A 72,089-nucleotide genomic window follows, 5' to 3' on the forward strand; every position below is an offset into this window, starting at 1 on the left:
CACAAGATTAGCTCCAACTCAACTACACCTACACTCAAACACTAACAATCATAAATGTCCTAGCCTTAAGATTTTACGCCCTGTGCATGCTATATTACTGCTTCCAACATTAAGTGCCAACTGAATGGCACTCCCTTACCAAGGGGCCAAGCAAGATATAAGGTACCTTCCCCTAGCTACAACAGATGAGGCAACCTTCTGTAGTTGTTAAGATACCTCTCCATGAACAATGTCATTCAAATTCTAGGATATATGGACTCAACCAGTTGAATGCTCTCCAACTCTACCTTGCAATGAAGCATCAATTTTAACCCAAAAGGATCAAACCTAAAGGTCCCTAAACTTCTAAGATAATCCTAAGAACAATAATCTAACCCTCCTCCTAATGAAATCACTCACCACACTTGGTTCAAGGAATGTGAATTGAGGGGGACTAGTGCATCAATCTCTTTATCATAGCATAGTCACACTTCATTCCCCTAAAACAATGTTGGTTTGGGTTCTACCTTGCTATACATGTAGTCATGTCAACACAATTCCAAAAACAATAGGATCATACCACATATCCATACATGGGGTCATCAAGATATCTACCCAATTTGTTCCCACTCAATGCATCTAGCAAGCTCTAGTTATCTAAGTAGTTTATGCTACCACACTATTTTGACACATACAAACAACTTTATTACTTAATCCATTATGCAAAGTTCTTTACATGATCATTTAGACACAACACATCAATTATTAGTGCACAACATTCTTTCACTAGCAACAAAAATAAACTTCTGATTTATATATTTTGAATGAAAAAAATGGTCAGTCAATTGTGGCAACTCAGTTCTTACCCCATTGCAATTGATTCTTATTTTCACTAATAGCCTATCGACCTTCTAGTCCCAAAATATGCCCTAAGGGACCACACCTCATCCTAGGTGTTGGTAAAGCATTGAACAAGTCAATTTCCCTCCTTTGTTAAAACTCTTAATTGACCCTTTTTTTCTTTCAAGGACATCACACATTAGGGTGGGCTCCAATCACTACCTAGTTCATGCCCACAATAGTAGGTAGATTATTCTCAAGAATCTTATCCAACTAGTACCTCAATTCACCCCACTAATGACCACATTCCACCCAATTGACGAGGGTTATGACAAGGTACAAGGATACCTTAATTACTCTCTTACCTTACTAATGTCCCTCCTTGGTTCTACCTACACAAGGAAGGAAGTCAATAAAGAAGAGTGAATATCTCAAATACACTTCTTAGAATGCTTTAAAAAAAAAGAATTACAATAATCTTCTTACTTTACTTCAACTATTAGCACATGATGATTATTCCTAACCTAGGCCTTGATAGTTTGGTGATTTTGCATGTTGATCATTTCATTACAATAATCTCTTGCTTTAATTCAACTATTAGCACATGATGATTATTCCTAACCTAGGCATTGATAGTTTGGTTATTTTGCATGTTGATAATTTCATTTCATTCATAGGGGCGGGTTTAGTAGCTTCCATGTTAGTGTTTATCAAATTGAGGTTGTCACACTAGTAGTAATTGCTTGATGGTAGGGAGCCATGTATCCTATATGGTTGATGACCTTGAACTTGCTTGGATCAGGGAAAAAAAGAGAGACTTTGATGAATTTTCGGAAATGCTTCCAAAAGATAGTTGAAATGGAGGAATAGAAGCTTTGATTTCTTTTCCCTTTGGCCTTCCATATCATGTACATTCAAGCCCTCATTTTTTAAGGATCTTGAGGTTAGGTATTGACAATACCTACAATGTGCTTGGCCAAGGGAAGATGTGTTATAACTAACCCTAAGGGTCCTTTATACGATTTTTGAGGGACTTCTCTAAGGCTTATGGACACTTAAGGGACTATCAGAGGGATAAAAATTAAGGAGTGATCTTCTAAAAGAGACCTAAAAAAGCAAGAAACACATGCTCATACACATCATACATACAAAAATTCTCTTACTTGATATAGAACTTCAAACGACCATAAATTTTGATCCAAAACTCAATATTCAAAATAGATCAAAGCATTGAAATCTTAGCAATGAAAGCTCTATAACTGCATCTCCTCATATTAATTATCAATGAATTTTTGAAAAGCCAAAACTTAATCTCCATGTGCTTTGCTATCAATAACTTTTACCAATGTCAAAAAGTATTTAAAAAATGTTTCGAAAATATATCATTCAAGAACCCTATTCATGTGTAACAAAATTTGTAACATCCTTGATCATCTTTGTTAAGATAATTGTTGAACATTACATAATAGCTAAAGTAGAGATGGGTACACTCCATGGGAGCTAGAAAGTAAACTACATAATTTTTTAGATATGTTTTAGGCTCCACATGGAAAAATGTAAAATATATCCTACTAATTCAAAATATCCAAAAAAATGCCCATACACTTGTAGACTTGAGAATCGGGCTCCCTCCCTCTACACACATTGTAAAAACTTGCATGGATGCCATGAAGGGCTACACGCTTTGTAAGTAAACAAACATTCACACATTTGTAAATTTGAGAGTTGAGCTCTCTCTTTTACACATTCTAAAGACCTACAAGTATGCCATAAGGGTCTACTAGCCTTTGTAAGTGGTGGACAATAAGGTGAATGGAAGGGTGGAAGCCCTAAAACTCAAACTTTAGGTATTTAAAGCTCTTGTGAAATGAAAGAAACCCATTCTTGTGTGTTTAACCTTTGAGATCCCTTACTTTATCTCTTCTCATCAAGGAAGTTGGGGCTAAAAATAAGGTCCTCTAAGAAATTTAATGGAAGAATACTCTCCAATAAGTTGAGGGTAAGGTAAAATTTTACAAAAGAGCTACAAGATGTTTGGCTTTTGTAGACTTATATTCTATGCATTAAGTCCTTCATGATGATAGAGTGATGAAACATGGGTTAATATGGTTTGGATGTTGGATAAGGATGCTACATGAAAGGTTCCTAGTGCCCTTAGAAAGACTACACTTAATCTCCTTAGGGTAAAAGGAAACAGAAGGATTGTGTAATATTACCCTTGATAAGACTATATATTATTACCTTTGCTAAACTTCCTAAGGGTAAAAGGAATCTCTTCTGTAATATCCTTGTTCTAAATCCAACATTTGTCATCCATCTTACCAACTTGAAGCTCTCAATGAGTAGAATCTAAGTTTATAAACTCCAAAAAGTTTAAAACTCACTTACAAACATTTTACTGTACCCCAAAATTTTGGGAATATTTTGTCATTGACTTTCTTACCATGCTTAAGCTCTTCTTCCTTTTCTCTACTCTTTTGGTTCCTCAGAGCTTCTTGGGAAAATCAAGAGCTTGGAGCAAAGAGGAATCATACATTAAACTTGGATTGGAGCCCTCTCTAAGAAGACTTAGAATTAAAAAATGAAAGAAGTGCATCAATGATATTCCTATCATTCTTTTGAGCTTTCTTTCCTTCTAACTTATGTGCAAACCTATAACACAATAGAAGGAAAGAGATGGATATATCAGAAGAGCATTCTAATTGAGATGTAGAAAACCATGGATATAACAATACCTCATAAAGGGATCAAAAGGTCAATTAAGTCCCATTGTGAGCTTTCCTTGGAGTTTGCTACATGAAACTTTGAGTTTGCAATTATTTGACGACTCTAAGTTAGAATATATGTTTAATCTTAAGGATAGTGGACCTCAAAAAGTGTTGAGATGTCTTGGATGCCCAATTGAGATGGGATTGCATGAAATATAGTTTTTTTTTTTGTTAGTTAAAATCAAAAGCAAGAGAAGTGTTTATATATTATTTCTCTCTCAATAAGATGTCGAAGCTTAACAATTCGTGACTATTTGTTATTTTCTCTCCATTCTCAAGCAATTTGTGGAATGTTTAAGAAGTTCTCCATATCATTTGTCTAGAGTAGAGATGATAATCAATCTTGGAATGCAATTGGGTAGAAAAAGTTTGTCTCCCAGGGGGGGTGGTGGATTGAGTTTAGATAAGCTTTTTTTATAGAGCTTCATAATCTAGTTTATGATAGTCAAGTGATCTAGATTCATCAAATATGTGATGTTTAGTAATGAGCTTGGATTTCTTTGTGTATCATGTTTTCCCTAGTTACACCAAGCCCAAAATAGTTGTGTTAATAGATGGAGAGATGTTCAATATTAAAGAACTCTTGAATGTCTACCTTTAATTTAAGATTTTGTTTGATTGTTAAGGAAGCCTACTAGATGACCTACATTATTACAAGACTAAAGCTTGTCAATGGCTTAGCATACATTTGATAGGCATGCCATTCATAAGATCCATTAGCCACTTGGATATTCAACGACACTTGCATTTGTTAAGGAAGCAATCTCAACCCATGCAAAGATTTGGTATGAATGAAGATATGGGTGTTGCCCGTATCAATCAAAAGGTGAACCATTCTACCATTGATCAGCCCCTCAAGTCTAAGGGTGTTTTCTCTTTTACAACTCGTCCATGCATCATGAGAAATTGCACATAAAGAACCATCTAGATCAAAAGGAAAACTATCCAGTATGATATGCATCAGTCTACAGATGGGCCAGTTGTCATTTATTGTGACAACATGAGCAGTATACACTTGGCAAATAACCCAGTCTATCATGCTAGAACAAAGCAACTTAAGTCTAAATGGCTCTTAAAGGATATATTGTAAGATTAGTAAACACCAAAAGTTAACCTTGCAACCTTGGAAGGCTCTTCATTCCATTAAAGTTAATTTGACATTATGGAGAATAGTAGTGTATAAGCAACCAAGGATAGGATTTAAAACATGCAAAGGTGTTCATAAACATTGTCAACTTTGTAAGTGTTTGGAACTTGTATGGTAGCAATCTTTAGTCTAAGATTGATGAGACTAAGGGCCCCATGAGAAGATAACTTGGAGGAAAGCTTTACTGGGAGTAAAGGATAGGATTTCTCTTGGTTTTTAACTTGAAGTTGATTGAGATGCTAATATCAATTATAGAATCACACTTGTAGTCTTGTTGTAATAATAAAGCTAGGAGATTACTCATTAATTTGGTTTTTCTTTATTGAAGTGAAATATTTTACTTCCAATATGTAAGCCTACATTATTTTTTAAATACCATTTAGGTACTTAAGAACCACCTAATCAAAATACTTTGATAACCTTTTAGGTTACCATACTTTGATGTTTGCACAATTGATTATTTTAAGATGCAATAACTATTAGCATTCAACTTTCCAAGAAACTATTCTTACATGTGCCAACAATTCAAGTATTCATTAAAAACTTGTCTCAAGATGTCACAATATCATGATGATAACAAAACAATATAATAGAATTGTTCTATGTAGCTAACAATATCGGTCTAGTAAAATGTCCATCATGAAAACCAAGTAGTAACATTATATTCTCCTTTACATGAAATTATCAAGTTGCCTTTCTTTTAATGAATTTATCAATCATAGAAAGAATTTATACACATTATCAATGCAAAGTCACGTAATTTGTCACTTGAATTGAAACACACACACACACACACACACACACACACACACACACACACACACACACACAGAGTTGTATTAGCATTGTATTATATGCTTCAAAGGTATATATGACAAAGAGAACATCAAATTTTTTGTTACAATCCACTTTGGTGTTCCATTGGCAAAAAAAGAAACCTATGTCAAGGTCCATTAGCACAAAAAGAAAATTAACAATGGCTATCAAATTTACTGAATACATCATGATCCACAAGTAACTCGATGTGCGTAGGCTTTCTAGATTTCTTTATGATGACTTTGCCACCTTACTAAACGGCTCATTTTCCCTCCTTTCTAGTTGCTTTCATCTTGGCAATGTTGTTTGGTCATGCTTTGAGCTCTCTTTGAGCCATGTTGGTATAAGTTTATTTGTGCATGCTTTGTTTGCTTGAAACATTTTGATTACTTTCATTCTTTGAATTTATCTTCCATGCTTTCAAACTCCAAATCACTTGATTTTTTCCTTGCTTGATGATTCTTCATGATATCATCCATTTGAACCCTTTTTCTTCTTGGAGCGGCCTTTGGTTCTCTAGCATGTATGTCTTTGAACACCCTTAGTGCTCTTTATTAGCTACTTCCTCTTGTGGTTCTTCATGCCATCCCTCATGGAGATCTCCTAAACATGCATGGAATGCAATCTTCTTTTGCAATGTAGCTTCATTAACTATTGAGAAGATAGTGCATATCATACCTTGTTGATCTACCTCCTTGTTTCAATTTTCTTTTGTACTTTTCCTCGCACCTAGATTATTATTTCCTTGATTTTATCTTCAATGTTTTGATTGTTATATATATTTGCAGCTTTTCCTCTAGTTTTGCCAAGTGTATAAACACTTTGGTAACTAAGTCTTTCAAAGCCACATTCTTTGGTTCCAAATTTCAAACTCATTGTTGCAAATATTCCTCCCATGGACTGAACTCTCAAATTGGCTTGGGTGATGATGCAATATCTGAGAAAAGTCTTAACACTTACTTCTAAGTGGTGCCCTTGTAACCTACAAAGGAAGGTGATGAGGGAGAAAACCACATAGCTCATTTGTACAAACAAACCCTTCAATACAGGGGTGAAAAACATTGTTGTAAATTTCTATACAAGCACAACTTCTTCTTAAGATTCATAAATAAGGATAATAGTATAAATACTTGGATATTATTTAGAGGAAGTTATGCCTAAATATGAGTTATAATGATATTTTACTCAAAGGAATCAATCACTCAAAAGAAAGGCATGCTAGGGTCCTAAACTCATAAGATTAATCTCCATACTTTTATAGAGAAAAAGCATGAATAGTATTACTTTCAAAGCCACCTTATGCAATATCAAAACACACATTTTCTAGATTTAACATGCCAGATCATGTTTAACAAGATTTAGTTGAAGAATGCTTAAGAGTTATTTTTCCTTTAATGTGAGTGGTTAGATGACTATGTCATACCAAGTACTTGGTAGAAGCATCACTAAATAATGCACATCCTATTCACATTACATACATTTTCTTAAATATTACACAAGGTAGTAGAGAGATCATGAGGTTATGGGTTGATATACCCATTGTTATGACTCTTTTTAGAAAGAGTTTCATAAATAGATTATAACTTATGGGTTTAAATACAATGAAAACTAATCAAAAGTACAACCTTAAAAATAATTATCATATTTATATTCTTATTTTACTAGAAGTATGTTAAGTAGGAGGACTAAAAAATATTAGCTTCATGGTTTTAGCTCAATATTAGCTTCGAGGTTTTAGCTCAATAAATGCATGTGCGCGCGTGCGCACGCACGCACACACACACACACACACACACACACACACACACACACACACACACACACACACACACACACACACACACACACACACACACACACATTAATATCTATTGGAGGCCAAAATTATGTGCAAGATCAATATGGTGATTACAATTAATTCATGGGATTTCTCATTGAAAACAAATAAACAGTAAAAGTAGACTCATGTGTATACGAGCTCATGGCTCCTCCTATTGGCTAAAATATCTACTATAGGACCAGTGTGAAGGGACCTTAGTACATCCATGATGGTATATCTTGAGCCTAGGCTCTCCAACAATTTCCTAGATTGATGAGATATGATGGCATATATCTTCAAATAATCTTGCAAGCAATTGCTAGCAACAAGGGGGTGAAGCCTCCTACTTCTACATAGCTCTATGGCTTTGTTAATAGTTGCATTGAGTGCTCCTCTACTTAATGAGGCAAGCAGGTGAACCCTCTATAGGTGGTGGTGGTAGGGCTAACTTGAAGAAGAATTCTATGAGTAAGCTAAGTATTGTTATGATGTGCAAATATATTGGTAAAATTAAGTTGAAAAAATAGATTCCTCATCCATTCTATCTTCACCAAAAAAAAGTCTCATGTTGACTCCATCATGTTAAGTTGACAATGGTATCCTCACTAGGGTACAATCCCAACTTCTTTACCTCATTACCAAAACATTTAAGAGTATTCTTATCCCTAAGATGCTCTTTAAGCCTTTGTCTAAGCTTTTCAATTTAGAAATGCTCAACAAATTTGGCACCCATATATCTACTTCTACTCGAAAAGACAATGAAACTACCTTGAATATCTACAATGTAACTCAATAATTGAAGTGGAGCACAATAACTCATTGCAAAGATTATTAATAATGTTTATATTATGCAAGGGTATTAATGATATGGGGGATGATGGGTTAGTGTTTATTTTATTTGGTAGACAAGTGCACAATAATATTTGTTGCTTGATTTACATTCAAAATACTAGATGAGCATATTAGCCTACTAGAGCATATGTCCTTCATTTCATAACAAGCAACCACCCAAGTATGATTAATCTCAAAGCCAATACTTCTCCTCAAGATTTTCATACTCTACTAATCTCTATACGTTGTTATCGAATAATTTAAAAGAATTTCATATAACGTTGTTCCATGTTTAGTAGATTAATTCATATGTTTTATAAGATGTTCAATCGCCATGCTCCTAGTAAACCAAAGAAGAAAAGAATCTAGCATCCCATGCAAATAGCAATCACACTTGCATTAGTTACCTTTGTTCGAGAAACAAATCCATCGAAACCACAAGAACTTGTAAATATGTTATTCCTTAAGTAGTGGACATTGTGACATAGTTTTATTGTCGCATTCATAATTCTTGAAAATCTTTGATGCATTGTTCATCTTGGGGAAAAATTTTGTAGCCAATAAAAAACTCATCTTTCGAGGACACATTATTTGCAAGCCACTAATTACACATGTCAATCGGTTTTCTTTGTTAAAATTTGCACCATCATGGAGGCTATGCACCTATTAGTGATATGTTCACATGTATGAAACAACATCCTCCACCTTAAAAGAAGAGTCATGGTGTTAGGCCTTATTGAAGTTAATGGGGTATATATATATATATATATATATATATATATATATATATATATATATATGTGTTGCCGTATGTATCATTTGACAGTTGATTTACCTAAACCGATTTCTTGCTTTTCGATTCAATTTGGGAAACAAGGCTGCCTACGACTCCTTGGATTCTTGAGCGAGTTATATCGTCGGTGGAGCTGAATGTGTGCTCAACCTGATCAAGGCAGATCAAAGCCTGTGCTTTTCTTAGTCCAATAGCCTAGGGACTTTTTCTGTGAAGGTACTTACAGCATCAAAAGGATTCACTCTAGACTAGGACTAGCATCAACATCATGAGTCATGCCCATCCCGGGTAATCATCAAAATGATGAGTCAGGATAGGCATGTTGAACAGATGCAGGCTTGTATCTCAAAAGAATAGCATGTTCTGACTCCAATCACCAAATTAACACAAAGACTCCAGACAAATGGAATTACTGTGTTTAACATTTCTCTCACCAGATGTCTCAATGTGGAGTGTGCAGTATTGATCTTTGAGATCTCTTTATTCATCTCAGTGATTAAGAATGGCATGTACATCTCCTCGACCTGTCCAACCATTGTGTTTAATCTCACTTCAGTGATCAGTTACTTCACATCTTATTTTCCAATTCCTGAAGAGCATGGGAGGATTAACAGTCGGACATACCTCCTTTTCCACCGGATCATAAAAATAATTCAGCTTTTGGAGAGTCCGGAAAATGGAGTCTGTTAAGTTTCTTAGATAACTTCTCACATACATTTGTGCTTCAGTCTAGTGACAAACACACCATACAAACTGTTAGGACCACAACAGATTGGCGTATGATTATGAATCTATTTCAAGGTACCCCAGCATGGATTGTAGGGTTGAGTGTATGATTGATTAAAAGCAAACCAAAAGGGCTAGGAGCATTTGTCAACTCTCTAAAGATACCCATCCCACAGGTCTGCTGATCTTTTTCCTTTATTTCTTTCTCATGCATGCATGCAGAACTCTACTGCTTTTCCTACACAAAAGTTATAGATTCTTCTTTTTTATGTATTAACAATAATCTTGTTAACTTGTGTCCTTAATGCCCTGCAAATGAGTTTGATTCGGTATAAACTCCATGATTAGTTCTGAACTGGTAATGTGAGCTCAAAAAGGTCCTCTTTGGAGAGCTAATAGAGCTTTATTAGCATATCAGGTAAAATGTCTCCACTAGTAAAAGTTAAGAAAGCACAAATATTTCGAATGAAGATATGTACCTTTTCTTTTATTTTCTGCTCTTCTTCCAGCCTCTTCTTCTCCTGTTGAATACGCTTTTTTTTTTCATCCAGTATTCTTCTTTCAGCAGCCTCCATTCGTTGGGTTGCAACTAGTTCAGCAGCCCGAATTTGCTCGAAGTGTTCCTAAAGACCAATCAGTTGTTGCTTTTCTTTCAGAAAATTCGTTAAGTTTACAACCATGCAGAAATAAAAGAACCATATTGCAACAGACAAAGAAAATAGTAAAGCAGCACCCTGTCCCTCCTGCTGTGGTGAGAGATCAAATGTTCACATTATTCTCTAGTTAATCAGGGAAAATGTACTAGCTCATTAATGAGTGGCACTATGAAAATCAAATCTTCAGCTACTTTAGCTGTTTTTAAAGCTCAAGAATCCCACTTATTCTCCACATTCTGCACGATCTCTCATGATATCTTTGGAGGACATGGCAATGGTTCTTACTCAATTGCCATCTCCAAAGTACAATGTTTTCTACACCAATTTGCTTACCTCTAGGGTCTGTGAGACCCTTCTTTAGGAAGAGCTAGCTCCGCTTGTCTTGGAGTATGACAAGCAACTCAAGGAGATGGAAGCCACCGGATCCGGCTCTAGGAAGGCTTTTACCGCAAGTGCAAGAGGGGGGAATAAGAAGGCTAACAAGAAGAACCAGGAGAACAAGAAGGCTAACAAGCAGCAGCAGGATGATGACAAGGACGAGAAGAAGTCCAAACACAAATGCCCCACTGTGGTTGGCATGTTTTTGATTATTGCCAGATGCCATCACATTTATTGCAGTTGGTTGGCCAGTAGATTTATGGCCAATTGCACAACTGGTCGGCCAGTTTTGGCTGTTTTCGGCTATTTATAGCCCTCCCCACTTTTGGTTGGTCATTCTCTTTTTTGCAGGTAGACAACACACTTTGTCTTCAGCCTCTCCTCCATCTCAGTGCTGCCATCATCATTAGCCGGATCCAATGCCTCACTGAAGTCTGACACCTTGGGCTGTGTGCAGGGACTGATTAGTCCGCCATTGTATTCATCTTTCCATTCAGATTCAGTGCAAAGTTATCATTTCATTCTCCTCTCTATTGTTGCCTCTCTCTTCTCTTTCTTCTCTGTGTTCATGTTTCCCTTCCATTGTGCACTCACAATTTGATCCTAATTTTCTTGAACTATTTGGTTACATAGGGCCAGCACACATGGCACATGCATGATTAGCAAGATAGATTGTCACTAAGGTGGATGTTAGCAAAGCCACATATATGCTTGTGTGTTGAAACCACACTGTCCCACCTATGTGCTTTAGTGTTGAATGCTGATGATCAATGATTACATAGGAGTGGGCTGTCCACATTCCCCATGTGACTGCATGGCAGCTACACACGACTAGTGAACTCAAGTCTCATATGTGTGAGAGAGCATGAAAATCTACTAAAGTTTGGATCCAGAGGATTTCTTGCATGGATTGCAGCTCCTATGACAGGGCAGTCCACATGCAAAAGACAATGCATGTGCCTCCAAGTGAGTGTGAAAGTCATGCTCTATTCAGAAAGGGCTAGGGCTCCTATAGCCAGGAAACAATGACAAGGTCTAGGTATGTGCCTCCTGCTCCAGTGACCCCAAATGCAGTCATCCTGAATCCATTGCTTGCTAAGTTTGGATTGAGAGGACTTCAGGTATGGGTGTGGCCTGGCCAACCAAGGACAGTCACACAGAAGGACGAACATGGCTTGAGACTGGCAGCCAAGACAAGGGATCATGTGCCTCCGGCAGGAGTAATAGTGGTGGTGGATCATGACAAAGCATGAGAGAAGAGCATATGGCACCATGCCAGTGGATCCACATGATAGCAATCAATGCATTGGGCATGTATAATGAGGTTGATGGTGTGAGACTTGAGAGATGTGATGAGCTCGCATGACAATATGATATGGGCCACAGGCAAGAATCCAGGCACTCACCACTGGCAACCATGTATGGCTACAAGCCATGAGGCATGTCGGATAGGAGCCGTGCAGCAAAAGGGACTTGTATTCCATGTTGGCTAATGATCCAACAGCCAAGGCGTTTCCAGTAGGCTGGAGACAAAATCAGGCTTACAGTAGGGATCACCTAAAGAATATCATGACTGCTTGCTTTCCTGTTCTTGTGATCATAGAGTCAACAACCTTAAAATAAGGCGGTAAGCAGTAAGAAGATGAACTTTTAACATGGTTTGCAGCCAAGAAACACAGAATGTGTTTGGGACACTTGATCTATATTAAACTGTTGTGGCTCATTCATCATACTTCCAGATTTGCTTATTTGTGAGTTTCAGAAAACTTGTCATTTACATCAAACAGGGTTATCTAAATGCTCTGAGTCATAAAGCAAAACATGCAAGAAAGAGTTGTAGTCCAAGAACTTTGTAGAGACTTTAAAATAACCATGGGATACACGAGACTATTACTAAATTTTCCCATTTCTTAGTGAATGAATTTCTAAGAAAAAGTAACAGACAAGGAACGTTGAAGCTACATAGGAAAGAGAGAGAACGAGATAGAAGCCTGAAATCATTAGTTCTCTTTCCTTGCAAACGTAGGAAAAGTCTCCAGTATATTTCTGGCCCACTATATTTATTTTGAGTTAACACATCGTAATCAGAGATAGTAAGCTTGGGGATTCCAATGGCTTGAGCCTTTGCACCAGCCTTGGCTTTTTGACACAGCCTTCATAAACTTTATACTTCAGCTTGACTTCCCAAGCAGTCTAAACAAAGCCTAATTCAAAACAACTTTTTTTCAAACATAACAGTGCAAAGGGAAAATGTTCAAAGAGCCATGCAGATAAACCTGAAAAAGCTACAATTCAGAATCAAAATGGAAGCTACTCTGCAGTGGATCAGAATTATACAAAAAAAAGAGAGAGAGTGGAAATTAATTTTGAACTAAAGTGAGAATTAAAATTTATCAGAAATACTGGTGATATTTTTATTGGAAATGTTTTTCCCATTTGACATAACCAGATACCTGATAAGCATGAAGATTAGCAAGTTGTTTTTCTTCCATAACCTCCATCACTGATTGCTCTAGGGTTCTTCCCACCAAAATTTCCAGCATAGATTCTACCTCCTCATCAAAGTTGAATAGATCTCCTTCTTCTATCTGCAAGAGGACATAATTTTGATAGATAGTGCAATAAGGACATGGTCTCAACTTAAATCAAAGAAAGTTGATTGGAGAAGCTGCTCTCTCTCTCTCTCTCTCTCTCTCTCTCTCTCTCTCTCTCTCTCTCTCTCTCTCCATAATAGGTAATTGTACTAATTATGATTGCATGATTACAAGATGGAGGATGGCTCTAGACCATCGTGCATAAACCCACTTTACAGAAGATCAAATAACTAAGAGAGTACAAAAGTCGCGGCAAAGAAGCAACCGAGATTGAAGTATACCAAGGAGCTAAATCCTCCCTAGGGAGAAGATCAGCATGTTGCAGAAGACCTAACTACCAGTGTAGAAGACCCTTGAGTTTGGTTGTGTCCCTAGGCAGCCGTGGCAAAGTCAAAGACAAAAGCATTCCGGGTGATCCAACTATGCAAACAGACCCAAAATCTGAAAAAATGGAACAAGACCTTGGAATTTGGCTGCACTAGGGTGGGATATTTGGCCCTGGCAAAAATCCAATCTAAGGGGCGTAGTGATAGACCAACAACTACCTACCAAATATCTACTAGAAGAGCCCAAATTTTCCTAGCGAAAGGGCAAGAAATAAATCTATGATGCAAAGATTCCATGCTAGTTGTACAAAAAAAGCAGTTGCCATTTGAGATTAGGCCTTAGAAAGTGCCAAAGTAAGGGAAAGTCCACCAATGATCACTCTCCAAAGAAAGATCTTGCATTTGAATGGGATCTTGGGGGTAGAGCTGCCATCCTTGTCATTCTTTTTGCCTTTTGATTAACCTGCTTCTTGCATTCTTGTTCCCTTTTAAAGTACCTGTAATTGAACTTTTTATGCCCTTTGCGACCACATTGATAACAAGTTACATCTTGTTATTTTTCCTTGCTTTTGCTACGATTTTTGTTTTATTTGCAGCATTAGATCTTTTCTCAGCTTTTCCTCTTACATTGTGGGTTGATCCACTATTTTTCCCACTTGCCTTGCATCTAATCTCTTCATTTAGAATAGAACTAGGCACACCATCAAATGTCAAGTTGGGGTTATTGCTCAATGGCACAACCAATGCTTCCCATGAATTAGGCAAGGTTATAAGCAAGAAGATAGCCCTCAATTTAGGATCAAAAGCTAGCAAACCTGCATCCTGTAAAACTGACTCAAAATATCAATGAAAGCATTCAAATGCTCTAAGGCATGCTTAAACTCATCAAGCTTCAAGTTGACCAACTTTCGCATGAGATGTACCTGATTGACGAGTTGTATTCTCATAAGTAGCCTTGAGTTTCTCCCAAGCTACATAGGCAGTATCAAGCCCCTTTATATCAACCAAGATATCATCTGTGACTGCCATTTTAATGTAAGTAATGGCCTTTTTATTCATTTTAGCCCAATCCTCATCTGACAAAGAAATAGGCTTATGTTGTGCTAAAGTATCATTACTTTCTTGAAGGGGAATGCATTGCAGTGGTGGTCCACGCTCTTAATGCAAGGTAGAGCACCGTCAACATGGGTACAATTCAAGCAAATGTTTGCATCGAATTGGTTGACTAGTACCTTTGAGGTGGACATCATGACAGCTTGAAACAAGCTTGATGCTAAGGAATGCAAGAATTTAGAGCAATTCAATAAGAAGTTTTGAAATGCATTGCTGCCCATCACTTCTTATCATGCCATACCTCTTCATGAGCAAGTGGAAAAATCTGTTTGTGGGCTGCCCAAAGGAATCAAGGATTTTTGCATAAAATCCACCGTGTCTAGCATGTCTCAGCTCATAGAGACTGTTGCTACAGCCGATGCTTTGTTGCATGGAAAGGATTCGGGCTTCCAAGAGAGCGGGGAGAAGCTGAATAAAAAGTTGTTTAAGGCTGAGAAAAGGGGCATATCTGAAAACCAGCCTGAAAAGAGGCCAAAACAGCAAAGAAAGGGCTCGAAAACATTGGCACAACGTAGGGAATTGATGGCTGTAAATAAATGCTTTATTTGTGAACAAGAGGGTCATATTGCAAAGAACTGTCCCAATAGGCAACAAGCTGCAAAATCAGAAAATCAGGGAGATCCTAAGGGTAAAAGGCCCAAAACATCAGTGGGATTGGTGCCCGATGTTGTTAGTGATCAGCCCAATGATGATGCTACTGAGTTGTGTAGAGCATGGGGCAAAATTAGGGATCAGCATGAATTGATCTTCTTTGATAATGGTGCACGAGCCAACTTCATCTCTACTGACATGGCATCCCGTCTAGGCATCAAAGAGGATGAGATGGGAGCCATGGGGGAAGTTGGAATGGCATGTAAGGGTCATGCAAAACCTGTCACACCACTGATTGAAAAGCTTCGGTTGCATATACAGGGATATGTGGACAGCGAAGAGTTTTACATTGCTCCACTTGAGGGTTGTGATATGTTGCTTGGTATGCCATGGTGCCACCGTATGCATGCAGTGATTGATTCATATGCAAAAGAGATCACTATTCAACATAAGGGAAAGACACTCACACTTGATGTAAAGTTGAAAGGGGAATCTGTCCCTGTTGTATCTGTAGCTACTATTTCTAAAGTAATGAAAAATCATCTTTCAGCGTATTTAGTTTTTGCTAAGGATAAGGATGATAGTGAGAATGTTGGGAATATGTCTAAATTACAAAAGGATCGCATGTCATTTCTGAAAATGTATGCTGATTGCTTCTCTCTATCACTTCCAGGGCAACTACCACCTGAAAGACCCGAAGATCATGGCATAGACCTTATCCCTGGAAGTATCCCTCCTAATAAACCACCCTATAGAGTCAGTGCAGCCCAACAGGAGGAGATTATGAGTTAGGTAAATGAGCTGTTAGAAAAAGGACTGATTCAGCCTAGCTCATCTCCTTTCTGTTCTCCAGTGCTTTTGATGCAAAAAAAGAATGGTTCATAGCGTATGTGCATTGACTATCGTGCTCTGAACTAGATCACGATAAAAAACCGCTTTCCGATCCCTCGGATCGATGATGTTATGGATAGATTGCAGGGGGCAGCAATATTCAGCCGTATAGATTTGAAAAGTGGGTATTATCAGATACGCATTAGACCGGAGGATGTGCCTAAGACAGCTTTCAGGACATCTTTTGGGTTATATGAATTTCTTGTCATGCCTTTTGGACTTACGAATGCTCCTGCAACTTTTAATCGGATGATGAATCGCATCTTTCGACCACATAGAGCATTTGTGGGTACTTTCTTTGATGATATGATTGTCTATTCAAAGAATGAGATGGAGCATAGAAAGCACTTGGACATTGTTTTCAATGAGCTACGTAAGCATAGGCCGGTTATCAATGACAAGAAGAGTGAATTTTTTTTGCATGAAATCCACTTCTTGGAACATATTGTATCAGCTGATGGTATTCGTATGGACCCTACTAAGGTTGAAGCAATACATTCATGGCCAACTTTGAAGAATATTCATGAGATCCGCAGCTTCTTGGGTTTATGTTCTTACTATAGGAAGTATGTACGCGGGTTTGCTGAAATTGCATCTCCATTGCATGCTTTGCAAAAGAAAGATGTGTCAATTAGATGGACAGCAGTGGAAATTTCAGCATTTGAAAAGTTGAAGGAAAAGATGACTTCAGATCCTGTGCTTGCGTTGCCTAATCTAAGGAAGTCATTTGTGGTTCAATGTGATGCATGTGGTAACAGCATTGGGGCTGTCCTTATGCAAGATGGCCGAGTTGTGGCTTATGAGAGCCGAATTCTCCACAGTGCAAAGAGGAATTTATAGGTTTATGAGAAAGAGCTCTTGGCTGTAATTCATGCACTGTCTACATGGAAACATTATTTGTTGGGGGCTGATTTTACAGTGCAGACAAACCATCAGACTTTGAGGTACTTTCTAACGCAAACAAAGTTATCAGAGAAGGATATGAGATGGACAAATTTTCTCTCTATGTTTCATTTTCACATTGTACACATTGATGGTAAAAAGAATGTTGTGGCTGATGCACTGTCACATAAGCCACAAATTTCAGCCGTCACTATGGTTTATCACACTGAGTTGGATGCCATGAAAGAGCAATATGCTGTTGATTTAGACTTTGCTAATGTTTATGATCAGCTTTGCAATGGCCAAAGACATAAGCATTTTATGCTAAGAGATGGATTTTTGTTGATGCATGGACGACTGTGTATCACAAAGCAGTTGAGACCTAGAGTGATCATTGAAAGTCATGCTCCTTTGTATGCAGGACATAGAGGTATTGATGCCACAGTCAAGGCAGTGGAGCATTTCTTTTATTGGCCAGCTTTGAGGCATGATGTAGAGCAGTTTGTTAGGGCATGCATCATATGTCAGAAGGTAAAGCATGATAGGCAAAAGATACCGGGCTTGTTGCAGCCCTTGCTTATTCCAGATAGGCCTTGGCAGAGCATTGCTATGGACTTTATCTTTGAGCTTCCTAGGACACCTACAGGGAATGATGTGTTAGCAGATATGAGTCAGCTCATGGTGTGAGTCTGTGTGCAGAGGCTGGGCATTTTATGTAGCATTTTATGCAGTATTTTATGGCACATTTTTGCGGCCATTTATGATGTATTTTTAGCATTTATTGCTGGCCGACCAGCATTAAATGCTGGCCGACCTGCATTTTATGCTCCCCACTTTTGTGGCTATTTATAGGGCTCCTCCTCCACAGTCTTTAGTGCTTCAGCCATCAGTGGAGATTCTTCTGGGAGAGAGGAGCCGGTGCTGAGGAGCCCACGCAGCCAGTGACTCACCGCTGTATGCTGCTGTCTCGTGTTCGATATGGATTCCATTTCCCGAGCATACATCTGAGTTCTCATCTGTCTACTGTGTTCATTCTTTCTTCTATCTTGTGTTTTAGCATTTATTTCAGCATATTCTTTACTCTTCCATTGCTGCACCACTTCTGACATGGTATCAGATTTCAGACTGCAACCTATTTGTGCTGTGTTTTCTTGCTGATTTCAGGATTTACACCCTTCTTGCTGATCAGGCAGCTGTCCTTCCTGTTGGCGACTGCTGATTTGCTACTGGCGACTGCTGATTTGCTGCTGGCGACAGTGTTTCAGCATTTGCGTTTTGCGTTTTTCTGGACAAATTTGCGTTTACTGCTGTTTCACTCTTTGCTGCCCGTGTTTCCTTCATCAAACTGCTGGCAACAGTCTTTAGCCCCTGTTTATTCAGTTTGCAGCCTGCGTTTTGCTGTTTATAGCATTATTTTTGCCTGTTTTTCTGATTATTCAGGTCGTTTTTGCTGTTTTTGGCAGTTTTAACCTGGTTTTTTCACTTTGTGCAGCAGCTTTTGGCTTATTTTGGTCAGCCTTTGGGTTATATTGCATGTGAACTCACTATTTTTGGTGTTTTTGGTTGCGTTTTGGCTGTGCTCACTCTCCAAACGACCTTCTTTTCTTCTACTTCTCTTTTCTACCTCCTCCAGATGGCCCCTCCGTGCACCTCAAGTGAAGATAAGTTACATGGACCTGATTATCTCACATGGAGTGCTGTCATGAAAGCTTGGTTTGTGCAGAAGCGGCTATGGTACATCGTCTGTGGAGCTCTTGCTCGACCTCTCCGTCCTTTTCCTCTTCCTGAAGACTTTGATGAGGACAACCATGAGGAAGCGGTGCTCACATGGGACTCGGACGATGCCCGTGCTTACTCGGCGTTGCTTCGGTGTATTTCTAAAGCGGTCTTACCGGCGGTTACCTCCTGTAGGACATCTCCTGAAGTATGGCAGAAGTTGCAGCAGATGTACGAGGCACCTTCCACCATGCGGGCCGTCACACTTTATGGCCAGCTCCAGCAGATGAAGTTTGAGCCGAAAGATACTATTCAGTCTTTTCTTCTTCGTGTTACGCAGGTACAGGACCAGCTTCGGCACATGCAATCTGCTCTTCCCGAGGTGCATCTTGTCGGGACGGTCCTCTACAAGCTCCCCCCGGAGTTTGATGGAGTGGCCAATGCTTTGCGGACACAGACATCATCGACTCCTGTCAGTTTTACACATATGACCTCGATGCTTCTTGAGCATGAGGCATCCTTGAGATTACAGGGGCGGCTTCCGGCACATTATGGAGGTGAGGCTTATGTAGCTTCAGAGAGGGGTGACGGGAAGAAGAAGTCAAAGGCCCAGTGTTACCACTGTGGCAAGAAGGGACATTTGCGGAAGGACTGCAAGAAGTTAGCGGCTTCTAGGAAGAAGGAGCAGAAGATGAAGCGGGATGCTGACTCTACCGATGAGTCCTCTCCTTCATCAGACTCTGACTCCGATCCTCCGACCAAGGAGAAGTCCAAGGCGCGGAAGGGATCCTCTTCTTTGGATCGCGGGAAGGGCTTGGTGGCCCCTTCCTCGGCTGCTTTCTAATGATGGTGATGAGGTCATCCCTCACGACTCTCTTATGCCAGAGAGGGAGTGTGAGCGGGTGTTGGTGGGGCTGCAGTGCCTCATCTATATTTTGATATAGATGCACAGGATCCAGAGAGGGATGTCCCTGACGCATCGACGGTATCTGGCAGTGAAATCCTAGAGATTGGAGTTGATTTCTGGGTGCATGATGAGCTGTTCTTCTTGACAGAGAGCGAGAGGCTTTCGTCTGGAGCTCATATGAGGGGACACTTTGGTGGTTTGGCCAAAGGCCGGAAATCCATGGTCACATGTTCAGAGACATGTTTGGCAGATTGGCTTTGTATGTCCTGAGTGACATAGGTGACATTACACAGAGAGCTGCTATGAGTCTTCTCTATTTTCAGGTGTTGTTGGTATGATCGACATCGACATCAGATACTCTCCGAGGCATCTTGGTGGTGGGCTGGCCACTCACCGCTTGGACATCCATGGTCCTTCTAGTGTTTCTTTGTTGTGTAGTTTATGATTCTCCATCATTGTACTATTTTATTGTATCAGATCACACATGATCTGAGAGAGGGTGTTAGCAGATATGAGTCAGCTCATGGTGTGAGTCTGTGTGCAGAGGCTAGGCATTTTATGTAGCATTTTATGCAGTATTTTATGGCACATTTTTGTGGCCATTTATGATGTATTTTTAGCATTTATTGCTGACCGACCAGCATTAAATGCTGGCCGACCTGCATTTTATGCTCCCCACTTTTGTGGCTATTTATAGGGCTCCTCCTCCACAGTCTTTAGTGCTTCAGCCATCAGTGGAGATTCTTCTGGGAGAGAGGAGCCGGTGCTGAGGAGCCCACGCAGCCAGTGACTCACCGTTGTATGCTACTGTCTCGTGTTCGATATGGATTCCATTTCCCGAGCATACATCTGAGTTCTCATCTGTCTACTGTGTTCATTCTTTCTTCTGTCTTGTGTTTTAGCATTTATTTCAGCATATTCTTTACGCTTCCATTGCTGCACCACTTCTGACATGATGGAATATGGACTATTATTTGCAAGTTTAGCAAACAAGCCCATTTCATTCCGGTGAGAAAGAAAATAAAGGCTGATCATATGGCACGATTATTTATGCAGCACATTTTCAAGTATCATGGTATGCCTGAGTCGACCATCAGTGATCGAGACCCTTGGATGACCAGTCTATTCTGGAAGGGGTTGTTTGAAAATATGGGTACCACGCTAAAATTCTCATCATCCTTCCATCCACAGATAGATGGTCAGTTTGAGGAAGCAAATTTCACAGTGTTGGATCTTTTGAGGTGCTATGTTTCAAACCACAAGACACAGTGGGAGCAGTATTTGCCATTGGTTGAGTTTGCATACAATAAAACGGTGCATAGTTCCATTGGCAAGGCTCCATTTGAGGTGGTTGAGGGTGGCAAGAAGGTTCCACCTATTTTGCATACTAAGGATAAGATCTTTGAGGCTGATCGCTTTGTGGAAAGCTTGGATGCAATCTATGCAAAGATAAAGTATGCACTTCAGATGTCACAGGACAAGCAAAAGCGGGCAGCTGATCGCCATAGACATGCTTTGCAGTTTGCAGAGGGCGATTATGTGTTGCTGCGTTTCGAAAAGACAAGGCTGAAAAAGATGAAGGGAAGAGAGAGGTTGTATCCAAAGTTAAGCATGAGATACTATGGGCCCTTTCAAGTGTTGGAAAAGGTCAGCGATGTTGCATATCGACTGAAATTACCTCTACATTGGCGGATACACAATGCCTTTCATGTCAGTTTATTGAGACCTTTTCGTGGTGATGTGCCAAAAGATGTATCTGCTGAAATTCAGCCAGAGGTTGAGGAACTAGATGAGATTTTGGTACCCGAGCAGATTTTGGCACACAAGGAAATGAAGGTCAGAGGTAAAGTTTCCAAAAGATATTTGGTGAAGTTTCAAGATTATTCACCAATGGATGCAAAATGGATGGAAGAGGATGACTTGGCAAACCATCCTTAGTTGTTGCAACTTTATCTCGATGCCTTTCAGTTAGAGCCGACTTTGGATCGGGCTTACTCAGGTTCAACAGAGCGGGCGTCCGGAGCATTGCCTGATACTCAAGGGGGAGGTAGCACTTCCACTCCACCGGTTTTGGACAGCTCTCGTATATAGTGGATCTCGGATGTATTCAGCATGCATCCAAGGTATTGTGTTGACAGTATGTCTGCCATGAGGTCACTATTCAGTATACTAATCACTGTGAGATACATGTATATGAGTATGGTTGTCACCGCGGCTCTAAGACTATACTTATGCATGAGTTTTTGGACGAGTTTGGCATGAGTTTTTGCCTCAGTTTTGAGATCAATTTCTGATTAGTGTCAGCTCAGTTTTTGATCAGTTTGAGAACCGTTTATGATCACTTTGGGATCAGTTTTGCATCAGTTTCTGATCAGTTTTTTTTACCATCAGCTTGTGATCAGTTTCGAGTCACGTTTGCAGCCATTTGTGATCAGTTCTCATATCAGTCCATGATCAGTTTATGATCAGGTCATGCTCAATTTTTAATGGTTTATAGCTGATTCCATGGACAGCCGCATGTAAACGAATGTCATTGATAGTTTCAGCCATGGTTTATGCTGAGAATATGCTTTACTGTGGTTTTGAAGTCTGAACGGTTGAGAAACATGAGTTCTGGATGCATCCAATGGTTTCTAGCAACAGTTTTGGACTGTTTTCAGTTTTCTATTATGTTTTGCTGGCTGGAAATTTTCAATAAGTTTTGCGCATATGCAACGGTTCGACAACAGTGGCCAATGTTGTGATGACTGTCATGCCAAATTGAAATTCCAGTGCAATATACTTTTTCTTTGGCCCAATGCAGTGCAATCGAGGACAATTGCAAGGTTTTCAAGGGGGAGGTCTGTCACAGGGACGTGAAATTTTGAGATGCTTTAATCTTGCTAGTAACATTTGATTAAGTTATTAATCAAATGTGCAAGGTTGTTTAGCACATGTGATGCACATGGCAGTTATTTCATGGGAACGGGCCAAGGACCCCGAGGATGCAGTAGGTGTTAAAGACAAAAGTTGTGTTAAGTTATGCCAACTGGGTTTTGGTGGTCAGTTGGTGCCAAGTTGGACCCTAGGACAATTGTTTGGCCACGAAGTGTCAGTGGTGACACTAGGGACTAGCATTAATTAATTAATTAATGCTAGTCTAAGGGTCAACATAGGTTGGAAACCACTCCAAGTTGCAAATGGCCTAGCCAATTTCATTACAGATGGGCATGTTTAATTTTGGGCAAGGTCAAAAGGGCTGAAATTAATTTTCAGAATTAATTAATTCTGAAAAATTTGCACCCCCTTTTTGAAGCTGTTGGTGCCATTAGATTTGTCATCAGAGCTACGAATCAGAAGATACATTTCAGCTGATTTTCTCTCTTTCTACAGCATTATCTCATCTCCTCTAGTCTATGCTCAAGCATTCTTAGTAATTCTCAGCCATGGGTAGCAGAGTACAGCCAAATTTGGTGGACAGCAGAGAGTTTACTGCTGTAAACCCTAAACTACAGTAGTAATTAGGGTTTAGCAGCCACCTTGGGACCCGTGCCATCAGTCAAAGGCATTGTACACTGAAATCAGCACTGGAAATTCATGGAATTGTGAGGATTTCAGATGCCAGCCCATCTATTGTGAATTTGGGGCAGCATTTGACCACTTGGGGTTCCATCAGAGCAAGTCCTGGGTGAAAATCAAGGGACAATTTGCTCGAATGTTTTGCTAATTATTGGAACAAGGAGCTTTTGAATCAGCCAAGGAGATTGTGAAATCTCGGCTTGTAATTTATTTATCAGCAATTGAAATTAAAGAAATACCAAAAGGGGTGCAAGTTTTGGGGCCAACAGGATATCCACTGTCCAAGTTTATGAAGGTAAAGTGAGCATTTCAGTTTATGTTCATTTGCTGATTGCTGTAATTAAGTGCTTAATCAGGTTAAACCACCCTATCCGAGAAGGAAGGCTGGTTTCATTCAGTGCAGCTGATGAGGGAAGATTTTGCAGCATTAACATGGAGACCGAAAGCACACCCAAACAGTGTCCAAACATCCAATGCCTTGCGAAGATTGTCCTTCTTTGCATGCAAGATCATGAAGGTGTTGTCTACTAGCAACTGTGCAACAAAATGCTATCCAAATGAAGAGATAAAATTGCCAACTGCCCAGTACTCACCATATGGGAAAACATGATGAGCAAGGAGGGCTCAATGCACAGCCTTGTCGGACCGAGTGTGCAAGGGGCAAGGCGTCAATAACACCACCATTTAACATAACCCTGGAAGAAGCATTAGCATTGATAGTATAGATCAACTGGGACATATGCGGCCCAAAACCCATAGTATACATCAGTTCTACAAGAAAGGACCAGTCCAAGTAATCAAAAGCTTTCTCCAAAATCAACTATACCAATACCACCTCTTGGTTAGAGTGCTTGGCATAGTCAATTCCCATCTACACATTCAGCACATTATGCAAAATGTTTCTACCCTTAATGAAGCCATACTGATTGGAGTGCACAATGGTGGGGAGATGTTTGTGGAGATGGTTAGCTAGCACTTTAGAGAAATTTTATACATGGAGCCCATTAAGGAGATGGGTCTCCAATGTTTCAACATTGATGGAGATGGCACTTTCAGGATCAATTTAATAACTCCCTTCTCCCATGATGCTCGCATAGCTCCTATCTCCCAAACCTGTTGACACATCACAGCCAAAGGTTTCGCCAAGTGAGTGGCATAGGTCTCAAAAAATTCATTAGTGAGGCCATCCCAACCGGGGCTTGTATCCATGGGTAAGTGCAATAAGACATTCATGACCTCATCCTCATGAATGTCACTTTCCAGTGCAACCTGTATGTCAGATGAAATGTGGTTCTGAACCAAATCATAAACCTATTTTTCAGCATTATCCAACCATTAAATTAATTTTTAGAATTAAGTAATTCTTAAAATTAATTTCAGCCCTTCTAACCTTGCGCAAAACTAAATATGCCCATCCATAAATAAATTGGCTAGGCCATTTGCAACCTGGAGTGGTCCCCAACTTCTATTGATCCTTGGACTGGCATTAACTAATTAATTAATGCCTATTCCCTAGTGTCACCATTGACACTTAATGGCCAAACAAGTATCCTAGGGTTCAAAATTGACACCAATTGACCACCAAAACTTGGTTGGCATAACTTGTCACAACTTTTGCCTTTGATACCCACTGCATCATCGAGGTCCTTGGCCTATTACCATGAAATAACTACCATGTGCAACACGTGTGCTTAACAACCTTGCACATTTAATTATTAACTTGATTAAATATTACTAGCAAGATTAAAGCATCTCAAAAATTCCACATCCCTATGATAGACATCCCCCTTGAAATCCGTGCAATTGCCTTCGATTGCACTGCATTGTGCCAATACAAAAGTATACTGTGTTGAAACTTCAATAAGGCATCACAGTCACAACATTGACCATTGTTGTCTAACCATGTCATATGCCCAAAACTTGCTGAAAATTTCTAGCCATCATAAACATCAAATAAAATTGAAAATCAATTCTGAATTTTTGCTAGAAACCCATTGGATGCATCCATAACTCATGTTTCTCAACTATTCTGACTTCACAATCATAGTAAAGTATATTCTCAGCATAAACCATGGCTGAAACTGTACATGGCATTCACTAACATGCTACTGACCATGAAACTAGCTGTAAACCATTGAAAATTGAGCATAAACTGATCATTTTCTGATCTAAGAACGGATCACAAACTATTGCAAGTATAACCCCAAACTGATTGCAAAAACTGATTAGAAAATGATGCCAAATTGATCTCAAAGTGATCATAAACTATTCTCAAACTAATCAAAAATTGATCTCAAAACTGAGACTCCAATACTTGGAAGAGTCCATAGTATCTCATACTCAACTTCGGATACAATCTCTCTCTTCTTTTCATCTTTTTTAGCCTTGCCTTTTCAAAACACAGCAATACGTAATGTCCCTTTACAGACTGCAAAGTGTGTCAATGGCAATCAGCTGCATTCTTTTGCTTTTCTGTGATCTCTGAAGTGCATACTTTATCTTTGCATAGGCTGCATCCAAGTTTTCCACATAGCGATTAGCCTCAAAGATCTTATCCTTCGTTTGCAAGATAGGTGGTACCTTCTTGCCAACTTCAACCGCCTTAAATGGAGCTTTGCCAGTGGAACTATGCACCGTATTGTTATATGTGAACTCAACCAATGCAAACACTTCTCCCACTATGTCTTATGGTCTAATACATAATATCTAAAAAGATCCAACACTGAAATTAGCTTCTTAAAATTGACCTTCTATCTGTTGGGTATTTTACTCACGCCTTACTTACACCTACGCTCATATGGGAGTGTCGGTGATCAGTAGGACACTGGGGCACTTTTTACTCTCGGTAGGAGAGGTTTTTTCCCCCAGACTTATGGTCTTATTATCGTATGTACTTATATGCTTATGTTACATACATTTAGGCACTTAGTGTGTGTCGGGTGTAAACACCCCCCTACAACCCTAAGGTTTAAGGGTTGTACTTTGTACTTTCAGACTACACTCATTCAGCTATTCTCTTGGGTGTCGTGCTTCAACTCTGTCTCTCTCACTCTCACACTGTCTACTGAATCTGGCTGTACCTCGATCCTCTGCTCTCACATTTGGTATCAGAGCAGTCCTCGCCAGTTTTGCCCTCGTGCCGTCAGCTCCAGCTGTCACCACGCCTCCAACAGTCCCGACGCTACCTGTACCTGCACGCGCCCTGGTGCTGTTCCTTTGTGCGTGGCCTTTGCTCGAGCGCCCGTATGCAGCCCGCCACGTCAGCCACCAGTCTTGCTAAGACACCGTCTGGATCGTGCAACCCATCAGTCACGCCGTCTGTGCCTGAAAACGGCTGCCTACAGTCGCCTTGTAACGTCAGCAGCTCACGCACTGTCGACAGTGCAGTCTTCATCAGACGACGCCCGTTTGACCCACGTCAGCCCGCCTACCCGCCTGCCACCGTTTTTAATCTTCACGTCAGCAGCACGTCGCACGTCCTGTCCCCAGAGTCAACGCCCGCTCGTGACCACGAACTGCCCGCCGTTTGTGACCACGAACTGCCCGCCTGCCCGCGTCAGACTCGCGACTCGTCAGCCCACCAGACGACCACGTCAGGTGGCCACGTCAGCCTGTCCTGTGCCAAACTGCCCGCCTACGTTCACACGCCAGTTTGCTCCACGTCAGGTGCAATTTTAAACATTTTTTTAAAATTTCAGCCTAGAACATAGTTCTGGAAGCGGAGGTTCACACGCGGCAACACAGAGCAAGTGCAGGGATAAATTTCATGCAAATTTTTAGACAGGATCGTCACACATTTTGGGGCTTTTGTGTATTTGGAGGACAGTTGCATTTGGACTGCTGATACAGTCACAGAAAGACTGTTTTTGACAAAAATTTGGCAAAAATTTTGGGGATTTTGACATAACAGTGTTGCACTGCACTGTTTGCACCTTGGGAAGCGTGTAGTAAAAGACAGTTTTTTGACAGAGTACGCCCTTGCACATTAATTGCAAAAACATATTTGCTGCAATTTCTGGAAATTTGCAGATTTCCAGTTAATACTGCTTTGACATTGCTCATTTTGTCTTTGGAAAATTGTCATCATGGCAAATCAGGGAGGTGATGTTTTTACGTATGTATCCAAGGAGGACAGACTGGACGGAAACAACTATTCCCTTCGGTCATTCATGATGAAAAATGTATTAGTGGCCAAGAATTTATGGGATTATGTCAGTGGAGAGGAAACTCGACTGGGAGTTGTAGCTCCCGTTACTCCTCCCCAAGGCGCACGTGGACAACAGGGACCTCAGCCCGCTCCACCTCAGCCACTTCCTCCAAGAACTGTAGCTCAAAAAGCTTGGGATGCCCGTGATGCACAGGCCTTGTCGCTGATTGCTCTGGCAGTTCAGCGGTCCATCATACCTCATATCCGTTCGGCATCTTCTTCACGAGATGCATGGTTGACTTTGGAGCATATGCTACAAAGATGAAGTTAACTCATGTACCATTATCAAAGAGTATCAATGTATACTGATCTTTAATTTTGTCCCATACTCTATATAACTCAATAGCATCATCATTGGGCTGATCACTAACATTGGGCACCAATCCTACTGATATTTTGGGTTCCTTTCCCTTAGAATCTCCTTGATTTTTTTATTTTTTAACTTGCTCCCTGTTCAGACAGTCCTTTGCAATATGACCCTCCTGTTCACAAATGAAATATTTATTTGCAACCATGAATTCCCTATGTTGTGCCAATGATTTCTAGCCCTTTCTTTGCTATTTTAACTTTTTTCCGAATGAATTTCCAATTTGCCGTTTTTTCCAGCCTTAAACGACTTTTTGTTCGACTTCTCTCCACTCTCTTGAAAGCCCGAATCCTTTCCACACAACAAAGCATTGACTGTAGCAATAGTCTTTATTAGCTAAGACATGCTAGACACAGTGGACTTAATGTAAAAACCCTTGATTCGTTTAGTCAGCCCACATACATATTTTTCCACTTGCTCATGAAGAGGTACCGGACGATAAGAAGTGACAAGCAGCAATGCATCCCAAAACTTTATATTGTATTGCTCGAAATTCTTGCATTTCTTGGCATCTAAGTTGTTTCAAGCTGTCATGATATCTACCTCAAAGATACTTGTTAACCAATTTGATGCAATACATTTGCTTGAATTGTACCTATATTGACGATACTCTACCTTGTATAAAAAGTGTGGACCGCCATTATAATGCATTCCCCTTTAAGAAAGTGGCTGCATTCCGAATCATAGAGGATACAGTGAAGTTACCCCATAAATAGGTTGCATCAAACTGCTGAATGAAAGTCAAAGCTTTTAATCTATCTTATGCACCACTAAATGAAATAAACTTCACTACATTTTCACTCTCATCATAGTCTTTCGTGCTCCTTTGGGAATCTAGTTGTCATACACTAGCTGCTAGAAAAAGGATGCACTTGCTGTATTCACATCATGACCAAGCCCAAAAAAAGCATTTGCATGACCAACACTCATTTCTTAAGCCCCCCGATAAGCATTCGGGGGTACAAATGCATTACTAAACATGCCACTTGGTGGCCCAGGTATCAAACAAATGCACCATACATAGGATTATACACATTTCTAGCCATAATTGAATACATTGGACCTTACACACCATACATAAGATGCCAAATACCATAGGGAGTTGTGCTATACATTACCGTATGCGGTCCTTGCCCAACCATTGCATGAAAAATCATGATGGCCTTACATTTGCACATCTTGCCCCATAGGAACCAATTGCTTTGCTTCATGGGCTTCTTTTAAGAGCTTCAAGTGAAGGCTTTGGCACTACCTTTGATATACCTTGTTGTCTCAAAGGTGTAGAAGATAACTTCTTCTTCTTGCCTTACTATTCTCCTTAGGAGTATTCAAAAATTGAATAAACAGAGGATCCTTTGCCAATTCAGCAAAGAGATTTGCTATTTTCCTCATCCGATTCTTGAACCAGTCATCAAATTCCTCTTCATCTTGCTGATCATCAGCCTTATTTTTCCTTGAAGGCCCTGCATCTTGTCCAACATCAACATTTTCAATTTGTTGTCCATTATGTGAGCCATGTCCAATATCAAGGAGTGTATTTCCTTCTTTCCCATGGGAATTTCCATATTGACATGCATCATCATTGCTTGATTCCACCTCACTGCAGAAAAATCAGCACTAGCACAAAGTTGTGGTTTGCAATCAGGCGACTTGGCCCCACCAAATTAAAGGATTGAGTGGTTTCCCGGAAACGGAACCATGGAACCAGCCTTTCTTCTCACATAGGGTGATAATACCTAATTAAGCACTTAATTACAATAATGAATAAATGAGCATAAACTAAAATGTACAATTTACCTTAATAATCTTGGATAGTAAGCACCCTGTTGGCCCCAAAACTAGTGCCCCTTTTGGTATTTCTTTAACTTATATTGCCAATGACTTGCATACAAGTTGAGATTTCACAATCTCCTTTGTTGATCCAAAAGCCCCTTGTTGTACAAATAACCAGAAAGCAATTTGGGCTAATTGCCCCTTTATTTTCATCCAAGACTTGCACAAATGGAATCCTGATTGGCAAATGCTACCACGTTGCTGATTCCTTGAACTGCAGGAAATGTTTTAGTGTATGATGCACTTGACTGATGGCATGGGTCCCGAGATGGATGTTAAACCCTAATTTCTATAGAAATTTAGGGTTTACAATAAAATTCTCATTGCTGGCCCCCAAATTTGACTGAGATCTTTTGAGAATGACTCCACTTCATACTCATTTGGAACAAGCAAACTACATCCTATTGGAGAAAGGGAGATTAGAGCACTCTATTGGTTGTCCATAGCTTTCTGCCTTTGTACATACTCTTATGCCTTGGTATATGGATTCCATTTCCCAAATTCATTATCTTTGAGTTCATATGTTCTTGTTCTTTTATTCAATTGTTTGTATTTACAACAGCTCTTATCTTTTTGCTTCCATTGCTCCACACCGTTACAACATAAATATCCCCACTGAGAACAAAGTAATGGAAGTGGAATAGCACAACCACGTCATCATAGGAGAAGTTGGCTTCCCTCCCTAACATGGAACCACCATTGGAGCTAGTTCAAGGGCTCAAGAGTTGATGTAGTAGCCTGTGACCAAAGAGCACAATGACCCCTCTCTACATTGGTCACCACTATTGACCGGTCTGCATGATTAACATTGGAGCAGCATGACACCATCTCATCTGTACAGCATAGAGACGTGGCCATTGATGTCACTAGAAAGCAGCCACTAAGAAGACTTAATGAAGCAATATCAGGAACCACTATGCTTCAGAGAAACCTCGAGAAGCATCAAAGATGCAAAGCTAATCTGTGAAACTCAGAACACAATTGAAGCAAAAGGTGAAGACCCTGAAGCTGCAAACCAAAAGCCGAGCATCCTCCAAGATCAAAAAGGATACCTCAAAAGGACAAGGTTATATCATGGCGAGAGAATCTCAAACCAATCAGATAGTACAATCATAAAGAACAATGATATGCAAGATGATGATGGCAAACAGAGAGAGTAAGATATACCCCGGGTACTTGTGGTCAATCAGCCGAAACAACAAGAGTTCCACTATTTACGTACACAAGGAATAGAAAAGCATAGAGACAGGAGCAATAGGAAGTGAATGTAGTGAGGAATCGTAATAAGCAACATAGGAGACCCTCTCTACAGCTGAAAACACAAAATGCAAGTGAATATAATCAAATCAGCAAAAACGCAAAGTTTATTGCAGTCAGTGCAGTCAGCCCACAAACACAACATCCTAGAGGGTCAAGAACAGCAGGCAACAAGGTATTCAGCCTTGGTGAAGCAGCCCATCCTTCCATGACAGCACCAAAAAATGCAGGGTACAGCCCTCTTTGCAGCAGGAAAACAGGTCGTCTGCATCAAGGATGATATCGCTCAGCAGCTGTGCAGATTACCAGGGTTGGAGGAAGGGTTAAGCAGAAAAAATGCAAGGTTTGGAAGCTCCAGCAGTGAAAAAAGCAGATTGCAGCAGCTCAGACAGCAACAAATCAGGTTGCCCAGTATGCAGCAGGCCTAAGAACAGCAAAATGCAGCTCTCTGAGATCTGAAACAGTGAGTAACAGCAGCACACAAGGCACAGGACCAGCACATTGCTCATGTGATGCCGTAGGAGAATGAGGAAAGCAACAGAAGTGGAAGAACACAACTACTGAACACTGAGAAGAATGAACAGTGAAAGTGAGAACACAAGAACTCAGAATAAATGAACAGGCAATGGAATCCATAACTCAAGTCATTGGATGTACTATACAAACCACACAGTTGATGGCACATGCGATGACCAGCAATACACTCCAATCTCCCTCTCTCCAGATGGATATGATTTGATAGGATAAGAATAGAGGAGTGGAGTATATACAGACTATAGGTCGAGACTCGAGACACTCCATTAACTTGGAGAAAAATGTATCCACATCCTCATTAAGTTCTACTTGAAGGGCTCTTAGTCCTTAAACTGCTGCAATTTCTATCTAGATAAGCTGTTGGAGAAAATTTGCCTACATGTTAGACCAAGTGCTAATCAGATTACTCTTGAGGTAGGACTTTCACCGTTGAGTCAATTTTATGATGCATAATTGATTTCTACATTTACGAAAATTCCAACTAACAAGAATGATGCAGCTGGTATCACTAAATTTAACCATTTTCTATGGTGCTCAAGAAACCCATGGCAAACTGTCCTCACCAAAGAAAGAGAAAAATCAACAGGGAGGGCATAGGTAACATTCTGATTGCTGAAATTATTGTATTTAGTTTGTCATTAGAACAAGTTGAATCTTGTCATGCCTAAGTTATATGGATATTGTTCTCACATCAACCTCATTGCCTACTCAGGGTGTGAAATTCTCAGTACCAGAAATACAAAGCAGAATCTGCAGGTCTAAATGTGACTTCTGCAGAACTAGGAAATGCACCTTCTTCATGAGATCTGTGACCAAGGTAGACATAATACCTGTGTGCCAACGTCTGGACCAGACTTCTGAGGAATGAACAGAGGTGTTGGAGGTCTATCAAGGAAGGGATCCGTTTGTGTGTTAGCATCAAATTCACAGACTTTCTCCACAAACTCTTCTAGATAAGCATCAGTCTGCAAAAGAGGGCAGGTCTAACTCACTTAATTATAGACTCAAAAACCCAAATTTGCAAATTCAAAACAGGAGGTCTTGAAATGATGGAAACCTGGATGTCTAGATGTTTCCTGGTAGTACAGGGTTCACTCAATGCAACAAGTGGACTTTTTACAGGCTTCATCTTCAATTTATGGACCTTCTTTGTAGCACCTTCATGACCTGACTGATCTGGCTGCATGGAGAACATAGTTGTTATGAGTCTCTGACAATTAAAAAACTTTGATTTATTGAAAACTCAAGTGGAAAACAGAGTTCTTCAAGAATTACACACATCAAAACTTGCCCTACAATTTACATATTTCCTGCCACATCTTAGCAGTCAAAAATTAGTCTCGTAGTCACTTTGTTGAACTTCTTGATGGCTTTACTTGTGACCAGCAGATATTACACATTTCAACAGACCTTCATGTGAAATAATAGAGGCACACGCCCAGACAAAATCACATGGAATAGAATTAAAGAGATACTAAGAAGATGAAGCATACACGTAGTGATTTCTTTCTCCACACTACAGGTACCCTGGAGATAAGATAAACTTAGTTACAAAATTGATATGTGATAAGAAATGTGTTCATGCCTTAAACACTACTACTGGTTAGAAGCAAGATCTTTAACCCTAATTCAAAGTGAAAGAGAGCTAAAAGTTCTGCTAAATTTGTCCATGCATGGTCCCAAACATCTATATGAGATTCATGGCACATGAACTCAGAAGGAGAAGTTTGGTGACAGATCCTCATGACATGAATTACAGACAGAGGACTCTTTGCTGATTCATTCTTTCAAAGATCAACTGGAGTCCTGATAAAGCCATTCTTGCTTACACTTAAAAAGAATGCAGAGACTGTTTTCAAAAAAGATGGTTCCATCACCAAATTATATTTTGGTCTTTATCTTGACAATTGCAGTAGACCATTCATAAACTACAAAGCCAATCACCAGCATTCTTGTGCATCATTTGTCATAGTTTGAACACCAGCTTAAAGGTGTGCATTCAGGTTGACAAACTGAATAACGTGTCCTACAGGTGCAAATAGTAACACACAAGCCTGAATTGGTGTGCTGGCCCTCTATTATGTGTCAAGCCACCATAGTATTTAATGTCAAGGCATTTGGGATTGCATCTACTCGGTATTAATACATACAGGAGATTATCATGGAGATACATGCAACAGTGTTTGGCAAGCCAGCAAAGTTTAGCTTGATAGAAGAGGATGCAGACAAAAGGATGACCAAACGCTGTTTTGATTGGTTAACATTTCTTTGCTGCTGAGGTCACAATATATGGACCATTGGCTCCAAAACCTACAGCATGGTTATGTGGCGTCATGACTGCCTTGATTAATCATCATCATCCAATGTCCATTCATGCCTTTCCGTTGATTAATCACCCTCACCCATTCACGAATGCCTTGTTCATCATTACCATCCATTCATGCCTTTACCTAGTGCAGTGAAACCTTCACGCAGGTCCACGAAAATCCTTGATACTAACCCTGATCTAAATTGCACAGGGAAACATGAAACAGAAGCACGGGAATCTTCTCGCAAGCGCAGACCTTTCTATGTTGCTGTGTGGGGCCACGGATCACGCGTGGATCAAACATCAAGTTGAACATTTTCCCGTGCATTTGTTTGTCAGGCGTCCCAGACTGGCTCCTCAAATCTTGTGCCAAGCCATTTCTGTTAGGGCCAAGCCCTGATCTACCTCCTGCTACTGCTGCCGCAGCCGCCGCTCTCCCAGCGGCAGGCCGTGGCAGTGCAGACATGGTGGAACCCCCTTGTCTGATGCCAGACATGCCGTCTCCTTTTGTCAAGGTATTCTTCAAGCTGTCCGGGACAAGGCCATGGTATGACTGCAATCTGTCAGAAGCACGGAGCTCTGTCGCCGATCCACGGGGAGCAGAAAGGCCGCTCTTCCATTCCTGGAAGCAAGCACGCACGACCTAATAACCCCCGTCTTTGTGGCCGTGCGGTCTCATCAACCCGCCATGCAAGCTCCTTCCACGTAACATTGTGATGCAAAGAAAACAACTGCAACCTCGAGGAAGAAAACGAAAGAAACCTTTCGTCTTAGACTTTAAAAGCTGGTCCATTTCATCTTAGGCCCTAAACTTTGATTAAAATTTTGGGCCTACTGCGCCTTTATAGGAAAATATGTGAAGCCTTCTTGGCTGTTTTTCACACACAAAATGATAGTTCGTATTACATCAGACCTATGACCTTACAAAAGACAACATCAGACCTATGACCTTACAAAATGATAGTTCGTATTACATCAGACCTATGACCTTACAAAAGACAACATTGCGGCCACATCACGGGCCCTCAAGGCCCTCCACTTACCAACCAACTCCCAAATACACCTAGCCTTGGAGATAATCTCCATCCCTCAAGGTATACTACTTATGCTTTGAAAGATCGCCTGATTTCTCGGAAGCCATATAAGATCTAAAACCACTAGCCTAATCGATTGTCTAGCAAGATATCGATGCTTGTTGTGGTGGAATTGAAAAGTCTTAGCACCCAAGTCTACAAGTTTTCCTCCTCCTCTTTGACCTAAGGGAAGTGGCTAAATACTAGTGTCCACACATTGGCTACTTTTTAAATAATGTGTGGTTGTATTAATATTAATATTTACATAGTGGCTAGATACTAGTGTCCACACTTTGGCTATTTTTAAAATAATGTGTGGTTGTATTAATATTAACATTTACATCACCCAAAAGATAGTGGGTTGGTTAATCATAGATTCGTTGGTTGGTTCTCACACCCTTTTTTATGTTCATTTGATGAATTCAGATGTAGCCCAAAGGCTTGAAAGCTAGCACCTTTGGATGGTAAACCTCACTCTTAGATGAAAGTAGGCGCTCCATGCCCAGCAAGGCACTAGGTTGGTGCATTGCACGAGTTATTGACAAATTTGAAAGAACTAAAGAGAATTCAAACTATGAATCTAATTGGTATATTTGATTGTATATGTCCAATGTATGCCTGATTTCAATGCTTATAGGTTTGTAGCTGGAGAGATGCAAATAACTTTGTGTCTTCTAAATATGCCCCCCCCCCAAAAAAAAAAGAAAAAAATTTCAACTTTACACACATAGGACAAAGAGAGCTACATATTAAGGTTGTCAATAGACATTTTGATCATGTGAAAACTAATAATCAATTAATAATAATTAATATATCCACAAACTATTAATAAAACCTTAACAAAAAGGAACTAGTATAAAAATTTGAAATTTTAAAAGTATAAAGATAGTAGAAAAATCAAAGAAATATTACCAAATTAAGATATTAAATTGATAATGTAAATAGATAGAGAAGTTAAATTTTTATAAATTAACTATTTAAAAAATAATTAAAAGTAAAACTTAAAAATCTCTCTTCCTTTCTTTTTTTTCCTTTCCCGTCTTTTTTTTCTCTTTGTTCTTCCTCTTCCTCTTCCTCGTCCCCCCCATCACACACACACACACTCTCTCTCTCTCTCTCTCTCTCTCTCTCTCTCTCTCTCTCTCTCTCTCTCTCTCTCTCTCTCTCTCTCTCTCTCTCTCTCTCTCTCTCTCTCTCTCTCCAAGTTCAAACAAGCAGAGGTAAGAAGAGCTTGAAGGGGCATGTTTCTCACATGGGTGCTTGCAATTAGTGGACGGTTTTCTCTCTCTTATGAACCCACTCTTGCTTTGGTGACCCCCTTCCCTTGAAAAACAACCTCTACCACTCTCTTTTCAATAGCAACAAATGTGGAGTCCATTGGTGTTGCCAAAATCAATGGTGCACACTCATGGATCAATACAAGCCTTCTTGTCTTTGTTGTCTTTTGTGAACTTTGAGGGTGGAAGAACAAAGAGGATGCTTCTTATCGCCATCATAGACTAAACCTACCTTATGTGTGTGGATCCCAAGCCCCTTGCCTTGTCAATTTCTCCATACAAGCTACTTGCGGACCCCATCGAGTTAAACTAACCTTGTAAAATTACATTTTTACCTTCCAGTCCCTCGTTGCAATTTCCTGGCCTTGACAAGTCGCACCTCTCAAACCCCATCTCATAATAATGATGCAAGAATTTGCAAAGAGACCTCATCCATGGAATTTGTGTGTGTGTGTGTGTGTGTGTGTGTGTGTGTGTGTGTGTGTGTGTGTGTGTGTGTGTGTGTGTGTGTGTGTGTGTGTGTGTGTGTGTGTGTGTGTGTGTGTGTGTGTGTGTGTGTGTGTGCACGCGCGCGCGTACGTGCGTGCGCGTGCGTGTGCGTATGCGTGTGCATGGGCGTGTGCGTGCGCGTGTGCATATGTGCGTGCGTGCGTGCGTGCGTGTGTGTGTGTGTGTCCCATAGAGGAAACCTGCAAGCGGCTCCTCATGGTCAATAGCAACCATGGCTAGTACAACAACAATGAACTACAATTTAAGTGCCTTTTATGCCCAGCTTACATGATCAAACCTTTTAGAGAAGCTAAAACTGTAGCTTAAAGTGTAATATTCACGCAAAAGAATTGCAAGCTAATTCATTTAGGATCTACACCATCTATAACTCATATCCAAGAGAGAAGTCAGGGAGACCTACTTTGTGATTTTGTGCCTTACCGAGCTAGGGTTGTTCACCTTTTGAATCAACAAGACATGCAAAGTAATCATTCACCATGTAAATTTTCATCTTGGCTTTGCCCCTTTTTTATCTAAGGTTGTATATTGCTAGCATTCCTCGCACGCTTATTAAGGGAGGTGGCAGTTAGTAGCATTTAAAGCAAGGTGATGAGTGGCGCATTGATGAGTAGACGAATGTAGCAACAGTTATGGCCATCAACACGGCACGTGGGCAAAGAAAATATTGTAGTTGGCATCAAGTTATAAAAGGAAAAGGCCGCCCAAGCAAGGGATGGGTCCTTTTGGTTTGTTTATGGGGTCATTCATCTATTGGCTCGTTCAACATGTTCTTTGACTAGCATCTTGATTGCTACAATAGTAGCAAAGTTGATCCCCCCTTATATGATCATTGGCAATGGTACTACCTTCCCCTTGTATATTATTGTTGTCTCTAACAGGCTTATTGGACCTCTTATTTTAGCAAGAAAGGGGATTTGTCTCTAAGATCTTCCATATGGCTCAACCCATTTTCGTTTGAGTCCTCGTCAGCCCTTGTTCTATCATGTTGTGCGTTAGCTAAATCGATTGTGCGAAAAGGGCTGAAAACATGGTACCAACTCTAGGATGGTGATAGTGGAAGCTTGATATCTTTGGATTCACTCAAAGACTCATTTGGCTTGACCACTAGGAAGTATTGTTTCATGCAATAACTTCTGGCTCAAGTAAGGGAATATTGGCCTACTTCTTCCATCAACCAAAGTTCTCCTCCACTACTGGCACTAACAAGCCAAGCTGTCAAGCAACTTATAATGTGTTAGTGTTAAGCGTAACGTACCGATAATCAGGACTTTGGATGGACTTCTATTGTTTTAGAAGTGCCAACTCACTTCAACGACAATCTCTCACCCTGTCTCTCAACACTTCACTCTAACTAACCAAGCATCCTCCTCTCCAACCCATGAAAGCAATAACACAAGACTAGCTCGAGTTGTAGTGATCTTACTTAACTTACCTTCTTGCATTTGATGACTCGAAGGCTTGAAGATGGTTCCACAACCATGATCAATATGATCCAATGCCATCACTCCTTCACATCCATAACCAAGCACACCAATGAGTCGAAGAGCTAGTAGAGAAGATGACAAAAGCAAGATGATGATGAAGAGCTTCACCTTCCCTCAGTTCCTCACTCAACACACCTCTCACTCTCTCCCTTTCAATCACTCTCAACACAATTGAAGCAAGATGATAGAATGGAAAGATAGAATAGAAAGCTTGAGTAGTCACACTGATAGAACTTTTGCAGCATGGATGTGCCAAAAGGGTCAATACAATTGAGACCTCCCACCCTTATGTAGACCAAGAATTAGAGTTAGGATTAGGATTTGTGTCCCTTTTGCGTTTAGGATTTGTGCCCCTTTTGTATTTAGTGTTTGTGCCCCTTTTGTGTTTAGGATTTGGATCCTCCCTTGGACATTCTACCCATTTAGTGGGCTATAGGCTGGTCAATTATCATTGCATGCTTCAACCTTAGCCTAATTAGACCAAGCCTACGATATTCTAATTATAAATACATGTGTGCAATCTACACAACAGTTATATGTGTGACAAATACAATTGCAGGTGGTAAATACAATGTGCACGAGAATAAGCCCGACTCTCACAAAGTAATACATCCAACCACCAAAAAATAGTAGTCGATACTTCCACTTTTGCAATCTTCTCAAAACACCGTTAAAATTATTTCCCCCCTAGACGAGTACCAGTCCCATGGCACACATGTTGTAGGTAACACGTTGGAGCTTGCACAGAAGATGTGGAATACTGGGAACAGTCGATTGAAAAAGTAGTCCTGATAGGGAGAAATGAATGATGCTAATGATGAAGAAGTTGTTATGATGGAAGAGGATGATTTGTTTCTTGCTACATGTACATATGATGTTTCTCATACTATGGTAGATGGTGAATGATATCGTGACTAGTGACAAATTCTATAGAAGTTGATTGTGCTGATACACTTGACCAATGGTTCTTCTAATGGAATGGCCCTTGAAGTTAAATGGGAGATTGCAAAAGATGGGAGATTCAAGGTTGATGTAGAAGTGATGGCTCATGATCCTCCATGACCTGTTGTACCTACAAAGTAAACCTCACGTGCAATCACTTTCTAGGGAAAAGTGCTAGTCTTCTGTTCATGCACAAGACATGTGATGTTCTCAATTTGGGAGATGGATCAAACTCCAAGCAAGATTGAAGTGTTGTCCCACACTTGAGGACCCAAAAATGTGAATAGGTTATTGTGTAAATATTATAGTGAGTGCACATGCATACATAGTTAGAAGACAGCTTCATGGATTTTGCGATTGATAATTGTAGTGCTTGATGAAGCAAGGGATCTTGATCTAATGAAGATGGGAAGAATTATGGGTGTTGAGGGAAAAGGTACATCTCGATTTCTCTAAAGGGAGGAGGATGTAATATTTCCATGCAATTAAAAGTTAGTTGGTTAGTTCAAAAGTTAGTTAGCCAATCAATAAGTTAATAAGGTTACTGACTAAAGACTAAATAAGGTAAAAACTAACTAACTTTAATAATTAAAATTTTTTATTTAATTTAAAATGTTTTATTTAAAAAATCTAGAGTCATAAATCTAACATTGTTCTCGAATTAACAAGGACCATAGCCACCCTTCACAAAAGTTACAACGTGAACGAGAGTTATGAGCCATATTAATCACTAGTGTTAATATGTATAGTATGGATGGTCCAAAAAAATATTAGATTTTGGGCAAAACTAGCATATTCTAGATATTTTAGATATTATCCTAAAAATATATAGAGATTTCTAGAATTGTATGTCATTTAAAAGAAAAGACAAGTGATGTTTTAGTTAGTTTTGGAGATTTTATAAAAAGAAAAAAATAAAGAGAGAGATTGGCGAAATCACACCCACCGTGATCGCAATCTACACACAGTAGACAGTACTTTGAACAGGGAGAGAAAATAGGAGTGATCTGAAAGCTTTCCAACCTAGTGTCTTGGAGTTTTACGCCCCTTTTGGAGCTAATGAAACCATCTGATTTATGATTTGAGCATCAGATCACTAATTCTTCCAAGAGACACTCCACCAAGAACTCTTGTTCTCAACCACATTCCCTCTTCTCTAATTCATTATAAATATGAGGCATGGGGAGGCACGAGAAAGGCACAAGGAGACCCCAAGAGGCTACAAGAGAGAGAGAGAGAGAGAGAGAGAGAGAGAGAGAGAGAGAGAGAGAGAGAGAGAGAGAGAGAGAGAGAGAGAGAGAGAGAGAGAGAGAGAGAGAGAGAGAAGGTTCTTTCTCCCTTTCCCCCTCCTTAAGGGGTGGTCACACGCATTCTCTCTTTTCCTTTTTTGCAAACCGATTTTCCCAATTTCCCTCCTCTCGAGCAAGTGGCTGCTGAAGTCTTGTGCGAGTCGTGTTTAAAAGAGAAGAAGATCATTGCCCCCACGGGAAAAATCTTACGCGCAGATGGCAATCCCTCAACAAGCAATGAAGCCTCGAGCGAGGGCATCACTACCAATCCAACCGCGATTCCTGTCATAAGTAATGTATTTCTAAATTTATAGATGCTTGCTTTGATTCTTGCATGAGATACATTAGGCTCCATACTATGATGTACAAGAATAGGCCATGGAAAGGAATAGGACTCTTCTCACATATTTGACAGATGGAGTTTGCAAAATGCATGTATCAAGGGAAGTTAATTGCACTTAGTTGTATATGGCTTATTCGTTGATAAAGAAATCGGTCAGGGGTTATGAATAGCATAATCATAAAAAGAATAACATTAGGAATTGTGCATACAAGTATTAAGTAAAATTTGCATAGAATCGCTCTTTGATATCAAGGGGGAGAGCAAATATGTGATGGAATTATTATCGCATCTATTCTTGTATTGTTTGGGAAAAATACAATTAGTTGTGTTGGTGATTAAAAAACACCCTAAATGCTTTTTGCAATCAACTGATTGTTGCATTTGTGAGTTGGATAAATATTCCAAGTGCTTGTGTTGGATGGTAAAAGCATGGCAAAGGTCAGTAATGACAAGTAGCCATGGGAAATAAAGGAATGTTTCACTGGAAGACGATATTAGGTTGATTGCCTTGATTATACTTGACTCTTAATTGGATTAATTAAGGAAGGATATTTTGCACAGGTGGATCATCTCCAAGATCGCATCGCGGATTACCCCGAGAGAGCATTGCTTGATTCACGGGCCGAAGGTCGAGTGGTAAAAAGGCCAACCACGGAAGTTGTGTCTCACTCCTAGGTTGCTTTGGATCAATGGAGCTTTGGACACCCCTTACCTAGACTGGAATGGAATTGTAGACTGCCGTGAGCCCAATGTCTAGGGCGTTGGAAGATCCTATTCTAGATAAAGGATGAAAATTTTGGTGCCATGTGATTTGGACCGGGTACTTCTATTGGACAGAAGGGATACATAATTTCTCTTGTATGGGTAGGAGACAAAGATTAACCTGAAGATAAGCTAAGGAACTTGTTTGTCAAAAGGACTGCTTGTTTTGTTTTCATGTCTATGCTATAAATTACGCAAACAAACCCTGTTCCCTAAAAGGCTTAATTAATGAAGTCGATTTTAAATGTCGCACATAAGTGTAGTAGGACCTAATTAGAAAACTAAAGCTATCAAGGGAAACGGGTGGGCGGAATCCCTGACGGGTCCATCCTATGGCAGGGTGATCCCAGAGAACTAGGAGGTTTCTCACAAGGATTTATCACCGTTCGACGTTAGGTATTGTTAAGTTAGAACCTGATTCATGTCATTTTAGGGGACCGGAATGGGACTATGCCCTACGAGCTGAGAGGTTGAGCAATGCATCCCTCTCATTTCCCATTCTCCTTGAACCAAGTACGGCATGGGTTTGCTTCGAATTGGGTATCTCTACGTAAAGTAGGATGTCCAAAATTTGACGCTAGAATGCTGTCAGGAGACCTTGGCCCTAAGAACCCATATTTCAAGTGGATCCTAGTGGGTTCGGCCATGAACGTTCCATTGCGAGGCAGACTCGGGAAACCCTAGGCGACAAACCCCGAAACATTCCCTGGGAGTGCCGCGAGCAGCAACACTTAGATTCTGGACCACTAAAACGTGCTTGGACAAGCGAGCACGTTACAAATAAATAAAGAGGGCTTTTTCTTGAAGGTTGAGTGGGGATTACAATTGTATTCTCTGTGTGTGTGTGTGTGTGTGTGTGTGTGTGTGTGTGTGTGTTGAGTACACATACACACACTCTCTCTTTTTCTTTCTTAATTGAACATAGGATATGATCATGGAAAGGATCACATTATCATAGTCACAACCTCCTCTAACATTATTATATTGCTTTTATCACATAGTTTTATAACCCACTTTGAATTCAAATTATCCCTTTATAATCAAATTATTACTATTTTAATAAATTTGTAGTAATGCAATACGTCCTCTTTGTTATTCTAATTTAAAGTAGTGTACCAATGTGTTGAAACTGACATAAAAAATATGGGTAATTGTGGATGAGGATCACTTTATTACATTATTACAAATACATTGGAAATGGAAGATGTTTATTATATAATAATGGCATGTTGAAAATTCTACTTAGAATAATATTGGCGAGGTCTCAATGCAAGACTGGATTAATTTTGTCTATTAACATATGCGTATTGTAAAATCTTTCCTATACCCTATGAAAAACCTTAACTTCCTTGACCAAAGTGGAAGTATATATGCTCATGCCTTTCCATTAAAGATAAATGCTCCAATAATGTTACTTAAGGATTTGAATTCTTCTAAAGATTAATGCATTTAAGAGGAAGATCAATGAGATAGAGATAATAACATGAACCATATTAGGGAGATAATTTATTTAAATATTCACTTTCATCCCAACCACATTCGACCTCCTTTCTCGATAACACATGCACTTCCCTATCAATTTGCCATTTGCAATGTCAATTAATGAATCTCAAGGACAAATAATATCATGTTTGGGGTTGTATTCTATGGCATATGCACCCTAGGCATAAAGAATTTCTTGCACAATTTAAAGATTGTTTTGCTGAAGATCTACCACCTGGTTTACCTCCTTCACGTCTTGAAGACCACAAAATAGATTTAATTCCTGGTACACAACCACCTTGTAAAGCACCATATAGGCATAACCAGATAGAGCAAAAAGAAATTCAAAATCAAGTTGAGGAATTACTAAATAGAGGATTGATTAGACCTAGTAGTTCTCCATTTGGTGCACCTGTTTTGTTGGTAAAGAAGAAGAATAATACTTATCGTATGTGCATTGACTATCGTGCTCTAAATAAAATTACTGTAAATAATAGATATCCAATTCCTAGAGTCGATGATCTTATGGATAAACTACAAAGTTTTGCCATATTTAGTAAAATAGATCTTAAATCTGGTTATCATCAGGTGAGATTAGATAAGTCTGACATATTCAAGATTGCATTTAGAACACAATTTGGTCATTATGAATTTTTAGTGATGCCTTTTGGATTGACTAATACACCTGCTACATTTAGTAGAATGATGAATCGTATATTTTTGAAATATCAGTATTGTGTTATTGTATTCTTTGATGATATCTTGGTCTTTAGTAAAAATGAGAACGAACATTATGAACATCTTTCCTTGGTTTTCAAGTTGTTGAAAGATAATCAATTGTATGCTAATCCGAAAAAGAGTGAGTTCTTTCAAACAGAAATTGAATATTTAGGTCATATTGTATCATCAGATGGTATTAAAGTTGATCCTAAGAAGATAGAAGCAATATTGAACTGGCCTATACCTAAAAATGTGCATAAGTTATGTTCTTTTCTAGGTCTTGCTAGTTTTTACATGAAATTTGTGCAAAATTTTTCATTACTTGCTTTGCCTTTGACTAAACTTTTAAAGAAAGATATCGTTTATCATTGGTCTTATAATCAACAGAAATCCTTTGATTTATTGAAACATGCATTAACCCATGCTCATGTATTACAACTACCTGATTTTAATAGACCATTCTTTTTAGTAGTTACTGATGCTAGTGGATCTGGAATAGGAGCCGTACTTATGCAAGATAATCATCCCATAGCCTATTCTAGTTGTAAACTGAAACCCTCCGAACTTAAATATTCCACATATGATAAAGAATTGTTAGCTGTGGTACAAGCTTTAAGACAATGGAAACATTACTTAATGGGTTCTGAGTTTATGATTAAGACTGATCAACAAAGTATTAAACATTTACTTAGTCAACCTCAAATATCTGACCGACATATCAAATGGGCATCTTTTATTCAGAGTTTTCATCTCATTATTCAATATCAACCAGGTAAAGAAAATGTAGTGGCTGATGCATTAAGTAGAAGACCGACCATTCATAATATCTCTGTTATATCATTTGATTCTCTGAATTCTATGAAAGATACTTATCATCAGGACATTACTTTTCATGCTGATTGGAATAAATTAGTTGGAAATAACTGGATTCCTATTGATTCACTGTCTTATAATGATGGATTCATGTTTTATGAAAAGAGATTATGTGTTACAGTTCCATTCAGATCTTTTGTTTTGAATGAGATTCATTGTCCTCCATATCAAGGTCATAGAGGTATCATATCTACTTTGTGTACATTGACTGAAGATTTTTAGTGGCCACATATGGACACTGATGTATCTAACTTTGTTTCTGAATGTCTGATTTGTCAAAGAGTTAAGAGACATCATGGTAAACAGTATGGATTACTTATGCCTTTATCTGTTCCATCAAGACCATGGGAACAGATTTCTATGGATTTTATTACTGGTTTACCTAATACTAAAGCTAACCATGACATGATTTGGACTGTAGTAGATAGGTTTAGTAAACAAGCATATTTCATTCCATGTAAGAAAACTTTAACAACATCTCAGGCAGCACAATTATTTTTGAAAACTGTTTTCACTAATCATGGATTACCAAAAGTTATTATTTCTGATCGTGATTCTAGATTTTGTAACAACTTTTGGATGACTTTGTTTGCTAACCTAGGAATAAAGATTGATTTCTCATCTGTATTTCATCCTGAAACTAATGGACAAACAGAAGCCATTAACAGTACTATTTTAGATCTTTTACGTGCTTACACTATTTTTAAACCACAGACATGGGACATACATTTGCATTTACTACAGTTTGCATATAACAATACACCACACACATCTACAAAGAAAGCACCGTTTGAAGTGATTTATGGTTATAGATTGTCTACACCTGTTGCATCTTTATCAAATAGAATTCAGAGTGCTGATGATATTGCTACTATGCACGCTACTATTTTTTATGAGGTTAAAGACATGATTACCAAAGCCCAACAATCATATACCAAACAAGCCAATAAGAAAAGACAAGCGATGAATTTCAAAGTTGATGACTATGTTTGGTTGAGAATAGAAAAACGTAGATTACAAAGTGTAGATAAACACCCAGTTGTGAAATTAGCACCTAGATTTTATGGACCATTTAAGATCATTCACAAAATCAATAACAATGCATTCAAGTTAGAATTACGACCTCACTGGAAAATTCACAACACATTTCACATTAGTTTATTACGACCCTTTAGAGGCCAATTACCTGTACACCCTGTTTATGAAAACCCACTTTTGTTATATGAAGAGACTGAAATACTTGAACCTGAAGCTATTCTAGATATTGACTTTATGACCACTAGAACTGGCCAAAGATATTCTAGATATTTAGTCAAGTTTAAAAACCATCCTGTAGAGGAAGCCCAATGGATGCACGTTAGAGACTTAAATGCTTTCCCCACTCTGTTAGCTCCACATTGAGCTAATAGCAATTGAGGACAATTGCTATCCCACCCCGGGGGTATGATGCCAGGAGGCATATTTCACGGTGGATTCCATGAGGTTTTACGGTGAATTCCTAAACTTTGTTGACCGGGGCTCATACACAAAGTGGATTCTTTGTGTGAGAAGTTGATGGGGACACCTATACTTTTCGGGCGTTTCATTAATTTAGTGTGTACATGGGTGATTCCATAGCCGGTGATTTCGCAAAATACATATTAAATTAATAAACATTTATGAGTTTAGAGTGTGCACTCGTAATAAATTAAGGTTAGGATTGATTTCTAACCAGTTGATTTATTTATGTAGCTGAAGACTGCTAGGTATTGACTTTTGTCGGTTTAATTATATTATTTTACTAACGATTGTGAATGCTTCAGTTGATGTCTAGAGATAGCAGCAATGGCGGAGGAAAGCATTGGAGGATAGCGTGTATTCAAGCTATCATTTATATTTTGATGGGCGCATACCTTAGGCATGGCGCCTATATTTTGTCGCGCCTATTTATTGAGGCATTGGATATTTATTTATTATTTTGTATGCGCATGGGTGCACGATTATGATATTTGTATTTGGACATTGTATTGGGTACGTCTGACTCTTTGGGTGCCCGCCCATTAGCTTTATTTCTATTTTGTACTAAAGCAAACTCAAAAGCCAAAAGCATGCTATTTTGTAATTTGGGCTATTATTTGAGCTTGAAGATGATTAATACATAAAATACATGCTTTGTGGAGCGCTCACACAAGGCATGGGGGGAGATTGCACCCAATTGGTCTCTTGTTCATGTCGTGTATGCTTTTTACCTTGAGTTTTGTGCAAAATGTAGAGTTATTTTCTTCTTGGGGACCTTCCGGCACTCACTACGCGAGCATACAGCATCCGATCTACGCACCATCTAGAGGCTAGCATAGCTGAAGGTTGACTAGTGTTAGCGGCATTGGTATATATTTCAAAGTGGCTTTCCTAGTGGATTTAGATAACAAGATGTTGTGGATACCGAAGGATGATGATAGACTAACATGAGATGTGGTAGTTAGAAATTGGATAGAGAAGAGGATGGATGGAGCCATGGAGGATAAAGTGAGTTATTTTTATATGTTTATACCATGCATCCATGGAGAAGTAGTTGGATAGGTACAAGCATGCTAGAAGGGAGTGAGAGGTAGAGCAATTAGAATTTTAGCATATTACACATCAATGACCTATTTAATATCTTGAGGGGATGGAGGAGTTACTATAGTTCATACTTGGAGGTGGTTGCATGACCCTTGACAACAACTTCATACCAAGGAAGGAAGTCTCTAGGGGGGAGTGGGAGTTCTCGAGGGGATGTAGTCCAAAGGTAAACCCATGCTTGCTTTTTTTTTTTGTATCTAGCAATTATATGTAGCAACTAACCTAGGCATTTCATTGTACAATACAAAGTCTACAATGCAGCATGGTCACATGGGCAACATTTTTTAGTGGAGTGCATTTACAAATTACACTTAATGATAGAGCGTGGTATCATGGTGAAGCTTGAGTAAGAAAGTTGATGATAAGTCATAGATTATTATAGTGGATGAGATGGAGTATTTTGGTAACTTATAGAGTGTTATTTTAGTAGATTGTCATAGCTTCTCTATAATCTTATTCAATGTACAGTGGTTCAAAGTGATGTTGGAAGGAGAATAACTATTTGATAAGGGCTATCTAATTTCTTGGAGATAGATTTCAAGAAAAGATGAAATGATTCGTGCAATATATTTGTCTTGTCGGGTCACTCTGAGCAAGTGTATGGCCTTTTTTTAAGTTTTACCACACTACAAAAAAGTCACAAATGCTTTTTTTTCTTTGTAGTATACTCTTAATTGATTTCAAATAGGTAATATTCTACCCTGAACACAACCACTTTGTTGGTGGTATGTTGTGCCCGCAGCACCTCGGATGGCTCGAGTATATGATAAAAGGAATGTCCCTAGCATGGATATGGAGAGTATTTGTAGGTAGAGGAGTCACTATTGTGAGGAATGGAGGATGAGGAGGATTTGTGACTTGTAAAGGAAACAAGCACAAGCAATCCATGGGAAGAGGCAAAGCACAAGAATTCTTCGAGAGTAAACTAGACTCTTATTTCTATGAAGACCTACGTATAGATCTTCTAGTGTATGTTGAGCTATGCCACGAGCTCGTTAGATCCATAGAATTAATTGTATTTATGTATGCTTGTTGTCAAATTCATTGATTATTTGCTTATATTGGTACTTTATTATACATTTTTTAACTTACATACAATCTTTGCAAATATATATTATCGTGCTTCACTTTCACCCATATATTGAATGTGCTAACACTGATTTCTAGCTATGCATGTCACTATAAACGGTCCAAAGAGTAGGATGAGCTGATAGTATATTGATAAGGAGCTACAAGAGAGCTTCATACATGTCTCTAGATTAGATGGTGCACTTTGGGGATATAATAGACCAGGAGTTGTCTCGATTAGCATCTAGGCATTATACCCATTTTTCCTTAGCACACTCTGATGCGACAATCTCAAGCAAGCAACGTTGATTGTCTAGGTTGGCCGTGAAGCAAGGTGGCTCAAGGATGCCTCGCTCCACCAATGGAGGTGGTTGTGGTGGATGCCTCGGGGAGCCATAGACTTCCTCTCCTCCTCACTATAGGGGTTGTTCTAGGGGGTGCTACATAGATACAAATGTTATGACCCCATGGTGGATTGCTACTTCTCGCTCTTGTGCCGATTCTAGAGAGGGTGGCTCAAGTGAGTATTGTAGAGACACCGGCGTAGTGTTTCACTCCTGTAGGTCGAGTAGACATTTATTACCTCCTAGATTTTCTATGCCTATAGGCACTTCCATGCCTCTAATGCTAGGTTTTCCTTAGCCATCTATGTGTGGTACTCCTATGGGTGCTACTCTAAGAGGTGCCATCCCTAGATATACACCAAATATATAGGGGTCTCCTAACTATACCCAAAAGTATAATCACAATTGGGACATAACCACTAGGGTACATATACATAGTGGATGAGAATACTGGTCTTGTGCACATAAATGATGAGGGGAGGAGGGTGATTGCATGCATGCATGAGTTGTGCGAGTAGATTTTTAGGCACAACATATTAGATCATTGGAAGAATATACAAGAGGCTAGCAAGGACTATGTGATAACATCCTTGCATGAATAGTTTTTAGTACCTACACTAGCTTATCTATTCTCCACTAGGTGGATTGTATGTATTCCTACATGTCATAGACAATCAGATGCATACAAGGTAGTGAAAAGTAGCTCACCAAATCCTAAGTGGTTGGGGGCTAGGAGATTTTAGGAAACTCCAAAAAGAGGCTATGGAATCTTCAAAGTGATGGTGGAGCAGTGGGAAGCAATGAGGGTGCAATAGTTGTAATGAATGAAGCTAAGAGGAGAGAAGAGAAGAGTTGAAAAGAGAGAAAGAGAACGAGAAGAAGAGAAGAGGAGAGAGAAAGATAGAAAAGAGGAGAGAAAGAAGGAGAAAGCCATGGAAGTTGAAGATGAAGGTGAAGAGTTTATTCTTGATAATGACCGATTCCCTAATCTGGGACTGTTATACCTTATATACCCTGATCAGTGTGACTGGGTGTCTAATCACTAGTCTCTATGTATCCTGATTGTTACAATCCATCCCCACTCTGAAGGTTTTTGCCCTCAAAAACAAAGAGAACTGGAGGGGACTGAGGGGTGGGCTTAGGGAGGGGTTTAGAGTACTACTCTGAGTTATACTATAATGAAAATGGGTGGGTAAAAACTAGGGATAGCATATTGTCCATGACTTGCTTGCTAAGGTAAAATTGTCATAACTTTTGGTAGGCTGCTGCAAATGGGGCATGCTGCATGTCAAAACGAAGCTTATGGCGAGTACTTTAGCCTAGATAGGATGCACATGCCTGAGATTTGGGTAATTACAAAGCTGTTCTAAAACAATGTGCAGTTTGTAGGTAGATGGTGGTCAAACGGGGCATAACCTGCTAGTCTTCACTCCATTGGACCTCTTGGAGGTGGGAAAATTCATTGGCAATAGTGGTTGGGTGCCAAGAGTCTTCTTCCAAGGGTAGACCTTTCCATTTGATGAGGTATTCCTTGATGGACTGATACCTTATAAGTACTTATCTCATTGTTGTTTCCAAATGATTGCCTCAAGGAAATACTGAACGATGCCTTCGTCATCGATGGGGGGAAGTTCTTCCACATAGTCCACTAAGGTTCCCATGAAGGGTTTCAGCTAGCTGACATGAAACACATTGTGGATTTTGGTGACATGGAGAACCTCTAATCTATAGGCCATCACCAACTCTCTTCAAGGTCTGGTAGGGGCCATAGAAGCGGTGGGCCAACTTATTACTATTGCCCTCTTTAAGAGTGGAGCAGTGGGACTTAGGCGATTTCAAGAGAACCAATCCCCCTTCCTGGAATTCCAAATGCCATCTTTTCTCATCAACATAGAGTTTCATGTGCATTTTTACCTTTTGAAGATTCACTTTGCATTGCTGAAGTAGGGCTTCCATGCAATCCAATTCGGCCCGACTCTGAGGGTTTATCTTATCATTGAATAAGACTGTAGGGAGGAGAGCCTTGTACCCATATAAGGCCTCAAAAGGGGAAACTCCAATGCTAGAGTGGGTGGAGTTATTATAGGCAAACTCAGCCAAGTGGAGCCACGTATCCCAATTGTATTGTACATCATGGCAAAAGTGCCTCAAATATGTCAAGCCATTTGTTCACTCTTTTAGTTTGGTCATCAGCCTGAGGGTGGTATGCAGTGGATGGGGCGAGCTTGGTACCCATAGATGTAAAAACTGTTTGCCAAAATTTGCTCATAAACTTAGCATCCCGATCATGCACTATGACTTGTGGTAAGCCATGCAACTTGAAGAGATATTCCATAAACCAAGGGGCCACCTGAGAGGCAGTGTATTGGGTCTTTGTGGGGATAAAGTGGGCAGCTTTGATGAGGCGATCAACTACCACATATATACTATTCCACCCTTTCTTGGTCACAAGTAGGCCAATGATTAAGTCCATTGTGATATGAGTCCATTTTCCTTCAAGAATAGGGAGGGGCTACAAGAGGCTAGCGAGTCTGAGTGTACTGTGCTTATTTTGTTGTTGGCATGGAACACATTTGGTCACAAAGTCCTTAACATCCCTCCATAAGCCTTTCCAATGAAAGCTCTTGGCAATCCTATCATATGTTTTGAAAGCATCCAAGTGACTAGTAGTGGGGCAAGAGTGCATCTCTTCCATGATCTTCCTTCAACCACTATTGGCCTCATTTTTTCCAATTTGAAGGCATGAAGATAAACATGCAAAGGATCCTTGTGGGCATCCATGAAAGCTCCATTTGGAGCTTTCCATTCTTGAAGTTCAAGCTCAGGAACAAGCACAAGAGTCCCCACCATCAGAGGAGGCATACAATTTTTATAGGATTCATCCAATGGGGTGCTCTAATCAACCAAGCTTACTTGATGGAGAACTTGGTATCATGGCGGATCTTGCTTCATCCATCTACTCCAAACATTGAAGATGTATGTCAATCCAATTTCAATCTCTCATTTTAATCCATTTGCTAAGCTCAATCCCTTTTATTAGAGAGAGTATGGTTGCATATGCTCTTTTAATTGAATCTTTCATTGTATGCATATTACCCACTTGCAATCAATGACCCATTTTCCTTCCAATGTATCATGATTAACTCTTTATCATTTTTTTTGTTGACATTAACTCTTCTGTGATCAAGAATATCTTAGATTAATCCCAAGGGGATTAGAAGCCTTTGTAAAAGGGTAAGTAGCAGTCAATGAGTCACTAGACTGCCAAGGCAAGCCCTATCCAAGCTCTTGTTAAGTCCTTACATCTCATGAAACGACCCAATGCTTACTTTCCAATGCAGCTGATGCTGGTTGCTTAATTAAAAATGTCTACCATGTATACTCTGGCTGAGAAAAAAGGTTGATGTCAAGTGAGGTGGTAAGCCAAAAGAGAGGTGACCCTCCCTCACCACTTAAGACATTGAAAGTGTGCACAACCAAACCCAAGGAGAGCTTTGCCCACCTTTTAGTGATCTAGAGCCCGATAGTTGTATGAAATTACAAGTACACTCCATGGTCACCCCATTCACGTGGAGAGGCATAATGACATGGTTTCCAGCCATCACTAGATGCTATATAAAATTAATGTAGCAATTAAGCAAATGGCCCTCTTGAACTCTCAGACTCAACAAACCTTAGAGCAACTCACCACTCTTGTAGCCCAATTAGCCACTACTTCGGCCAAAGAAAAGGCAAACAAGTCCAAGTGCAAGTCTCAAGAGCCTCCTCCACCAGAGCCACTACATGGCCAACAAGACATTCTGGGATCCAAGGGTGTTTCCCCTTCTACCTATGAAGATGGTGAGCCCTCTCATGCTAATGACGAGCCTCTCTTGATCTCCCCCATCATCTATGTATCCAAACCCCCAATGAGACCCTTGCCCACCATTGGTAGAAGCTCTCCCACTCTTCCTATGAGCCCCAATGGAACTTATATGGCTCAACTCCATCATGGACAATATGGTATTAATGGCCAACATGGCACTAATGGGCAACATGGCAATAATAGGAAGCATGGCTATAATGGGTAGCATGGGATAAATGCATAACATGGTATGCATGGATAGCATGGTATGTACGGCCATCATGGTATATATGGATAGCAAGGTTTCCATGGGCAGTAAGGCCCCAATAATCTCCTTGACAAGATCCTTCTCATTAAGTACAATGGACAGTCCCATCACCCTTGGATTTGGAAGAATGGACCTCCAAATTAGAGTCCTATTTCAATATCTACCCTCACACAAATGATCAAAAAAGTATATTTGCATCTCTCCACTTGGAAGGGTTTGCCACACATGGTACACTATATCAATCACGAGAATCATCCGTTTATTGATTGAAAAGACTTTAAAATGCACATGGTTCAAGTATTTGTAACCCCTCTGGAAAAAGAGTAGCTGGCAAGATGATGGTACAAAATCAATTCATGAACTTGACCATATATGTGGAGAGTATTAGTGATGATGAAAATTGCACAAGTACAGCTATGGTTTGGAACCAAGCCTATTCATAGATGTCATGGCTCGAAAGCCTATGATTGTGCAATTGAATTGCATGAAAGATATGCAAGAAAGTACTACAAAAATGAGTATTTTCAGCAAGGATATGGATAGCCCCGTAGCCCTTTGAGGTCAGCCCCATATGGGGGTGCTTTTAGAGGCAATCACATGCCTAGTAGTAACCCTAGAATACCCACTTACTCCCCTTCCATGGTAAAGGGAAATAGGGCACATTTGGAACAACACTTGGCTCTAGTGAGAGCAAATATGCTGAAAGTAGATGCCACATATCACTTTTGAATGGTTCATTCCCCTAGATGTTGTGAAGAAATGGAAAGAAAAAGTTCTATGCTTTAAATGTGGTGATAAGTACACAACCAACCATGCCTCAAAATGCCATTACAAGATAGCCAAGGTCAAAGTCATGGTATGTGTGTAATAGAAGATTGGAACAATGATGAGGAAGAACTACCTAATTGAAACTAAAGAGTATACTTAAGATGTGGACTAGGAGCAATTCTATGATCCGGAGGATGGGTTTCCCTTTGACCCAGGTAGTTGCCCATCCCATGCTCTCTTGACTTGACACTCCACTCGACTACCACCTCCCTTTGCTCCATCTCCTTGGATTCTTGGACTGGCTCCAAGAGCCCCAACACCCTATGCATTCAAGGCAGTATTAATGAGAAGCATGTGTTTATTCTTGTGGATAGTGGTGGTACACACAGTTTTCTCAATAAACTAAATCAGCCATTGATCGGTTGAAATGCACCCCTATGAAATTACAGCACCCCCTGAAAGTTTAACAAATGGTGATGAAGAAATTGGCACACACATATGTTCCAAAGATGTTTGGCTAAGAATTATGTGGCACTAGTTGACTTAGTCACATTAAACATGGGCCCCATTAATGCTGTCTTGGGTTGTGACGAGCTAAAATGATTGGAAAAATTTGCTATGGATGTCTCTCAGCTCTACATGGAGTCTATGGTGCATGGACAGCTCATCCTCTTAGAGGGAATTCATGATAATGCCGATTTTCAACTAATTACAATAAAATAACTTAGACACAAGTTTAAGAAATGCTCACAGATCTTTATCTTGCAGTTGAATAAGGAAAATTCAGATTAGCTCTCCAAAGTATCTAAGAATTCAACCTTGCAAGCTTTACTTGAGGAGTACAATGATTTATTTCATATGCCTACAACCTTCCCCCTATGAGGCAAGTGGACCACCCACTTGATTTAGAGCCCCATTCCAACCCAGTGAGAACAAGCCCCCATAAATCCTCCAAGTGTGAACCCGAAGAAGTTGCAAAGCAAGTCAAGGAGTTACTTGAGATGGGTTTTATTGAACTGAGTTCTTCCCCTTATGCATCTCACGTCCTGTTAGTCAAGAAGAAAGATGGATCTTTCGGCACATATGCATTGACTATAGTGACTTGAAATCGGGGGGTTGAGATTAGAGAGGTTTTAGAGCTTGGGCTAGCTTCAATGGCTACCCCAAATAGTTCACTGCTATACACTAGGGTTTTTAGCTTGTGGGAGCTCAAATGCAGGAAGGAGGAGATCAAAGCCTTGATCAGGGATCTCAGTCAGTTGTTAGAGGAGCAAGGAAGCCATGGGAGAGGCTCGATATTGTCGAGGAGGGGCAGGAGGAGAGCAGGGGCATCATTGCAATTTACACCGTAATTTTCGGGGTACTCCTTGATGGCTATGACTGGTCCTACCTAGCTTATGACTGCTCTATTTGTTGTTGGAAGTGAAAGAAATCAAGGTAAAGTGGTGGTTGATGTCCTGGAGGAAGTTGGAGCAAGATCTTGGAGCTTTTTGGGGCTGGAAACCATGGCAACTTGCAGGAGGAGAGAGAGAAGGGTGCTGGAACAAAAAGTGACTTGGATTTTTATCCTATTCTAACTCTTAAGTCTTCAACTTTGGTCCTGGAACCCCAAAAAGTTGCATGAAAAGGAGTGACGACCTATTAAGTTAACCATTTTACCTCTAGATATGTTTGAAGCTCCAGCCATAGCTCTTGCGTGCTCCAAAAAGCTGTAACTAACTGTGGTCCTACTTGCTATACATGTACCTATGACTTGAGTAACTAGGGTTTCAGATTTGAAAAGGGAACTAGATAGAGGAAGAGGAAAGGAGAAAAGGACCAAAGCTTCATGCTCTAATACCACTTGTAATGAATGAAGCTTAGAGGAGAGAGGAGAATGAGTTGAAGAGAGAGAAAGAGAGGAAGAAGAAGAAGAAGAAGAAAGACTAGAATAGGAGAGAGAAAGATAGAAAAGAGGGAAGAAAGAGGGAGGAAGCTGTGGAAGCTCGAGATGAAGGTGAATAGTCAGTTCCTGATAATATTTGGATGCCCTAAACTGGGTCTCTTATCCCATTTCCAAAGAGTGAAGAGTGAGCACTTATCCTTTGGAGATGATACACTCAGACATTTGGGGTTCATGTGGTGGTGGATAGACTCAGCAAGCAGCCCATTTCATTCCAACCAAGACCCAATTTATTGCTTCTTAAGTGGCCAGTCAGTTCATGAAGCAAACTTTTAGACTACATGGATTATCGTAGGTGATTGTTCATGATAGAGACTCAAAGTTAACGTCTATAAAATGAGGAGAGACCAAGGAAACCATGTAAAGAAGTAGTGGTGGATAGTGTGGGCCAATCCTTTACACATTGCGCCTTCTTAGGGGCAGCATGTATGCCATTTTTGCTAACAATGTGTCCCAAGTACTCCACTAATGTCTACATGAAGATACACTTACTTTCCTTAGCAAAGAGCAGATGCTCTGTTAAGATATCAAACACTCTTTTGACATGTGCGAAGTGATCCTCTTGTAACTTGTTGTAAATGAGAATGTCATAAAAGAAAATGAGCACAAACTTGAATAAGAAGGGATAGAGGATTTTATTCATGAGTCTTTGAAATGTGATAGGGGTGTTAGTTAACCCAAAAGACATCACCAGAAAATGATAAAGCCCACGATCCATCGTGAAAGCTTTTTTGATCTCATCACCCTCCCTCATGCATATCTGATGGTAGCCAAAGCACATATCAATCTTAATGAAGAAGCGTGCCCCTTTCAACTCATCCAACAAGTCATCAATACAATCCAAATGACCAAGAATGCTTAGATCCTCAAGAATGAAACTTGAGCCCTCAACTTTCTTCTTCTTCTTAACTTCTTACCCTCATCACAAGCAAGAAACCCTAGAGGCAACTAGACGTCTTGAACAACTTTCTAGCAACCATAAACTCTTCTCTCACACTACAATATCAAAGTTCCCCATGCTACAAAGTTGAATGACCAAGCAAACATCCTAGGAAGTCATAGGGTTGAGTGCCTCATAAGAATCAAGGATTGTAGTGATTTTAAACTTTCACAAATTATAGTTTCTACCATCTAACTTGATTTTGTTGAAGGTTCATGGACAAATTCTCAGTATTTGAATAGCCGGTATAGTAGCATTGCCTCTAAAACTGCTTCCTAATGTACCATAATTACTTCTCAAAGTTGACATTTCTCTTCCTTGCAATTGAAGTATTTGCCTCTCACATACTCTTCTATTCCTAGAGCTTCTTCGGCTCTGATACCATGTAAAAGTTACAGGGTGCAACCTCCTCCATCCATGGCAATTAAAAAGGGACATGTGATGTTGTCCCTTCTGATTCCTGGAAAGCACAATGTAAAAAACATGCACTCAAAGTTTGTCATCTCTATTCCATGTGCTTCCCAATAGAATGGATGTTGAAAAGGAAATCTTACTTGGAAGACATTTCAAGTGTGCAACTAAGTGCAACATAAACTATGAAGGGCATCGAATACACTTTACCCTACCTAGAGTCAAGATAATTACAACGTTTAGCAAAGGAAACCTTCCCGTTTCTCAAAACAAGGGAAAGAAATCAATCTCTAAGCTAGATAGAAGCCCTAAAAGGAACATATTCAAACTACAAAAAGTGGATTCCCATCAGTACACAGTTCCCCATAGTCCTATTCTGAAGGTCAACATATCTAATAGCTTCCAAGTAGTTCTCAATCCTGCCAGAAATACACCCTTGTGCAAAAGAGACAAAGATATTGGGGATACACCATAAACTTTGATAGAGAGTTAGCACAATGTTGCAATGGGTTCCCAAAGCATTACTACATGCTCAAGGGTATTACATGGGAAACTAATGGATTTGGTTACCCAAACCACATGCATCACCATCTCTATTAGTCATAGCCCAAAATTCATCCAATCCAAGAAAACAAAGGAAATGACCTAAACATGGATTATTGTCAATGACAAAAGCTACTCAATAGATTGAGACAACTAAGTTGGAAACCAAGAAGCCAAACTTCACCTAACTTAAAAAGGAGAATCAATTTAACTTGATTGAAGTACAATTACTTGATGTAGTTGTCAAATCTAAGGAGAAGTTGATAATAACTCATGAGACAATAACTGCAAAAGAGGGACAAATGAAGGGGAGCTACAAGCTCTACCTCGAGACCTACGGACCACTTATTTCTCAAGTGTTTCGAGCCGAGCGGCCATGGCTACCTCTCACATAGCCGATACGCAATGCCTACCTTACGGGTGTAGTGAGCTTACCTTGATGCTCAATCGAGTACCCTCCTCTTTCTTGCACATCGGTAGCTCCACGATCCTTAAGGCAAGCTCAAGCAACCTCAATCCCTCTCCCATGAGCTTCATCCTCCATAGCCACGCATGAGACAAGAGAAGAGAAGAGAGGAAGGGAAGATGAAGAGAGAAGATGAAGAGCTTCTTCTCCAAGATCCCTCACCCTCACACAATCACTCCCTCACTCCCTCACACTCTCTCAATCCCTCTCTCAAGCACAAGCAAGAAGGCAAGAAACAAGAGAAGAAGAAGAAGAAGCTTTGGTCACACACAAGAATTATCTTCTCATTCACTTTTTGAACTTTATATACATGCCCTACTTTTCATGGGTGGTCATTCCCTTTTTTACATGGCCGGCCATTAGCCTAGGCGCATTTCTCATTTCCCACCGTTCTAATCTATCCTATTCTCAACTAATGCATACAATTTGCACAGGAGTGAGCCTGGCGCTCTTTTACAGGGATTCGGGAGCGCTTTCACACTTAATGGTGCGCTTTTTACTCTTTTACTTTCCTTGGGCGACTCTAAGACTTCCTGAGGGTCGTGCCCGTGCTTTTAATTTTTTCAGGGTCTAGCTACCGGTTAAGTTGCCTTTTTCTTCCTTTTGTCCTGCGCCTTTTGCTATTTCCTTTTTTCCATTTCCCGCTCCTCTATGCTGCGATAAACATTACCCCCCTCCTAGCCAAGTGCCAGTCCCATGGCATTGTGGTGGGAAGTAGTGGGATAGATGATGCTCTTGCTAGGTGGAACTGGTGGGTAGATGACACTGATGCTTGTGAATGAGAGGTATGGAGTTTGATGACGATGACCAGGAGAGATTCCGGCATGCTTTAGACTTCATGAAAATGCTCTGGATTTCACACATAGTTGTGGCTCCCATTCTGCGAAGCGCTGATAGAGGTTCCAATTGGCTAGTGGAAAATAGGTAGCCGGTTATCCTTTGGTCAACAGAAACGCTTGATCAATAAGCAATCCCTTAGGAGAATGGTGTTGGAGGGATTTATCTTGGAGAAACCTCCCTGAACTCTGTCTTGACAAAGGTTTGCTTTGTCTTTGCATGGAAGATCTTTATCTTTGTTTTGAAGATCTTGTTATCTTGAGGATCCTTGTCTTTGATTTGAAGATATTCAGCTTTGATTTCAAGATCTTCAGGTTTGATTTCAAGATCTTCAGTGCTGAGCTGAAGATCTTGAACCTTGCATTGAAAATCTTCAGGCTTGTGGAATCAATAAGCGATCCGTAGATCTTGAGGCGGAAGGCATGCATCTTTGGAAGATGAGGTTCCAAAATCTAAGCTAATGGCAGATCCATCATTGGGTTTTCCTTGTGCTTGATTTGGTTCAATCATGGCAGCCATCAGTAGGCGGATGATTGGCAACATGAAATTTGTTGAGCCATTTAAACCTTCGCAGCGAAGCTCCTGAAGTTGCAGTAATGGAGTCATGTTCGACTCATGGAAAAATTCCTTGTCATTGGAGGATGTAGTGGATGATCTTCTTCAGCCAAGCAGCCAGTTCTTGAAACATGAACATAACCTGCAAGAAAAGTTGTGCACTTCCTAGGGGATGTGTCTGTCTCACTGTGTAGTGCATGGTGCCCGTGCCATTGGAACTGGGAGATGGGTCTAACCTTGGGCAAAAGTCCTTGGTAATGTCCCACACTTGAGGACCCAGTTCGTGCGTCGTTGGAGGTGCGGTGCAAAACTTAGGGTGACAGGTCTGAAAGTCCTGCCCTTGATGTGCCCTAAGTGTGAAGTGGGGAAGGGGCTAGGGAGAACCCTAGATGCAGTGAGTGTGGTGCACAATAACAATGAAGGGAGACTGCAAGCACATGTGAAGTGTTCTCCTTGTTAACTTGCTTAGTAGTAGATTCATCTTTCAACTTTGCTATTTTTTGCTCTTGTCTTTCTCTCCAGTCACCTTGTCTTTGTTTCCTTGTGGCTTTTTCTCTCTTTGCTTTCTTTTTCTTTTTTTTTTTGAGAATGAGAGAGGGAGTACAATTGTCAAGGCATATCACACCCATTTAATTACGGGGCGGGCATTGAGATAAGAATGTGTGACTTTGTAGGTATTCTTTAATATCGGCCTTAGCTCTCAGAGGAGTGGTTGACAAGAAAGGGTGATTACACCTTGTGAAGCGAGTGTCACTCATATTTTCTAAGAGCTCTAGATAGAAGGAAGGAAGGAGAGTAGCCCACATCATTAACCTAGTCATAGCTCTACTATCTATTCCTAGGTTGATATCAAAGAAGAGTGGGGGGAGATGGGCTTCCTCTGCTGTGGGTTTTTGGAGTAGCAGGAATTTGATAAGTCAGAGGTAATTACAAATGGTCAAAAATGCTGGATCTGGACAGGAAGAGAAGTCTGCAAGGAAACGATTTATAGAAGGAAGTATATCTTCTAACCTAAACACTAAGCATTCCGCAGGGCTCCTAGCATTTACATTATATATTTTTGAGAATTCGTAATCCCCATGCAAGCCTCTATCATAGTCCACTCCATGCCTACGGGGTAGGGCATGTAGATAGGATCATTGTGCTCTTCGAGGAGTGAACTGCAAAAGGTGGTCTATGCATCAAAATTGGTGTCCCAAATCCTCCTCCGCCATCTCGGCTGTGCCTCGTAGCCTTGGATGGTTTTGGGAACCAGATTGACCTTATCTTCCCAGTAATCATGTGGTTCTTGTCGCCACCTAGTTATTATCAGACTCCTCTCTTCAATCCACTTGTTTGCAAGTTCATTAGCTAGATCCTTGATCTTGGCTAAGACTCCTAGAGGCAGGGCCCAGTCCAGAGAGCGTGGGAAAGCAAATGAGAGCTCAAACGGCCTTTTCTGGAACTCTTGCTGATGCCAGATAACCAACTCCTGGGGCCAGTCTACAGGATGTGCATCACCTCTCAGTGGCATGGGCTCTTCAAGAAGTTGTCTTGGAATTGTGCGTGCTCGGCGTTGGGCCTCCTCAGCTAATTCTTATCTTCTCCTCCTTACTGCAATTATACGCTCAGGCAAATGGGCATCTACAGGTTCTTCCTGTGGGAGATCAAGTTGAGGTGGACTCGGCATTCTTTGTTGCTCTTCTTCATCACCTTGCTCGAAATCCAGACACTCTTTGACATGTCGCTCAACCACAGATGAGATGACTGGTGGTGGTGGTGGTGGTTGTTCATGCTCCTCAAAACCTAGCTTGAGCTCAGTAGTGGAAAGGCCCGTACAGCGTAAGTAGTGGAACTGTTGCTCCTTAGTGATCCCAGTACTCGTTGGGAGCTCCCGCTCTTGAAGACCATATCTTAGAGCTCAGGTGGTCAGCTCCAACTTTCTTATCACCTTTTCCACTGGATCATCGCCCTCAGCTTGTGTGACATGGAGTACCGTGTTGAGGAAGGCCTGCACTGTGTTTTAGTAGTTATTTCGGCAGCTTGCCAAGCATTTCAGTCAAGTCTCTCACCTTGTCAAAATTATTCCTTTCCCAATCCATAGCTCTTTCTTCCATCCTTTTTTTCTCTTCCTCCAGTTGGCTCGCCAGGGTGGTCACTACCTATTGCTGCTCATTTGTTAAAAACCACAATTGGTTCCTTTCTCTTGACTTCTGAGCCAACTGCTCTTCAGCAATCCCTTTGGCTTGATCTACAATGCTGAGTCTTTGTTGCACCTCGGCCAGTACTTCTGATTTTTCCTGCACCAGTTGCTCTTGGCTTTGGATCTCAGCAACAAGGAATAACCTTTTTTGATTGAAAGCCATGGCCATGAGGGCCTCTACATCTTCCTGGGAGGTCTCCAATGCATCTTGTAATCTTTGCGCTTCATCTTGTAGCCGTTTTGCTTCTACTGCTGAGACTCTTGGCCCTTCACTCTTCAGAAACTCGGTTTCACTTATTAATCTGTTTTGTTCGTCTAGCTCCTGCCACAAACGGAGCTCCATGGTATGTTCTTGTGGTGTACTGGCTTCGCCTTCCTGAACCTCCTGTCTTAGCGTTTCCACTTGAGCGACCTTTTGCTGTAGATCATTGTATTGCTGCACTAATAGCTTTAGACTCCTTTGCTCTACCACCAGGTTCTACTCTTCATCTTCCAGCCTTTGTCTAAGGCGACTTTCGTTGTCCTGGGCTTCCTTTGCTTTTGCTATTAGCTAGTCTTGCAGGGCCTTCATTTCTCTTCGTGGGTCGGCTCCCTGCCTTGAGACTTCTAGCCTAAGAGCAGCTGACATTTCTTTTTCTTTTTCTAGCTCCATCAAGGCCACTTTCTTCTCTTCCTTCGCCTTGTCTAGTTGTGCCAGTAGCTCAGCCATATATGCATCATAGTCATTGTTGGCAGGCATGGGAGTATGGGGTGTGGTGGTTGATGCCTCCAGCCTTTGTCTTTTAGGGTCTTGCCTTGACTTTGCATCTGTGGGCAGCGGGCCATTTCAATCTGGTTTCTGGCATGATCTCGGCCATCTCTTTGAGCCCTCTTGATTTCAGCTCGTTCTTCTTTGCTTAATTCCTCTTTCCTTTCCTTCTATCTCCTGTCCCCTGTCTTTTGTCCTTCTGGTTTGCTTGCTTGTGTAGGCGGCACCTCCTGTTCTCCCTTGTCACTTATCGTTCTTTCACTTGATTCTTCTCCTTCGTGGTGAGGTAGGCTTTGATGTGCAGCTTGCTCTTCCATGACTCCAGCATCCTTCATTGCTTCATTTATGATGGCTGTCAAAACACCATCATATCTAATTGTGGCCGCCTTTGAGGTAGGTTTCTTCCTTGTGGAGCGTGCTGTTGAGGAAGGGGATTCTCCTCCTGCTGGTGCTTCCGCTGGAGTGAGAAGGGCAGCTGAGCTTTGAATGGTTTTCTGCACGAACTCATTCCAGTCTACCTCCTCAGGGACTCTTGATGCGATGCTTTCTAACAATGGGACCCCGATCCTATTCATCAATGCGTTGTACCTTTGGCCCGAGAAGAGTGTGTGGATCATCTTCGCTTGCACCTTCACTACAAGATCCAGGATAATAGCCAAGCTGATTCCATCCACTATGTGCACCTCTTATTTCTTTACCCCCAGCATGGCGTAAACATCCCTTCTCGGTCGCCTCTCTTTCTTAATTACAAGCCCCAAGGCCTTCTCTACGATTGCCGCATTGAGGGGCACTTCAACTCTTCTTTCCTGCTCCCCTATCCTCACTGTGATAGTGCCATAGTTCCTGCCCTTGTTAAAGTTTCTCAGAAATTCAGCACACATACCGTAATCCACGACCTGCCTCACCTTTTCCACATACTTGTGGAGGTGGCATCTGTCCACCAATTCTTTGACTGCAGGTTCCTCCAAGATGGCCTTATCTAGGTTCAGCGTGTGCTTGAAGGTGAATTGACTGAATCCTCGTGTCTCGACGCTGATGCCAAATTTGGTCATCTCTTCTTTAGAAAATGGGAGTTTGTCCCCTTTGTCTTGTCTTGCCATAGTGGTTACCTGTCAACACACCATGCCAACATTAATGCTTAAAAATTGGCTTATTTCTAACAAAACTCAAATTTGAGAGAAAAGTATATGTGTCAAAAATTGGTATACTTGCTTAGAGGCTTGAATTTTAGAGGCAGGCTCACAGCAACAATTGCTATTGTTTTCCCTTTGCAGTATCTTCCATTGAAACTCAATTAATCATAACATTCTGCTAGATAGCATGACTCTTATTTTGCTGACTCTCATTTTGCTCTGCTCTTGCTCACATTGCTCCCCCCCGTCTTGGATCTTTCAAGGAATCCTTCCTAGGATTAGCACAAGAAGTACGAGACAAATGTTGTTTTTCATGGATTGACTTACTTAGCCAATAACCAATCATAGAAGCTTGGATTGTATTCGAGTTGGGCATGACAATCAAGAGCAGATGGTTGGATGGAGACTTGGGAGATGTAGGTCAAGACATCGTGAAAGAGATCTCAAGTATTAAGGCGGCTTGCAATATGTAATTCCTCTTCTGTAAGGAATTGGTCAATGTAAGGGTGAGCGAGCACATGGTCGTCTAAATGCTGGTTGCGGGTGATGACCAAAACCCTAAACAAGATAGGTGCCACATAAGTAGGGTCATATTCATTGGTTTTAACTGCCCTGCGTTGCTCAGCATTGGTCATTGTCTGGCAAACTTTTTTCTCCCATTGGATTCTCAGAGCAAGCCACTGCTGCAAGAACGTGGAAGGCGAGCTTGCCATCTGCGTGAGCTCTTGCAACTCGTGCTCAGGAACAGAACGAGGAGGCTTACGATATGAAGTGATTAGTCTTCTGAGGGCAGCTTGCTCCTTTGAGATTTCGACGTTTGCTATCAGTTCAACAGCAATTTTGGGGAATTTACTCATTCTTCCCAAGTGCATGGTAATGCACGAACATCCGAAGCAAGTGTTTTGTCAAGAAGACCTAGGTCTAGCCTCTCATAACTTCTAGCGAATGTAGTGAAAGTTTTGTCCAACATCTTGATGCAGGTTACTAAGTCATCCCCAGAAGTCGCGGTGAGGTCTTTAGCCAAGGAAAGGAAAGGTCGTACTGCGTAGGAAGGTTTAAGACTTGCTAGTGGGAATGGTGCAAATGGACTGGATAGTAGTGACTCCATCATTGGTGTCACAGGTGTGGCTTTGCACTCCGAAGCACTTTGAGGTGCTGTAGGAAGCTCTGGGGCATGGGAGTTGTGTTGGGTTCTGAGTGAGCAATCATGGGGGTATTTAAATTCTCTGGATTAGGTAAGTCTAAGGCTTGTGGCGTTTGCTTTGGTCGATAGATGAGCTGGGGCTTACTAGCCATAGCGGGCAATGGTTTGCTGACTATATTCTGGGCACCATGTGTGCAAGCCTCCCTCACTGGGGTGAGATTGCTTGTAGATAAGCTTTTAAACTTTCCATTTTTAGGCACCCAAATCCAGGGGTTGCCCTCGTAGTATCCTTGTGCTCGCAAGAGATCTTTGGGGATCCATCGCGGCGTGGTTGTGTGTCTACATCGATAGCATCTAGACTACCTCTTAGGCCGTGATGGCTGATTATTTTGGTGTTTAGAATCATGTTTGGGTGGTCCACCCAGATGTGGTCTTTGCTGTTTTGGCACCCATATAAGCTTGGACTCCTTGGCCTTGTGAGCACTCTTGGTGGGTTTGGGCCTAGGGTCGAGAGCCTGGCATGAGGCCTTAGTTTTCTTCTGTTTAGACTTGGGCTGAAGCGTGGTCATAGGGGTTTCTACTGATGGCTTCGTAATGATGGAGGAGTCAAGACATCCCTTGCTGAAAGTCGTCACTATACGCACATTGCCTATAGCAAGATGAATGCTGTTTAGGTTGTAATCCACATTACAGTTCATTTGCTTCTTGAAAGTACGACCTAATAGTGACATATTACCGGCTCCTTTAGTGTCAGGCAACACATGGAAGAAAGCTAGTAAACTTTCAGACTCGATAGAAATGACTACCTTGCACTTCTCTAGGAGTGAATAAGCATTACCTCCAAACGGGGTGAGTTTGGCATTAGTGGGCTGTAGTTTCGGTTGACCAATGCGTGTCCAATGGTCATGCATCAAGATGTTGTAGTCGGCACCTTCATCAATCAAGGTATCGAAAGAATACGTCGCTCCTGCTGTGATTCTGATTCGTAGATACGCCGGTGCCATTGCTTCTTCGTCCTGATTTGTAAGGTTGGTTATAGTAGCCATGCAGACGTTCATTCGGGGTTCTAGCATGGGTGGCTTATGTAATGGATGGGAAGGAGGATAGTACTTCTTTATGCAGCTGCCATTAAAAAAAGCCTATTCCTTCACCTTCAAGTGTCTCTAACTCAACATTCCCTGTTTTACCAATCATGTGTACTCTGAAAGGCCCTAACCCCTTAAACTTCATCTTCTGTTTATGTCCTTTTATAGAGTATAGCAGAACAAGGTCCCCTTGTTCAAAGTCTCGCTATTTGACATGCTTGTCAAACCACATCTTTTGTCGGGCCTTCTCACAAATCAGAGAGTGAGTGGCGAGGAGTCGGGTCTCCGTTAGGCGCTCTAACTCCACTAAGCGATTAGTCCAAGCCTCACTTCCCTCCTAATGCTCCTGGACTAATATCCTTAAGCTAGGGATGAAGAATTCTAAGGGTAAAATGGCTTCAGTTCTGTACATCAGCCTAAAAGGCGTCTGTCCTACAACCGTTTTATAAGCTGTGCGATAGGCCCACAAGGCCGCCATTAGCTTGTTGTCCCAGTCACTTCTTGAAGTAGACACTACCTTTGTAAGCACGTTGACTAAGATTTTATTCGTGGATTCGGCTTGGCCATTAGCCTAAGGGTAATAGGGAGAGGACTTCCCATGAATTATTAGAAAGGTAGAGAGCAGGTGAGAAATCACCTCATTAATGAAGTGCGTGCCTTGGTCGCTTACAAGTTTGATTGGACAGCCAAACCGTGAAACGACCTGCTCCCACAAGAACTTTGCAGTGGTTCTAGCATCATTCTTCCTCGTGGCTCGTGCCTCTGCCCACTTCGTTAGATAATCGGTTGCCACTATGATGTAGCGAGCTTGGGAATATTGTGCCGCAGGACTGATAGGTCCAATAAAATCGATGCCCCATTTTTCAAAGGGTTGTCAGGCTATGACAGGGGTCAACTCCATCTTGTCTTTCCGCACAGGCACTTTGGTCCTTTGGCACTCATCGCAGTGCTTTATGAACTTAGCTGCATCATGGAAAAGGGTGGGCCACCATAGTTGGGATTGTAGCACCTTTCTGGCTGTTGTGTCCCTACTAAAGTGTCCTCCAGCGATTCTGCCATGTGCTTCTTTCAATGCATCGTGCATCTCGTGCTCACATACGTATCCGTGCAATAAACCATCTTGTCCCAACCTGTAGAGTTGGCCAGCTATCAGTTGGTATGGCTGAATTTTCAGGATAAGTCTTCTTAGCCTGACCTTCTCAATGGGTCTCTCAGGTAGTCCGCTCTCTAGCACTTGCACTATGTCATCGGCCCAATACGGCATCAGATCAGCTTTAAACAATTCTCTCTCGCTAGACAGGTTAAAGAGATGAGCATCCGGTAAATCATCAGGTATGCCTTGTCCAGCGGCTTCTCCTGTGGTTATGTGGGACATGTGGTCAGCCATGTAATGCTGCTTTCCTTTGCGTACAACCACAGAGAAGTCAAACTCCAGTAGAAGGAGTAACCATCTAGCTATGCGTCCCGTAGCGCAAGGCTTGTTCACAAGATATAGCAAGGCTTGATGGTCAACAAAAAAGACAAAGGGAGTGGCCAACAGGTAATGCCTAAATTTCTTTACCGCAAACACCATGGCCAACCCCTTCCTGTCTGTCATGGAATAGTTCATCTCGGTCTCTGTGAGCTGCCTGCTGGCAAAACTCACCGGGTAATCTAAGTTATGTTCACCAGGATGGCATAGCACGGCTCCAATAGCAAACTTAGAGGCGTCTATATGTACATGAAACGTTATGTTCCAGTCTGGGGCTCGTAAGATTGGTGTAGTAGTAAGAGCCTTTTTCAACTCCTCATATGCACGCTGGCATTCCTCAGTCCACTCAAACACTATCAACAGCTTGTACAATGGTCTAGCAATTAGTGCGTAATTTAGTACAAAGCGTCAATAATATCCAATGTATCCTAAAAAGCATTGAACTCCCTTGTAGTTATTGGGTGGCGATAAGTCAACAATGACTCTGACTTTAGAAAAGTCAATGGCAATGCCGTTCCTTGACACTACGTGCCCTAAGATGCATCTGTGTTTCACCCAGAACTTGCATTTTAAGGGGTTCAACGAGAGGTGGTACAACCTACACCTTTCAAAGACAACTCTCAATTTCTCTAAGTGTTTGGCCCAACTAGAGTGTACGCATAAGTCGTCTACAAACACTTCCAGTTCGCGCCTAAGCATGTCCTTAAAGATAGTGCACATTAGGCATTGAAAAGTCGCAGGTGTGTTCATCAGCCCAAAAGGCATGACAATGTAGGCGAATACACCCCATTCCGTGGCATAGGCAGTCTTGTGCCTGTCGTTGGGGTGCACTTGCACTTGATTATAGCCCGAGAAACCATCCAAAAAACTGTAGGCTTCTTTACCTGCTACCCTCTCAAGCATGTGCTCGGTGTAAGGTAAAGGATAGTTATCCCTCTCTGTAGCGGCATTCACTTTCTTGTAGTTCAGGCACACTCGGATTTTTCCATTTTTCTTTATGACAATCACGATAGGTGATACCCAGTCCATGTGCTCGATCTCATATATGAATCCTGCCCTCATGAGTTTATCAATCTCCTCTTTTACTGCATGGGCGTGTTTGGGATTCATGGGGTAAGGTCATTGTTTCGTTGGCACTGTATCAGGGACCATTGGGATATTATGAGTCACAACCCTAGGGTCGACTCCCTTAAGTCCAGGCAAATACGTCAATGTACTCTTGTAAGAGTGCAACAAGTTTGGTCTCCTCATCCTCCGTCAAGTCATCTGCAATGAATACAAGTCTTGGCTTTTCACCTTCCCCAGCCAAGTTAACTTCCTTGACTTTGGCAGGTCCCTCGATCAGTTCACTAGTTTGGCCTTGTCTTTTCGCACCTAGCAGAATCACCACTCTGTCACCCTTTTTAAATTTTGTAAACCGTTTGGGTAGATCCTGCGGTTTCTTTTGCCTTTCTGCTTCTGAGTCCTTTGCTTGCCTCCTGGCCTCCTCCTTTAGCCTCCTGCGCCTTAGGTGGACTAGCAAGTCTCCCTTGGTGCGTTTGACTTTAGAAGGTTGTGGTATCTCGGGATCACTCTCAATGCTGACTTACGACTCTGAGTTAAACTCGCATCCCTCACTTGAGGAAGGTGTTTCCCCAGGGGGTCGTAGTTCAGTAGGTGCATCCGTCTTGAGCACTGGGATTACCCATGGTCGTGCCACTCCGACTTGCTCGTAATCCACGGCTCCTATGTGTTCTAGCCAGGATCTGCCACACTCCATTCGCATGACTCCTTTTTCGTTCTGACTGGTCCTTCCTCCCCTAGGCCTCGAGTCTGCCCTGATTTGTTCTATCGCTTTTCCTTCCGTGTCGTACTCTATTGTATCTATCTCTTCTTCACTCTCCTCTCTCGTAGAGCGACAGTCCTTATACTCCTCGTCATCAGAGTCCTGTCCTTTTGACTTCTCATCATCACCTAAGCTTTCCTCTCTAGTCTCCTTGTCATCAGTAACTAAAGCCCAGTTATATAACAAATTCAGGTCGTGGACCTTGGTCCATTTCCATTCTGGCTTAGCTAATAGATCACGTAGAGGTTTTAAGTTAGTAGTCAAGTTTCCTTCCAGTTTATTGGTCAAATACTCTACGATTTCCTGAAGCTCTAGTTTGTTGTTGGGGATATGGAACGAGGCTGGTTTGCCTGGGTTGAGTGAGCTTCCTACCATCATGCAGAGTGGCACAATTGGCTCCTCAATTGGCATGGTTGCGGCTTTAGTAGCCTGCCGATATAGTTCTTCCTCATCCGAGAATGGTAGGTCAATGATTGCCAAAACGTGCATCCAATCCCTCTCATCCTCAGGGCAAGGAATATATTTAGTGAGTGATTGCCTTTCAGCATAGCTGAGATGGCATCTAGGTCAACAGGGGTCGTCTTCCAAGTGTCCATCTCTACCCTTACTGCACTAGTTCTGTTCCCTAGGAAAATCAAACCATTGCCCTAGTCCTCAATGACACGCGCATTCCTCATCCAAGGTCAGCCTAATAGTATGTCGTAATCCACTCCCTTCATGACAATGAAGTTTACAGAAAACTGCACACCGGCAATCTTTACTGGCCAATTCTTTAAGACCCTGAATGGTCTTACCTTCATTCCATTTGCTAACGTAACGTTAAACCTAGCAGTCTCTACAGGAGGGTTTCCCCATGCCTCTAAGACTGCATGGCTTAGTACACTAACACCTGCGCCTGTGTCTACAATTCCTTTTTGTGTCATATCTCCTAAGGCTAGGACGGGTAAAACTGCATGCATTTCAGTGCCTTCCCAAAAAGCATTGATGTGCAAAGACTTAGGAGTTGAGTGTAGAGTTAGACTTGGGATCTGTGTAACTGCATCATGATCTTGCAGATCAGCACCCGCAAGTCCTGTGTGTCCCTCCATCAAGTCTTTTAACTCCTGCCACAAGGAATGATTCTGCCTAAGCAGGTCTTCCAAGCTTAGAGTTTCTAGAGTAGACAACAAGGTTGTGAGGAGGCTACTAGGCTCTTGTCTTCCCCTGAGGCTAGCATTTCTAGGCCATGCATTCTGTCTACCCTGGCAAGTTTTCCCTTGGCCTTGCTGGCTGCTGAGTTGCCCCCAGTGGTGCAAGTATGCTCGCAGCTTGTGGTTTTGAAGGTGAGACTAGTGTGCTCACATTGGAGAAATTGTCAATAGGATCTTCTAATATAGGTTTAGCATCCTTGAGGTGATTTTGGGCATCCTTGACCCACTCCTTGACCTTAGCTATAGCCTCGAGTTGCCGTTTGGGATGGGGATATTCCCCTACCTTGGCACTCCCTAGCTCAACTGTCTTAGGAGCTGAGGTCTCCACCTCTACGTCTGTGACCCTCTTTCCCGTTACTAACGTAGTCACTTCCTCGGTTTTAAGAGTTATCTTTGCATCGATTCTGTTTTTTCGTCTCCTCCGGCTTTTCTTTCCGATTGAGGTTGCGTCAAGGTTACTTGGCCCTGGCAAAGAGATGCCTGCCTGTTTTGTTTGAGCTCGCATCATAACATGTAGTGGGATGGGTGTAGCCTCACTGTCAAACGTTTCCACTCCAAAAATCCCCAAAGGCACCGATGGCATGTTGGCAGAGCTGGTTGATGGCTTCCGCCTAGGATAGTTAGGAAACAGATGTGTGATTCCACACTCGTGCATCAGAGATCCGCTTTGTCCTTGTTAGCTTGTTCTCGTTCTGGGTAGCGTGATGAAATGTGGCCTGGGTGGCCGCAAGTCCAGCATGTGACTGGATCTTGGCTTGGCCCTCCAAAGCCTCTGCCTCTTCCTCTTCCTAAAGCCATCACCGGCACAGGCCGATAGTCCATCATGACTGGGTTGCCCTCCTCATCGTAGGATATGTATGGGTTGACATATATTTCTTCCTCATTAGGCTCCTCCACAAAGTGAACAGGAGCATCGTAGATGGGTGGGTTACAAAAGGCCCTGGTGGTCTGGGTATACCAGTTGGGTTCATCTCCAACCTAGGTACAGCAGGTCTTGAGTCAGTCGGTGCTGGGAGAGCTAACAGGGCTCCCCTCCCAAAGAAATTGGGTGGCCTATTACCTAAGTATGGAGGGTTGTACTGCTGCGCATATGGGAATCTCCTCGGCATTCTGCAATGCACTGCATCATGCCCAAATCTACCGCAATTTGAGAACGGCCGAGATCTAGGATCTTGGCACTCAACTAGGAGGTGATTGCTGCCGCAGTATATACATTGTACATGCGATCTCACAGGCTTCCTTACCAGCTCTTGCAATCGTGCAATCTCCATTCTCATTTATGCCATCCCTTGGTCATGGTCTACACTCTTTCCCTTATCCTGCACACTAGCAGTTGCTTTTTCCCCCGAAGTAGTTGATCTCTCAGGGTCCCTCTGGCTTGCACTCTCTTGGTTGGTAGTCCTCATGCTGCGTTCCCTGAGTTGATCATCTATGCGTATTGCCTCCTTGAAAACTCTAGCTAGCACGTCTCATTGCAAGGTGGAGTTACTGGCCAAAGCCTTGTAGAGCTCCTCACTCCGAATCCCGTTCATGAACACTGTAGACACTGCCCTCTCAGTAGGTCGCTCATTGGCAGGGATTCTCTTGTAGAGGCTATGCACCTGAGTGACATAATTCCTAACGTCTTCCTTCTCCCTTTGACTGATATTCATCAACCTAATGATGAGGTTATCCAAATACCCTGCCTCCGAAAACCTCTTGATGAAGAGGCCCTTAAGGCGAACAAAGTTCGTACGTTCTACATCATCTAGACTAGAATACCAGGTCCTCCCCTTATCGCCTAAGCACAGGCTGAAAGCTTGAGCTCGCTGCACAGGGTTAGTAAGACCGTTTGCCTCACATACTTGCTCGAACTGCTCCATGAAGCTGTATGGGTCACTGCTAGGTTCGTATCTAGCTAGTTGTTTTGCTATGATGGGGATTCTAGCCTGCTCTTTAGTCCCTTATGTGACTCTCAATCCCGATAGTAGCGTGGTGGCTAGGGCAGTAGCGCTCTGTTCAACGGACATATTGTCCAAGAGTCGCTTTGCTACCAGTTCTCTCAATGTCACGTGAGCCTCTGTTGCCCATTCCCTCTCTACATTCGGTCCAGATTTGGCCGCTCCAGCTAGGTCTAGCACTCGTCTAGCCTC

General features: G+C 41.1%; 1 protein-coding gene across 4 annotated transcripts; it reads right to left on the minus strand.

Moving 5' to 3' along the window:
* Positions 1 to 8,675: 8,675 nt before the first annotated feature.
* Positions 8,676 to 34,597, minus strand: LOC148041684 (flagellar radial spoke protein 3-like). Of its 4 annotated transcripts, none has more exons than XM_087688646.1 (9): positions 34,094 to 34,597; positions 32,587 to 32,709; positions 32,360 to 32,494; positions 13,207 to 13,341; positions 10,199 to 10,342; positions 9,618 to 9,722; positions 9,428 to 9,517; positions 9,036 to 9,143; positions 8,676 to 8,905 (listed from the first exon to the last, which is right to left on the minus strand). In XM_087688646.1, the coding sequence occupies exons 1-8, from the start codon at positions 34,331 to 34,333 to the stop codon at positions 9,036 to 9,038; spliced, it is 1,080 nt and encodes a 359-aa protein (XP_087544772.1). In that variant the 5' UTR covers positions 34,334 to 34,597; the 3' UTR covers positions 8,676 to 8,905. The 4 variants fall into 4 exon arrangements, with proteins under 4 accessions (XP_087544772.1, XP_087544762.1, XP_087544775.1 ...); XM_087688636.1 differs by having other exon boundaries at positions 9,036 to 9,164; XM_087688649.1 differs by lacking the exon at positions 8,676 to 8,905 and having other exon boundaries at positions 8,962 to 9,143.
* Positions 34,598 to 72,089: the final 37,492 nt, after the last annotated feature.

Source organism: Lygodium microphyllum, chromosome 1, assembly GCF_053477565.2.
Source record: "Lygodium microphyllum isolate KBCC chromosome 1, Lygodium_microphyllum_v1.1.10, whole genome shotgun sequence".
Taxonomy (NCBI): domain Eukaryota; kingdom Viridiplantae; phylum Streptophyta; class Polypodiopsida; order Schizaeales; family Lygodiaceae; genus Lygodium; species Lygodium microphyllum.

Coding starts and splice junctions, on each gene's coding strand:
- LOC148041684 (XM_087688636.1), bottom strand. CDS start 34,333: ATGTCTGGCATCAGACAAGGGGGTTCCACCATGTCTGCACTGCCACGG. Junction 32,495..32,586: donor GGAAACATCTAGACATCCAG/GTTTCCATCATT, acceptor CCTCTTTTGCAG/ACTGATGCTTATCTAGAAGA. Junction 9,723..10,198: donor AGCAGAAAATAAAAGAAAAG/GTACATATCTTC, acceptor GTTTGTCACTAG/ACTGAAGCACAAATGTATGT.